The following is a 72,089-nucleotide window of genomic DNA, read 5'->3' as shown; positions in this document are numbered from 1 at the left end:
AGAGCGTGTTTGAGCAAGAGTGATGCAGTGTGCGTTTTCCTGATTTTCAAGTGATTTGGGAAACATATTCCTTGTATTTCCACATTGTGTAAGAAACAACATGAAGCTTGCAAGAGATTGAAACAATGAATCCCAAAACGTATTCCAGCAGTGAAAACACACGTTTCTACACATGTCTTGAAGGAGCAAGCAAAAGCCTGGTGGCTGAGTGTTCTTTCAGAGAGAAACACATGCATTTCATCCTTCTGGAGTGAGTTTTCAGCCTGGAATTCATATGCGTTTTGTACTGTGCAGAATGTAGCTACCTGCTCGGGGGTTGTGTCATAGAAGCACCTTTCCTGCAGGAGCTCATTGCAACATTCATTGTTTGGCTAAGTTCTTTAGGGTTGGTTTTGGAAGGTCTTTCAACTTTGGCCAAATCCCGCTTCGTACGAAATTTTTTCACAGCGCTGTTTCCAAGTGTCCACAAAGAGCTGCTACTTGAAACTGTACACCTGCACATCTCCCATACTGGTGTGCTCGTTTCACTACCTGGATTTTGGTTTCCTCTTCTTTCTTTGAAATGACAAGCCTTCATTCGCCATGCTACACACACCTTGTAGCAGTATCAGAGGTAAGCATGTTGGTGCTCTCAAAACGCTGTGTATCCTGTGAAGAGTGAATCACTCTTCAATACTAAATACACAACTTAGAGCTCCATTCGCCACAGACACGCAAACACATCTTTTTGGGAAAGTCCTAATTCAGGTCACTTGGAAATGTAAGGGTTTCTTCGAGAACATGAAGTCAATCATGCTTTTGCACTCTGCAACCGATAGAAATGACATTTTGTACCTGCCCGTCTGAAATTCACTGCAAAATGCCCTTGTTTTCTACTTTCTTGAATGTTCTCAACGCATTAGGTGAAAGAGCGTGTTTGAGCAAGAGTGATGCAGTGTGCGTTTTCCTGATTTTCAAGTGATTTGGGAAACATATTCCTTGTATTTCCACATTGTGTAAGAAACAACATGAAGCTTGCAAGAGATTGAAACAATGAATCCCAAAACGTATTCCAGCAGTGAAAACACACTTTTCTACAAAGACCTTGAAGGAGCAAGCAAAAGCCTGGTGGCTGAGTGTTCTTTCAGAGAGAAACACATGCATTTCATCCTTCTGGAGTGAGTTTTCAGCCTGGAATTCATATGCGTTTTGTACTGTGCAGAATGTAGCTACCTGCTCGGGGGTTGTGTCATAGAAGCACCTTTCCTGCAGGAGCTCATTGCAACATTCATTGTTTGGCTAAGTTCTTTAGGGTTGGTTTTGGAAGGTCTTTCAACTTTAGCCAAATCCCGCTTCGTACGAAATTTTTTCACAGCGCTGTTTCCAAGTGTCCACAAAGAGCTGCTGCTTGAAACTGTACACATGCACATCTCCCATACTGGTGTGCTCGTTTCACTACCTGGATTTTGGTTTCCTCTTCTTTTTTGAAATGACAAGCCTTCATTCGCCATGCTACACACACCTTGTAGCAGTATCAGTGTTAAGCATGTTGGTGCTCTCAAAACGCTGTGTATCCTGTGAAGAGTGAATCACTCTACAATACTAAATACACAACTTAGAGCTCCATTCCCCACAGACACGGAAACACATCTTTTTGGGAAAGTCCTAATTCAGGTCACTTGGAAATGTAAGGGTTTCTTCGAGAACATGAAGTCAATCATGCTTTTGCACTCTGCAACCGATAGAAATGACTTTTTGTACATGCCCGTCTGAAATTCACTGCAAAATGCCCTTCTTTTCTACTTTCTTGAGTGTTCTCAACGCATTAGGTGAAAGAGCGTGTTTGAGCAAGAGTGATGCAGTGTGCGTTTTCCTGATTTTCAAGTGATTTGGGAAACATATTCCTTGTATTTCCACATTGTGTAAGAAACAACATGAAGCTTGCAAGAGATTGAAACAATGAATCCCAAAACGTATTCCAGCAGTGAAAACACACGTTTCTACAAAGACCTTGAAGGAGCAAGCAAAAGCCTGGTGGCTGAGTGTTCTTTCAGAGAGAAACACATGCATTTCATCCTTCTGGAGTGAGTTTTCAGCCTGGAATTCATATGCGTTTTGTACTGTGCAGAATGTAGCTACCTGCTCGGGGGTTGTGTCATAGAAGCACCTTTCCTGCAGGAGCTCATTGCAACTTTCATTGTTTGGCTAAGTTCTTTAGGGTTGGTTTTGGAAGGTCTTTCAACTTTGGCCAAATCCCGCTTCGTACGAAATTTTTTCACAGCGCTGTTTCCAAGTGTCCACAAAGAGCTGCTGCTTGAAACTGTACACATGCACATCTCCCATACTGGTGTGCTCGTTTCACTACCTGGATTTTGGTTTCCTCTTCTTTCTTTGAAATGACAAGTCTTCATTAGCCATGCTACACACACCTTGTAGCAGTATCAGTGTTAAGCATGTTGGTGCTCTCAAAACGCTGTGTATCCTGTGAAGAGTGAATCACTCTACAATACTAAATACACAACGTTGAGCTCCATTCGCCACAGACACGCAAACACATCTTTTTGGGAAAGTCCTAATTCAGGTCACTTGGAAATGTAAGGGTTTCTTCGAGAACATGAAGTCAATCATGCTTTTGCACTCTGCAACCGATAGAAATGACTTTTTGTACATGCCCGTTTGAAATTCACTGCAAAATGCCCTTCTTTTCTACTTTCTTGAATGTTCTCAACTCATTAGGTGAAAGAGCGTGTTTGAGCAAGAGTGATGCAGTGTGCGTTTTCCTGATTTTCAAGTGATTTGGGAAACATATTCCTTGTATTTCCACATTGTGTAAGAAACAACATGAAGCTTGCAAGAGATTGAAACAATGAATCCCAAAACGTATTCCAGCAGTGAAAATACGTTTCTACACATGTCTTGAAGGAGCAAGCAAAAGCCTGGTGGCTGAGTGTTCTTTTAGAGAGAAACACATGCATTTCATCCTTCTGGAGTGAGTTTTCAGCCTGGAATTCATATGCGTTTTGTACTGTGCAGAATGTAGCTACCTGCTCGGGGGTTGTGTCATAGAAGCACCTTTCCTGCAGGAGCTCATTGCAACATTCATTGTTTGGCTAAGTTCTTTAGGGTTGGTTTTGGAAGGTCTTTCAACTTTGGCCAAATCCCGCTTCGTACGAAATTTTTTCACAGCGCTGTTTCCAAGTGTCCACAAAGAGCTGCTGCTTGAAACTGTACACATGCACATCTCCCATACTGGTGTGCTCGTTTCACTACCTGGATTTTGGTTTCCTCTTCTTTCTTTGAAATGACAAGTCTTCATTAGCCATGCTACACACACCTTGTAGCAGTATCAGTGTTAAGCATCTTGGTGCTCTCAAAATGCTGTGTATCCTGTGAAGAGTGAATCACTCGACAATACTAAATACACAACTTAGAGCTCCATTCCCCACAGACACGGAAACACATCTTTTTGGGAAAGTCCTAATTCAGGTCACTTGGAAATGTAAGGGTTTCTTCGAGAACATGAAGTCAATCATGCTTTTGCACTCTGCAACCGATAGAAATGACTTTTTGTACATGCCCGTCTGAAATTCACTGCAAAATGCCCTTGTTTTCTACTTTCTTGAATGTTCTCAACGCATTAGGTGAAAGAGCGTGTTTGAGCAAGAGTGATGCAGTGTGCGTTTTCCTGATTTTCAAGTGATTTGGGAAACATATTCCTTGTATTTCCACATTGTGTACGAAACAACATGAAGCTTGCAAGAGATTGAAACAATGAATCCCAAAACGTATTCCAGCAGTGAAAACACACGTTTCTACAAAGACCTTGAAGGAGCAAGCAAAAGCCTGGTGGCTGAGTGTTCTTTCAGAGAGAAACACATGCATTTCATCCTTCTGGAGTGAGTTTTCAGCCTGGAATTCATATGCGTTTTGTACTGTGCAGAATGTAGCTACCTGCTCGGGGGTTGTGTCATAGAAGCACCTTTCCTGCAGGAGCTCATTGCAACATTCATTGTTTGGCTAAGTTCTTTAGGGTTGGTTTTGGAAGTTCTTTCAACTTTGGCCAAATCCCGCTTTGTACGAAATTTTTTCACAGCGCTGTTTCCAAGTGTCCACAAAGAGCTCCTGCTTGAAACTGTACACATGCACATCTCCCATACTGGTGTGCTCGTTTCACTACCTGGATTTTGGTTTCCTCTTCTTTCTTTGAAATGACAAACCTTCATTCGCCATGCTACACACACCTTGTAGCAGTATCAGTGTTAAGCATGTTGGTGCTCTCAAAACGCTCTGTATTCTGTGTAGAGTGTATCACTCTCCAGCACTGAATACACAACTTAGAGCTCCATTCTCCACAGACACGCAAACACATCTTTTTGGGAAAGTCCTAATTCAGGTCACTTGGAAATGTAAGGGTTTCTTCGAGAACATGAAGTCAATCATGCTTTTGCACTCTGCAACCGATAGAAATGACTTTTTGTACATGCCGGTTTGAAATTCACTGCAAAATGCCCTTCTTTTCTACTTTCTTGAATGTTCTCAACGCATTAGGTGAAAGAGCGTGTTTGAGCAAGAGTGATGCAGTGTGCGTTTTCCTGATTTTCAAGTGATTTGGGAAACATATTCCTTGTATTTCCACATTGTGTAAGAAACAACATGAAGCTTGCAAGAGATTGAAACAATGAATCCCAAAACGTATTCCAGCAGTGAAAACACACGTTTCTACAAAGACCTTGAAGGAGCAAGCAAAAGCCTGGTGGCTGAGTGTTCTTTCAGAGAGAAACACATGCATTTCATCCTTCTGGAGTGAGTTTTCAGCCTGGAATTCATATGCGTTTTGTACTGTGCAGAATGTAGCTACCTGCTCGGGGGTTGTGTCATAGAAGCACCTTTCCTGCAGGAGCTCATTGCAACATTCATTGTTTGGCTAAGTTCTTTAGGGTTGGTTTTGGAAGGTCTTTCAACTTTGGCCAAATCCCGCTTCGTACGAAATTTATTCACAGCGCTATTTCCCAGTGTCCACAAAGAGCTGCTGCTTGAAACTGTACACATGCACATCTCCCATACTGGTGTGCTCGTTTCACTACCTGGATTTTGGTTTCCTCTTCTTTCTTTGAAATGACAAGCCTTCATTCGCCATGCTACACACACCTTATAGCAGTCTCAGTGTTAAGCATGTTGGTGCTCTCAAAACGCTGTGTATTCTGTGTAGAGTGTATCATTCTCCAGCACTGAATACACAACTTAGAGCTCCATTCGCCACAGACACGCAAACACATCTTTTTGGGAAAGTCCTAATTCAGGTCACTTGGAAATGTAAGGGTTTCTTCGAGAACATGAAGTCAATCATGCTTTTGCACTCTGCAACCGATAGAAATGACTTTTTGTACCTGCCCGTCTGAAATTCACTGCAAAATGCCCTTGTTTTCTACTTTCTTGAATGTTCTCAACGCATTAGGTGAAAGAGCGTGTTTGAGCAAGAGTGATGCAGTGTGCGTTTTCCTGATTTTCAAGTGATTTGGGAAACATATTCCTTGTATTTCCACATTGTGTAAGAAACAACATGAAGCTTGCAAGAGATTGAAACAATGAATCACAAAACGTATTCCAGCAGTGAAAACACACGTTTCTACAAAGACCTTGAAGGAGCAAGCAAAAGCCTGGTGGCTGAGTGTTCTTTCAGAGAGAAACACATGCATTTCATCCTTCTGGAGTGAGTTTTCAGCCTGGAATTCATATGCGTTTTGTACTGTGCAGAATGTAGCTACCTGCTCGGGGGTTGTGTCACAGAAGCAGCTTTCCTGCAGGAGCTCAATGCAACATTCATTGTTTGGCTAAGTTCTTTAGGGTTGGTTTTGGAAGGTCTTTCAACTTTGGCCAAATCCCGCTTCGCACGAAATTTTTTCACAGCGTTGTTTCCAAGTGTCCACAAAGAGCTGCTGCTTGAAACTGTACACATGCACATCTCCCATACTGGTGTGCTCGTTTCACTACCTGGATTTTGGTTTCCTCTTCTTTCTTTGAAATGACAAGCCTTCATTCGCCATGCTACACAAACCTTGTAGCAGTCTCAGTGTTAAGCATGTTGGTGCTCTCAAAACGCTGTGTATTCTGTGTAGAGTGTATCACTCTCCAGCACTGAATACACAACTTAGAGCTCCATTCGCCACAGACACGCAAACACATCTTTTTGGGAAAGTCCTAATTCAGGTCACTTGGAAATGTAAGGGTTTCTTCGAGAACATGAAGTCAATCATGCTTTTGCACTCTGCAACCGATAGAAATGACTTTTTGTACATGCCCGTTTGAAATTCACTGCAAAATGCCCTTCTTTTCTACTTTCTTGAATGTTCTCAACACATTAGGTGAAAGAGCGTGTTTGAGCAAGAGTGATGCAGTGTGCGTTTTCCTGATTTTCAAGTGATTTGGGAAACATATTCCTTGTATTTCCACATTGTGTAAGAAACAACATGAAGCTTGCAAGAGATTGAAACAATGAATCCCAAAACGTATTCCAGCAGTGAAAACACACGTTTCTACAAAGACCTTGAAGGAGCAAGCAAAAGCCTGGTGGCTGAGTGTTCTTTCAGAGAGAAACACATGCATTTCATCCTTCTGGAGTGAGTTTTCAGCCTGGAATTCATATGCGTTTTGTACTGTGCAGAATGTAGCTACCTGCTCGGGGGTTGTGTCATAGAAGCACCTTTCCTGCAGGAGCTCATTGCAACATTCATTGTTTGGCTAAGTTCTTTAGGGTTGGTTTTGGAAGGTCTTTCAACTTTGGCCAAATCCCGCTTCGTACGAAATTTATTCACAGCGCTATTTCCCAGTGTCCACAAAGAGCTGCTGCTTGAAACTGTACACATGCACATCTCCCATACTGGTGTGCTCGTTTCACTACCTGGATTTTGGTTTCCTCTTCTTTCTTTGAAATGACAAGCCTTCATTCGCCATGCTACACACACCTTATAGCAGTCTCAGTGTTAAGCATGTTGGTGCTCTCAAAACGCTGTGTATTCTGTGTAGAGTGTATCATTCTCCAGCACTGAATACACAACTTAGAGCTCCATTCGCCACAGACACGCAAACACATCTTTTTGGGAAAGTCCTAATTCAGGTCACTTGGAAATGTAAGGGTTTCTTCGAGAACATGAAGTCAATCATGCTTTTGCACTCTGCAACCGATAGAAATGACTTTTTGTACCTGCCCGTCTGAAATTCACTGCAAAATGCCCTTGTTTTCTACTTTCTTGAATGTTCTCAACGCATTAGGTGAAAGAGCGTGTTTGAGCAAGAGTGATGCAGTGTGCGTTTTCCTGATTTTCAAGTGATTTGGGAAACATATTCCTTGTATTTCCACATTGTGTAAGAAACAACATGAAGCTTGCAAGAGATTGAAACAATGAATCCCAAAACGTATTCCAGCAGTGAAAACACACGTTTCTACAAAGACCTTGAAGGAGCAAGCAAAAGCCTGGTGGCTGAGTGTTCTTTCAGAGAGAAACACATGCATTTCATCCTTCTGGAGTGAGTTTTCAGCCTGGAATTCATATGCGTTTTGTACTGTGCAGAATGTAGCTACCTGCTCGGGGGTTGTGTCACAGAAGCACCTTTCCTGCAGGAGCTCAATGCAACATTCATTGTTTGGCTAAGTTCTTTAGGGTTGGTTTTGGAAGGTCTTTCAACTTTGGCCAAATCCTGCTTCGTACGAAATTTTTTCACAGCGTTGTTTCCAAGTGTCCACAAAGAGCTGCTGCTTGAAACTGTACACATGCACATCTCCCATACTGGTGTGCTCGTTTCACTACCTGGATTTTGGTTTCCTCTTCTTTCTTTGAAATGACAAGTCTTCATTAGCCATGCTACACACACCTTGTAGCAGTATCAGTGTTAAGCATGTTGGTGCTCTAAAAACGCGGTGTATCCTGTGAAGAGTGAATCACTCTACAATACTAAATACACAACTTTGAGCTCCATTCGCCACAGACACGCAAACACATCTTTTTGGGAAAGTCCTAATTCAGGTCACTTGGAAATGTAAGGGTTTCTTCGAGAACATGAAGTCAATCATGCTTTTGCACTCTGCAACCGATAGAAATGATTTTTGTACATGCCCGTTTGAAATTCACTGCAAAATGCCCTTCTTTTCTACTTTCTTGAATGTTCTCAACGCATTAGGTGAAAGAGCGTGTTTGAGCAAGAGTGATGCAGTGTGCGTTTTCCTGATTTTCAAGTGATTTGGGAAACATATTCCTTGTATTTCCACATTGTGTAAGAAACAACATGAAGCTTGCAAGAGATTGAAACAATGAATCCCAAAACGTATTCCAGCAGTGAAAACACACGTTTCTACACATGTCTTGAAGGAGCAAGCAAAAGCCTGGTGGCTGAGTGTTCTTTCAGAGAGAAACACATGCATTTCATCCTTCTGGAGTGAGTTTTCAGCCTGGAATTCATATGCGTTTTGTACTGTGCAGAATGTAGCTACCTGCTCGGGGGTTGTGTCATAGAAGCACCTTTCCTGCAGGAGCTCATTGCAACATTCATTGTTTGGCTAAGTTCTTTAGGGTTGGTTTTGGAAGGTCTTTCAACTTTGGCCAAATCCCGCTTCGTACGAAATTTTTTCACAGCGCTGTTTCCAAGTGTCCACAAAGAGCTGCTACTTGAAACTGTACACCTGCACATCTCCCATACTGGTGTGCTCGTTTCACTACCTGGATTTTGGTTTCCTCTTCTTTCTTTGAAATGACAAGCCTTCATTCGCCATGCTACACACACCTTGTAGCAGTATCAGAGGTAAGCATGTTGGTGCTCTCAAAACGCTGTGTATCCTGTGAAGAGTGAATCACTCTTCAATACTAAATACACAACTTAGAGCTCCATTCGCCACAGACACGCAAACACATCTTTTTGGGAAAGTCCTAATTCAGGTCACTTGGAAATGTAAGGGTTTCTTCGAGAACATGAAGTCAATCATGCTTTTGCACTCTGCAACCGATAGAAATGACATTTTGTACCTGCCCGTCTGAAATTCACTGCAAAATGCCCTTGTTTTCTACTTTCTTGAATGTTCTCAACGCATTAGGTGAAAGAGCGTGTTTGAGCAAGAGTGATGCAGTGTGCGTTTTCCTGATTTTCAAGTGATTTGGGAAACATATTCCTTGTATTTCCACATTGTGTAAGAAACAACATGAAGCTTGCAAGAGATTGAAACAATGAATCCCAAAACGTATTCCAGCAGTGAAAACACACTTTTCTACAAAGACCTTGAAGGAGCAAGCAAAAGCCTGGTGGCTGAGTGTTCTTTCAGAGAGAAACACATGCATTTCATCCTTCTGGAGTGAGTTTTCAGCCTGGAATTCATATGCGTTTTGTACTGTGCAGAATGTAGCTACCTGCTCGGGGGTTGTGTCATAGAAGCACCTTTCCTGCAGGAGCTCATTGCAACATTCATTGTTTGGCTAAGTTCTTTAGGGTTGGTTTTGGAAGGTCTTTCAACTTTAGCCAAATCCCGCTTCGTACGAAATTTTTTCACAGCGCTGTTTCCAAGTGTCCACAAAGAGCTGCTGCTTGAAACTGTACACATGCACATCTCCCATACTGGTGTGCTCGTTTCACTACCTGGATTTTGGTTTCCTCTTCTTTTTTGAAATGACAAGCCTTCATTCGCCATGCTACACACACCTTGTAGCAGTATCAGTGTTAAGCATGTTGGTGCTCTCAAAACGCTGTGTATCCTGTGAAGAGTGAATCACTCTACAATACTAAATACACAACTTAGAGCTCCATTCCCCACAGACACGGAAACACATCTTTTTGGGAAAGTCCTAATTCAGGTCACTTGGAAATGTAAGGGTTTCTTCGAGAACATGAAGTCAATCATGCTTTTGCACTCTGCAACCGATAGAAATGACTTTTTGTACATGCCCGTCTGAAATTCACTGCAAAATGCCCTTCTTTTCTACTTTCTTGAATGTTCTCAACGCATTAGGTGAAAGAGCGTGTTTTAGCAAGAGTGATGCAGTGTGCGTTTTCCTGATTTTCAAGTGATTTGGGAAACATACTCCTTGTATTTCCACATTGTGTAAGAAACAACATGAAGCTTGCAAGAGATTGAAACAATGAATCCCAAAACGTATTCCAGCAGTGAAAACACACGTTTCTACAAAGACCTTGAAGGAGCAAGCAAAAGCCTGGTTGCTGAGTGTTCTTTCAGAGAGAAACACATGCATTTCATCCTTCTGGAGTGAGTTTTCAGCCTGGAATTCATATGCGTTTTGTACTGTGCAGAATGTAGCTACCTGCTCGGGGGTTGTGTCATAGAAGCACCTTTCCTGCAGGAGCTCATTGCAACTTTCATTGTTTGGCTAAGTTCTTTAGGGTTGGTTTTGGAAGGTCTTTCAACTTTGGCCAAATCCCTCTTCGTACGAAATTTTTTCACAGCGCTGTTTCCAAGTGTCCACAAAGAGCTGCTGCTTGAAACTGTACACATGCACATCTCCCATACTGGTGTGCTCGTTTCACTACCTGGATTTTGGTTTCCTCTTCTTTCTTTGAAATGACAAGCCTTCATTCGCCATGCTACACACACCTTGTAGCAGTATCAGTGTTAAGCATGTTGGTGCTCTCAAAACGCTGTGTATCCTGTGAAGAGTGAATCACTCTTCAATACTAAATACACAACTTAGAGCTCCATTCGCCACAGACAGGCAAACACATCTTTTTGGGAAAGTCCTAATTCAGGTCACTTGGAAATGTAAGGGTTTCTTCGAGAACATGAAGTCAATCATGCTTTTGCACTCTGCAACCGATAGAAATGACTTTTTGTACATGTCCGTCTGAAATTCACTGCAAAATGCCCTTGTTGTCTACTTTCTTGAATGTTCTCAACGCATTAGGTGAAAGAGCGTGTTTGAGCAAGAGTGATGCAGTGTGCGTTTTCCTGATTTTCAAGTGATTTGGGAAACATATTCCTTGTATTTCCACATTGTGTAAGAAACAACATGAAGCTTGCAAGAGATTGAAACAATGAATCCCAAAACGTATTCCAGCAGTGAAAACACACGTTTCTACAAAGACCTTGAAGGAGCAAGCAAAAGCCTGGTGGCTGAGTGTTCTTTCAGAGAGAAACACATGCATTTCATCCTTCTGGAGTGAGTTTTCAGCCTGGAATTCATATGCGTTTTGTATTGTGCAGAATGTAGCTACCTGCTCGGGGGTTGTGTCATAGAAGCACCTTTCCTGCAGGAGCTCATTGCAACATTCATTGTTGGGCTAAGTTCTTTAGGGTTGGTTTTGGAAGGTCTTTCAACTTTGGCCAAATCCCGCTTCGTACGAAATTTTTTCACAGCGCTGTTTCCAAGTGTCCACAAAGAGCTGCTGCCTGAAACTGTACACATGCACATCTCCCATACTGGTGTGCTCGTTTCACTACCTGGATTTTGGTTTCCTCTTCTTTCTTTGAAATGACAAGCCTTCATTCGCCATGCTACACACACCTTGTAGCAGTATCAGTGTTAAGCATGTTGGTGCTATCAAAACGCTGTGTATTCTGTGTAGAGTGTATCACTCTCCAGCACTGAATACACAACTTAGAGCTCCATTCGCCACAGACAGGCAAACACATCTTTTTGGGAAAGTCCTAATTCAGGTCACTTGGAAATGTAAGGGTTTCTTCGAGAACATGAAATCAATCATCCTTTTGCACTCTGCAACCGATAGAAATGATTTTTTGTACATGCCCGTCTAAAATTCACTGAAAAATGCCCTTGTTTTCTACTTTCTTGAATGTTCTCAACGCATTAGTTGAAAGAGCGTGTTTGAGCAAGAGTGGTGCAGTGTGCGTTTTCCTGATTTTCAAGTGATTTGGGAAACATATTCCTTGTATTTCCACATTGTGTAAGAAACAACATGAAGCTTGCAAGAGTTTGAAACAATGAATCCCAAAACGTATTCCAGCAGTGAAAACACACATTTCTACAAAGACCTTGAAGGAGCAAGCAAAAGCCTGGTGCCTGAGTGTTCTTTCAGAGAGAAACACATGCATTTCATCCTTCTGGAGTGAGTTTTCAGCCTGGAATTCATATGCGTTTTGTATTGTGCAGAATGTAGCTACCTGCTCGGGGGTTGTGTCGTAGAAGCACCTTTCCTGCAGGAGCTTATTGCAACATTCATTGTTTGGCTAAGTTCTTTAGCGTTGGTTTTGGAAGGTCTTTCAACTTTGGCCAAATCCTGCTTCGTACGAAATTTTTTCACAGCGCTGTTTCCAAGTGTCCACAAAGAGCTGCTGCTTGAAACTGTACACATGCACATCTCCCATACTGGTGTGCTTGTTTCACTACCTGGATTTTGGTTTCCTCTTCTTTCTTTGAAATGACAAGCCTTCATTCGCCATGCTACACACACCTTGTAGCAGTTACAGTGTTAAGCATGTTGGTGCTCTCAAAACGCTGTGTATTCTGTGTAGAGTGTATCACTCTCCAGCACTGAATACACAACTTAGAGCTCCATTCGCCACAGACACGCAAACACATCTTTTTGGGAAAGTCCTAATTCAGGTCACTTGGAAATGTAAGGGTTTCTTCGAGAACATGAAGTCAATCATGCTTTTGCACTCTGCAACCGATAGAAATGACTTTTTGTACCTGCCCGTCTGAAATTCACTGCAAAATGCCCTTGTTTTCTACTTTCTTGAATGTTCTCAACGCATTAGGTGAAAGAGCGTGTTTGAGCAAGAGTGATGCAGTGTGCGTTTTCCTGATTTTCAAGTGATTTTGGAAACATATTCCTTGTATTTCCACATTGTGTAAGAAACAACATGAAGCTTGCAAGAGATTGAAACAATGAATCCAAAACGTATTCCAGCAGTGAAAACACACGTTTCTACAAAGACCTTGAAGGAGCAAGCAAAAGCCTGGTGGCTGAGTGTTCTTTCAGAGAGAAACACATGCATTTCATCCTTCTGGAGTGAGTTTTCAGCCTGGAATTCATATGCGTTTTGTACTGTGCAGAATGTAGCTACCTGCTCGGGGGTTGTGTCATAGAAGCACCTTTCCTGCAGGAGCTCATTGCAACATTCATTGTTTGGCTAAGTTCTTTAGGGTTGGTTTTGGAAGGTCTTTCAACTTTGGCCAAATCCCTCTTCGTACGAAATTTTTTCACAGCGCTGTTTCCAAGTGTCCACAAAGAGCTGCTGCTTGAAACTGTACACATGCACATCTCCCATACTGGTGTGCTCGTTTCACTACCTGGATTTTGGTTTCCTCTTCTTTCTTTGAAATGACAAGCCTTCATTCGCCATGCTACACACACCTTGTAGCAGTATCAGTGTTAAGCATGTTGGTGCTCTAAAAACGCGGTGTATCCTGTGAAGAGTGAATCACTCTACAATACTAAATACACAACTTTGAGCTCCATTCGCCACAGACACGCAAACACATCTTTTTGGGAAAGTCCTAATTCAGGTCACTTGGAAATGTAAGGGTTTCTTCGAGAACATGAAGTCAATCATGCTTTTGCACTCTGCAACCGATAGAAATGACTTTTTGTACATGCCCGTTTGAAATTCACTGCAAAATGCCCTTCTTTTCTACTTTCTTGAATGTTCTCAACGCATTAGGTGAAAGAGCGTGTTTGAGCAAGAGTGATGCAGTGTGCGTTTTCCTGATTTTCAAGTGATTTGGGAAACATATTCCTTGTATTTCCACATTGTGTAAGAAACAACATGAAGCTTGCAAGAGATTGAAACAATGAATCCCAAAACGTATTCCAGCAGTGAAAACACACGTTTCTACACATGTCTTGAAGGAGCAAGCAAAAGCCTGGTGGCTGAGTGTTCTTTCAGAGAGAAACACATGCATTTCATCCTTCTGGAGTGAGTTTTCAGCCTGGAATTCATATGCGTTTTGTACTGTGCAGAATGTAGCTACCTGCTCGGGGGTTGTGTCATAGAAGCACCTTTCCTGCAGGAGCTCATTGCAACATTCATTGTTTGGCTAAGTTCTTTAGGGTTGGTTTTGGAAGGTCTTTCAACTTTGGCCAAATCCCGCTTCGTACGAAATTTTTTCACAGCGCTGTTTCCAAGTGTCCACAAAGAGCTGCTACTTGAAACTGTACACCTGCACATCTCCCATACTGGTGTGCTCGTTTCACTACCTGGATTTTGGTTTCCTCTTCTTTCTTTGAAATGACAAGCCTTCATTCGCCATGCTACACACACCTTGTAGCAGTATCAGAGGTAAGCATGTTGGTGCTCTCAAAACGCTGTGTATCCTGTGAAGAGTGAATCACTCGACAATACTAAATACACAACTTAGAGCTCCATTCGCCACAGACACGCAAACACATCTTTTTGGGAAAGTCCTAATTCAGGTCACTTGGAAATGTAAGGGTTTCTTCGAGAACATGAAGTCAATCATGCTTTTGCACTCTGCAACCGATAGAAATGACTTTTTGTACATGCCCGTCTGAAATTCACTGCAAAATGCCCTTGTTTTCTACTTTCTGAATGTTCTCAACGCATAAGGTGAAAGAGCGTGTTTGAGCAAGAGTGATGCAGTGTGCGTTTTCCTGATTTTCAAGTGATTTTGGAAACATATTCCTTGTATTTCCACATTGTGTAAGAAACAACATGAAGCTTGCAAGAGATTGAAACAATGAATCCCAAAACGTATTCCAGCAGTGAAAACACACGTTTCTACAAAGACCTTGAAGGAGCAAGCAAAAGCCTGGTGGCTGAGTGTTCTTTCAGAGAGAAACACATGCATTTCATCCTTCTGGAGTGAGTTTTCAGCCTGGAATTCATATGCGTTTTGTATTGTGCAGAATGTAGCTACCTGCTCGGGGGTTGTGTCATAGAAGCACCTTTCCTGCAGGAGCTCATTGCAACATTCATTGTTTGGCTAAGTTCTTTAGGGTTGGTTTTGGAAGGTCTTTCAACTTTGGCCAAATCCCGCTTCGTACGAAATTTTTTCACAGCGCTGTTTCCAAGTGTCCACAAAGAGCTGCTGCCTGAAACTGTACACATGCACATCTCCCATACTGGTGTGCTCGTTTCACTACCTGGATTTTGGTTTCCTCTTCTTTCTTTGAAATGACAAGCCTTCATTCGCCATGCTACACACACCTTGTAGCAGTATCAGTGTTAAGCATGTTGGTGCTATCAAAACGCTGTGTATTCTGTGTAGAGTGTATCACTCTCCAGCACTGAATACACAACTTAGAGCTCCATTCGCCACAGACAGGCAAACACATCTTTTTGGGAAAGTCCTAATTCAGGTCACTTGGAAATGTAAGGGTTTCTTCGAGAACATGAAATCAATCATCCTTTTGCACTCTGCAACCGATAGAAATGATTTTTTGTACATGCCCGTCTAAAATTCACTGAAAAATGCCCTTGTTTTCTACTTTCTTGAATGTTCTCAACGCATTAGTTGAAAGAGCGTGTTTGAGCAAGAGTGATGCAGTGTGCGTTTTCCTGATTTTCAAGTGATTTGGGAAACATATTCCTTGTATTTCCACATTGTGTAAGAAACAACATGAAGCTTGCAAGAGTTTGAAACAATGAATCCCAAAACGTATTCCAGCAGTGAAAACACACATTTCTACAAAGACCTTGAAAGAGCAAGCAAAAGCCTGGTGCCTGAGTGTTCTTTCAGAGAGAAACACATGCATTTCATCCTTCTGGAGTGAGTTTTCAGCCTGGAATTCATATGCGTTTTGTACTCTGCAGAATGTAGCTACCTGCTCGGGGGTTGTGTCGTAGAAGCACCTTTCCTGCAGGAGCTTATTGCAACATTCATTGTTTGGCTAAGTTCTTTAGCGTTGGTTTTGGAAGGTCTTTCAACTTTGGCCAAATCCTGCTTCGTACGAAATTTTTTCACAGCGCTGTTTCCAAGTGTCCACAAAGAGCTGCTGCTTGAAACTGTACACATGCACATCTCCCATACTGGTGTGCTTGTTTCACTACCTGGATTTTGGTTTCCTCTTCTTTCTTTGAAATGACAAGCCTTCATTCGCCATGCTACACACACCTTGTAGCAGTTACAGTGTTAAGCATGTTGGTGCTCTCAAAACGCTGTGTATTCTGTGTAGAGTGTATCACTCTCCAGCACTGAATACACAACTTAGAGCTCCATTCGCCACAGACACGCAAACACATCTTTTTGGGAAAGTCCTAATTCAGGTCACTTGGAAATGTAAGGGTTTCTTCGAGAACATGAAGTCAATCATGCTTTTGCACTCTGCAACCGATAGAAATGACTTTTTGTACCTGCCCGTCTGAAATTCACTGCAAAATGCCCTTGTTTTCTACTTTCTTGAATGTTCTCAACGCATTAGGTGAAAGAGCGTGTTTGAGCAAGAGTGATGCAGTGTGCGTTTTCCTGATTTTCAAGTGATTTTGGAAACATATTCCTTGTATTTCCACATTGTGTAAGAAACAACATGAAGCTTGCAAGAGATTGAAACAATGAATCCAAAACGTATTCCAGCAGTGAAAACACACGTTTCTACAAAGACCTTGAAGGAGCAAGCAAAAGCCTGGTGGCTGAGTGTTCTTTCAGAGAGAAACACATGCATTTCATCCTTCTGGAGTGAGTTTTCAGCCTGGAATTCATATGCGTTTTGTACTGTGCAGAATGTAGCTACCTGCTCGGGGGTTGTGTCATAGAAGCACCTTTCCTGCAGGAGCTCATTGCAACATTCATTGTTTGGCTAAGTTCTTTAGGGTTGGTTTTGGAAGGTCTTTCAACTTTGGCCAAATCCCTCTTCGTACGAAATTTTTTCACAGCGCTGTTTCCAAGTGTCCACAAAGAGCTGCTGCTTGAAACTGTACACATGCACATCTCCCGTACTGGTGTGCTCGTTTCACTACCTGGATTTTGGTTTCCTCTTCTTTCTTTGAAATGACAAGCCTTCATTCGCCATGCTACACACACCTTGTAGCAGTATCAGTGTTAAGCATGTTGGTGCTCTAAAAACGCGGTGTATCCTGTGAAGAGTGAATCACTCTACAATACTAAATACACAACTTTGAGCTCCATTAGCCACAGACACGCAAACACATCTTTTTGGGAAAGTCCTAATTCAGGTCACTTGGAAATGTAAGGGTTTCTTCGAGAACATGAAGTCAATCATGCTTTTGCACTCTGCAACCGATAGAAATGACTTTTTGTACATGCCCGTTTGAAATTCACTGCAAAATGCCCTTCTTTTCTACTTTCTTGAATGTTCTCAACGCATTAGGTGAAAGAGCGTGTTTGAGCAAGAGTGATGCAGTGTGCGTTTTCCTGATTTTCAAGTGATTTGGGAAACATATTCCTTGTATTTCCACATTGTGTAAGAAACAACATGAAGCTTGCAAGAGATTGAAACAATGAATCCCAAAACGTATTCCAGCAGTGAAAACACACGTTTCTACACATGTCTTGAAGGAGCAAGCAAAAGCCTGGTGGCTGAGTGTTCTTTCAGAGAGAAACACATGCATTTCATCCTTCTGGAGTGAGTTTTCAGCCTGGAATTCATATGCGTTTTGTACTGTGCAGAATGTAGCTACCTGCTCGGGGGTTGTGTCATAGAAGCACCTTTCCTGCAGGAGCTCATTGCAACATTCATTGTTTGGCTAAGTTCTTTAGGGTTGGTTTTGGAAGGTCTTTCAACTTTGGCCAAATCCCGCTTCGTACGAAATTTTTTCACAGCGCTGTTTCCAAGTGTCCACAAAGAGCTGCTACTTGAAACTGTACACCTGCACATCTCCCATACTGGTGTGCTCGTTTCACTACCTGGATTTTGGTTTCCTCTTCTTTCTTTGAAATGACAAGCCTTCATTCGCCATGCTACACACACCTTGTAGCAGTATCAGAGGTAAGCATGTTGGTGCTCTCAAAACGCTGTGTATCCTGTGAAGAGTGAATCACTCGACAATACTAAATACACAACTTAGAGCTCCATTCGCCACAGACACGCAAACACATCTTTTTGGGAAAGTCCTAATTCAGGTCACTTGGAAATGTAAGGGTTTCTTCGAGAACATGAAGTCAATCATGCTTTTGCACTCTGCAACCGATAGAAATGACTTTTTGTACATGCCCGTCTGAAATTCACTGCAAAATGCCCTTGTTTTCTACTTTCTGAATGTTCTCAACGCATAAGGTGAAAGAGCGTGTTTGAGCAAGAGTGATGCAGTGTGCGTTTTCCTGATTTTCAAGTGATTTTGGAAACATATTCCTTGTATTTCCACATTGTGTAAGAAACAACATGAAGCTTGCAAGAGATTGAAACAATGAATCCCAAAACGTATTCCAGCAGTGAAAACACACGTTTCTACAAAGACCTTGAAGGAGCAAGCAAAAGCCTGGTGGCTGAGTGTTCTTTCAGAGAGAAACACATGCATTTCATCCTTCTGGATTGAGTTTTCAGCCTGGAATTCATATGCGTTTTGTATTGTGCAGAATGTAGCTACCTGCTCGGGGGTTGTGTCATAGAAGCACCTTTCCTGCAGGAGCTCATTGCAACATTCATTGTTTGGCTAAGTTCTTTAGGGTTGGTTTTGGAAGGTCTTTCAACTTTGGCCAAATCCCGCTTCGTACGAAATTTTTTCACAGCGCTGTTTCCAAGTGTCCACAAAGAGCTGCTGCTTGAAACTGTACACATGCACATCTCCCATACTGGTGTGCTCGTTTCACTAGCTGGATTTTGGTTTCCTCTTCTTTCTTTGAAATGACAAGCCTTCATTCGCCATGCTACACACACCTTGTAGCAGTATCAGTGGTAAGCATGTTGGTGCTCTCAAAACGCTGTGTATCCTGTGAAGAGTGAATCACTCGACAATACTAAATACACAACTTAGAGCTCCATTCGCCACAGACAGGCAAACACATCTTTTTGGGAAAGTCCTAATTCAGGTCACTTGGAAATGTAAGGGTTTCTTCGAGAACATGAAATCAATCATCCTTTTGCACTCTGCAACCGATAGAAATGATTTTTTGTACATGCCCGTCTAAAATTCACTGAAAAATGCCCTTGTTTTCTACTTTCTTGAATGTTCTCAACGCATTAGTTGAAAGAGCGTGTTTGAGCAAGAGTGATGCAGTGTGCGTTTTCCTGATTTTCAAGTGATTTGGGAAACATATTCCTTGTATTTCCACATTGTGTAAGAAACAACATGAAGCTTGCAAGAGTTTGAAACAATGAATCCCAAAACGTATTCCAGCAGTGAAAACACACATTTCTACAAAGACCTTGAAGGAGCAAGCAAAAGCCTGGTGCCTGAGTGTTCTTTCAGAGAGAAACACATGCATTTCATCCTTCTGGAGTGAGTTTTCAGCCTGGAATTCATATGCGTTTTGTACTCTGCAGAATGTAGCTACCTGCTCGGGGGTTGTGTCGTAGAAGCACCTTTCCTGCAGGAGCTTATTGCAACATTCATTGTTTGGCTAAGTTCTTTAGCGTTGGTTTTGGAAGGTCTTTCAACTTTGGCCAAATCCTGCTTCGTACGAAATTTTTTCACAGCGCTGTTTCCAAGTGTCCACAAAGAGCTGCTGCTTGAAACTGTACACATGCACATCTCCCATACTGGTGTGCTTGTTTCACTACCTGGATTTTGGTTTCCTCTTCTTTCTTTGAAATGACAAGCCTTCATTCGCCATGCTACACACACCTTGTAGCAGTTACAGTGTTAAGCATGTTGGTGCTCTCAAAACGCTGTGTATTCTGTGTAGAGTGTATCACTCTCCAGCACTGAATACACAACTTAGAGCTCCATTCGCCACAGACACGCAAACACATCTTTTTGGGAAAGTCCTAATTCAGGTCACTTGGAAATGTAAGGGTTTCTTCGAGAACATGAAGTCAATCATGCTTTTGCACTCTGCAACCGATAGAAATGACTTTTTGTACCTGCCCGTCTGAAATTCACTGCAAAATGCCCTTGTTTTCTACTTTCTTGAATGTTCTCAACGCATTAGGTGAAAGAGCGTGTTTGAGCAAGAGTGATGCAGTGTGCGTTTTCCTGATTTTCAAGTGATTTTGGAAACATATTCCTTGTATTTCCACATTGTGTAAGAAACAACATGAAGCTTGCAAGAGATTGAAACAATGAATCCAAAACGTATTCCAGCAGTGAAAACACACGTTTCTACAAAGACCTTGAAGGAGCAAGCAAAAGCCTGGTGGCTGAGTGTTCTTTCAGAGAGAAACACATGCATTTCATCCTTCTGGAGTGAGTTTTCAGCCTGGAATTCATATGCGTTTTGTACTGTGCAGAATGTAGCTACCTGCTCGGGGGTTGTGTCATAGAAGCACCTTTCCTGCAGGAGCTCATTGCAACATTCATTGTTTGGCTAAGTTCTTTAGGGTTGGTTTTGGAAGGTCTTTCAACTTTGGCCAAATCCCTCTTCGTACGAAATTTTTTCACAGCGCTGTTTCCAAGTGTCCACAAAGAGCTGCTGCTTGAAACTGTACACATGCACATCTCCCGTACTGGTGTGCTCGTTTCACTACCTGGATTTTGGTTTCCTCTTCTTTCTTTGAAATGACAAGCCTTCATTCGCCATGCTACACACACCTTGTAGCAGTATCAGTGTTAAGCATGTTGGTGCTCTAAAAACGCGGTGTATCCTGTGAAGAGTGAATCACTCTACAATACTAAATACACAACTTTGAGCTCCATTCGCCACAGACACGCAAACACATCTTTTTGGGAAAGTCCTAATTCAGGTCACTTGGAAATGTAAGGGTTTCTTCGAGAACATGAAGTCAATCATGCTTTTGCACTCTGCAACCGATAGAAATGACTTTTTGTACATGCCCGTTTGAAATTCACTGCAAAATGCCCTTCTTTTCTACTTTCTTGAATGTTCTCAACGCATTAGGTGAAAGAGCGTGTTTGAGCAAGAGTGATGCAGTGTGCGTTTTCCTGATTTTCAAGTGATTTGGGAAACATATTCCTTGTATTTCCACATTGTGTAAGAAACAACATGAAGCTTGCAAGAGATTGAAACAATGAATCCCAAAACGTATTCCAGCAGTGAAAACACACGTTTCTACACATGTCTTGAAGGAGCAAGCAAAAGCCTGGTGGCTGAGTGTTCTTTCAGAGAGAAACACATGCATTTCATCCTTCTGGAGTGAGTTTTCAGCCTGGAATTCATATGCGTTTTGTACTGTGCAGAATGTAGCTACCTGCTCGGGGGTTGTGTCATAGAAGCACCTTTCCTGCAGGAGCTCATTGCAACATTCATTGTTTGGCTAAGTTCTTTAGGGTTGGTTTTGGAAGGTCTTTCAACTTTGGCCAAATCCCGCTTCGTACGAAATTTTTTCACAGCGCTGTTTCCAAGTGTCCACAAAGAGCTGCTACTTGAAACTGTACACCTGCACATCTCCCATACTGGTGTGCTCGTTTCACTACCTGGATTTTGGTTTCCTCTTCTTTCTTTGAAATGACAAGCCTTCATTCGCCATGCTACACACACCTTGTAGCAGTATCAGAGGTAAGCATGTTGGTGCTCTCAAAACGCTGTGTATCCTGTGAAGAGTGAATCACTCGACAATACTAAATACACAACTTAGAGCTCCATTCGCCACAGACACGCAAACACATCTTTTTGGGAAAGTCCTAATTCAGGTCACTTGGAAATGTAAGGGTTTCTTCGAGAACATGAAGTCAATCATGCTTTTGCACTCTGCAACCGATAGAAATGACTTTTTGTACCTGCCCGTCTGAAATTCACTGCAAAATGCCCTTGTTTTCTACTTTCTTGAATGTTCTCAACGCATTAGGTGAAAGAGCGTGTTTGAGCAAGAGTGATGCAGTGTGCGTTTTCCTGATTTTCAAGTGATTTTGGAAACATATTCCTTGTATTTCCACATTGTGTAAGAAACAACATGAAGCTTGCAAGAGATTGAAACAATGAATCCAAAACGTATTCCAGCAGTGAAAACACACGTTTCTACAAAGACCTTGAAGGAGCAAGCAAAAGCCTGGTGGCTGAGTGTTCTTTCAGAGAGAAACACATGCATTTCATCCTTCTGGATTGAGTTTTCAGCCTGGAATTCATATGCGTTTTGTATTGTGCAGAATGTAGCTACCTGCTCGGGGGTTGTGTCATAGAAGCACCTTTCCTGCAGGAGCTCATTGCAACATTCATTGTTTGGCTAAGTTCTTTAGGGTTGGTTTTGGAAGGTCTTTCAACTTTGGCCAAATCCCGCTTCGTACGAAATTTTTTCACAGCGCTGTTTCCAAGTGTCCACAAAGAGCTGCTGCTTGAAACTGTACACATGCACATCTCCCATACTGGTGTGCTCGTTTCACTAGCTGGATTTTGGTTTCCTCTTCTTTCTTTGAAATGACAAGCCTTCATTCGCCATGCTACACACACCTTGTAGCAGTATCAGTGGTAAGCATGTTGGTGCTCTCAAAACGCTGTGTATCCTGTGAAGAGTGAATCACTCGACAATACTAAATACACAACTTAGAGCTCCATTCGCCACAGACACGCAAACACATCTTTTTGGGAAAGTCCTAATTCAGGTCACTTGGAAACGTAAGGGTTTCTTCGAGAACATGAAGTCAATCATGCTTTTGCACTCTGCAACCGATAGAAATGACTTTTTGTACATGCCCGTTTGAAATTCACTGCAAAATGCCCTTCTTTTCTACTTTCTTGAATGTTCTCAACGCATTAGGTGAAAGAGCGTGTTTGAGCAAGAGTGATGCAGTGTGCGTTTTCCTGATTTTCAAGTGATTTGGGAAACATATTCCTTGTATTTCCACATTGTGTGTGAGAAACAACATGAAGCTTGCAAGAGATTGAAACAATGAATCCCAAAACGTATTCCAGCAGTGAAAACACACGTTTCTACAAAGACCTTGAAGGAGCAAGCAAAAGCCTGGTGGCTGAGTGTTCTTTCAGAGAGAAACACATGCATTTCATCCTTCTGGAGTGAGTTTTCAGCCTGGAATTCATATGCGTTTTGTACTGTGCAGAATGTAGCTACCTGCTCGGGGGTTGTGTCATAGAAGCACCTTTCCTGCAGGAGCTCATTGCAACTTTCATTGTTTGGCTAAGTTCTTTAGGGTTGGTTTTGGAAGGTCTTTCAACTTTGGCCAAATCCCGCTTCGTACGAAATTTTTTCACAGCGCTGTTTCCAAGTGTCCACAAAGAGCTGCTGCTTGAAACTGTACACATGCACATCTCCCATACTGGTGTGCTCGTTTCACTACCTGGATTTTGGTTTCCTCTTCTTTCTTTGAAATGACAAGCCTTCATTCGCCATGCTACACACACCTTGTAGCAGTATCAGTGTTAAGCATGTTGGTGCTCTCAAAACGCTGTGTATCCTGTGAAGAGTGAATCACTCTTCAATACTAAATACACAACTTAGAGCTCCATTCGCCACAGACACGCAAACACATCTTTTTGGGAAAGTCCTAATTCAGGTCACTTGGAAATGTAAGGGTTTCTTCGAGAACATGAAGTCAATCATGCTTTTGCACTCTGCAACCGATAGAAATGACTTTTTGTACATGCCCGTCTGAAATTCACTGCAAAATGCCCTTGTTTTCTACTTTCTTGAATGTTCTCAACGCATAAGGTGAAAGAGCGTGTTTGAGCAAGAGTGATGCAGTGTGCGTTTTCCTGATTTTCAAGTGATTTGGGAAACATATTCCTTGTATTTCCACATTGTGTAAGAAACAACATGAAGCTTGCAAGAGATTGAAACAATGAATCCCAAAACGTATTCCAGCAGTGAAAACACACGTTTCTACAAAGACCTTGAAGGAGCAAGCAAAAGCCTGGTGGCTGAGTGTTCTTTCAGAGAGAAACACATGCATTTCATCCTTCTGGAGTGAGTTTTCAGCCTGGAATTCATATGCGTTTTGTATTGTGCAGAATGTAGCTACCTGCTCGGGGGTTGTGTCATAGAAGCACCTTTCCTGCAGGAGCTCATTGCAACATTCATTGTTTGGCTAAGAACTTTAGGGTTGGTTTTGGAAGGTCTTTCAACTTTGGCCAAATCCCGCTTCGTACGAAATTTTTTCACAGCGCTGTTTCCAAGTGTCCACAAAGAGCTGCTGTATGAAACTGTACACATGCACATCTCCCATACTGGTGTGCTCGTTTCACTACCTGGATTTTGGTTTCCTCTTCTTTCTTTGAAATGAAAAGCCTTCATTCGCCATGCTACACACACCTTGTAGCAGTATCAGTGGTAAGCATGTTGGTGCTCTCAAAACGCTGTGTATCCTGTGAAGAGTGAATCACTCGACAATACTAAATACACAACTTAGAGCTCCATTCGCCACAGACACGCAAACACATATTTTTGGGAAAGTCCTAATTCAGGTCACTTGGAAACGTAAGGGTTTCTTCGAGAACATGAAGTCAATCATGCTTTTGCACTCTGCAACCGATAGAAATGACTTTTTGTACATGCCCGTTTGAAATTCACTGCAAAATGCCCTTCTTTTCTACTTTCTTGAATGTTCTCAACGCATTAGGTGAAAGAGCGTGTTTTAGCAAGAGTGATGCAGTGTGCGTTTTCCTGATTTTCAAGTGATTTGGGAAACATATTCCTTGTATTTCCACATTGTGTAAGAAACAACATGAAGCTTGCAAGAGTTTGAAACAATGAATCCCAAAACGTATTCCAGCAGTGAAAACACACGTTTCTACAAAGACCTTGAAGGAGCAAGCAAAAGCCTGGTGGCTGAGTGTTCTTTCAGAGAGAAACACATGCATTTCATCCTTCTGGAGTGAGTTTTCAGTCTGGAATTCATATGCGTTTTGTACTGTGCAGAATGTAGCTACCTGCTCGGGGGTTGTGTCATAGAAGCACCTTTCCTGCAGGAGCTCATTGCAACATTCATTGTTTGGCTAAGTTCTTTAGGGTTGGTTTTGGAAGGTCTTTCAACTTTGGCCAAATCCCTCTCCGTACGAAATTTTTTCACAGCGCTGTTTCCAAGTGTCCACAAAGAGCTGCTGCTTCAAACTGTACACATGCACATCTCCCATTCTGGTGTGCTCGTTTCACCACCTGGATTTTGGTTTCCTCTTCTTTCTTTGAAATGACAAGTCTTCATTAGCCATGCTACACACACCTTGTAGCAGTATCAGTGTTAAGCATCTTGGTGCTCTCAAAATGCTGTGTATCCTGTGAAGAGTGAATCACTCGACAATACTAAATACACAACTTAGAGCTCCATTCCCCACAGACACGGAAACACATCTTTTTGGGAAAGTCCTAATTCAGGTCACTTGGAAATGTAAGGGTTTCTTCGAGAACATGAAGTCAATCATGCTTTTGCACTCTGCAACCGATAGAAATGACTTTTTGTACATGCCCGTTTGAAATTCACTGCAAAATGCCCTTCTTTTCTCCTTTCTAGAATGTTCTCAACGCATTAGGTGAAAGAGCGTGTTTGAGCAAGAGTGATGCAGTGTGCGTTTTCCTGATTTTCAAGTGATTTGGGAAACATATTCCTTGTATTTCCACATTGTGTAAGAAACAACATGAAGCTTGCAAGAGATTGAAACAATGAATCCCAAAACGTATTCCAGCAGTGAAAACACACGTTTCTACAAAGACCTTGAAGGAGCAAGCAAAAGCCTGGTGGCTGAGTGTTCTTTCAGAGAGAAACACATGCATTTCATCCTTCTGGAGTGAGTTTTCAGCCTGGAATTCATATGCGTTTTGTACTGTGCAGAATGTAGCTACCTGCTCGGGGGTTGTGTCATAGAAGCACCTTTCCTGCAGGAGCTCATTGCAACATTCATTGTTAGGCTAAGTTCTTTAGGGTTGGTTTTGGAAGGTCTTTCAACTTTGGCCAAATCCCGCTTCGTACGAAATTTTTTCACAGCGCTGTTTCCAAGTGTCCACAAAGAGCTGCTGCTTGAAACTGTACACATGCACATCTCCCGTACTGGTTTGCTCGTTTCACTACCTGGATTTTGGTTTCCTCTTCTTTCTTTGAAATGAAAAGCCTTCATTCGCCATGCTACACACACCTTGTAGCAGTATCAGTGTTAAGCATGTTGGTGCTCTCAAAACGCTGTGTATCCTGTGAAGAGTGAATCACTCTTCAATACTAAATACACAACTTAGAGCTCCATTCGCCACAGACACGCAAACACATCTTTTTGGGAAAGTCCTAATTCAGGTCACTTGGAAATGTAAGGGTTTCTTCGAGAACATGAAGTCAATCATGCTTTTGCACTCTGCAACCGATAGAAATGACTTTTTGTACATGCCCGTCTGAAATTCACTGCAAAATGCCCTTCTTTTCTACTTTCTTGAATGTTCTCAACGCATTAGGTGAAAGAGCGTGTTTGAGCAAGAGTGATGCAGTGTGCGTTTTCCTGATTTTCAAGTGATTTGGGAAACATATTCCTTGTATTTCCACATTCTGTAAGAAAAAACATGAAGCTTGCAAGAGATTGAAACAATGAATCCCAAAATGTATTCCAGCAGTGAAAACACACGTTTCTACAAAAACCTTGAAGGAGCAAGCAAAAGCCTGGTGGCTGAGTGTTCTTTCAGAGAGAAACACATGCATTTCATCCTTCTGGAGTGAGTTTTCAGCCTGGAATTCATATGCGTTTTGTACTGTGCAGAATGTAGCTACCTGCTCGGGGGTTGTGTCATAGAAGCACCTTTCCTGCAGGAGCTCATTGCAACATTCATTGTTTGGCTAAGTTCTTTAGGGTTGGTTTTGGAAGGTCTTTCAACTTTGGCCAAATCCCGCTTCGTACGAAATTTTTTCAAGCGCTGTTTCCAAGTGTCCACAAAGAGCTGCTGCTTGAAACTGTACACCTGCACATCTCCCATACTGGTGTGCTCGTTTCACCACCTGGATTTTGGTTTCCTCTTCTTTCTTTGAAATGACAAGCCTTCATTCGCCATGCTACACACACCTTGTAGCAGTATCTGTGTTAAACATGTTGGTGCTCTCAAAACGCTGTGTATCCTGTGAAGAGTGAATCACTCGACAATACTAAATACACAACTTAGAGCTCCATTAGCCACAGACACGCAAACACATCTTTTTGGGAAAGTCCTAATTCAGGTCACTTGGAAATTTAAGGGTTTCTTCGAGAACATGAAGTCAATCATGCTTTTGCACTCTGCAACCGATAGAAATGACTTTTTGTACATGCCCGTTTGAAATTCACTGCAAAATGTCCTTCTTTTCTACTTTCTTGAATGTTCTCAACGCATTAGGTGAAAGAGCGTGTTTGAGCAAGAGTGATGCAGTGTGCGTTTTCCTGATTTTCAAGTGATTTGGGAAACATATTCCTTGTATTTCCACATTGTGTAAGAAACAACATGAAGCTTGCAAGACATTGAAACAATGAATCCCAAAACGTATTCCAGCAGTGAAAACACACGTTTGTACAAAGACCTTGAAGGAGCAAGCAAAAGCCTGGTGGCTGAGTGTTCTTTCAGAGAGAAACACATGCATTTCATCCTTCTGGAGTGAGTTATCAGCCTGGAATTCATATGCGTTTTGTACTGTGCAGAATGTAGCTACCTGCTCGGGGGTTGTGTCATAGAAGCACCTTTCCTGCAGGAGCTCATTGCAACATTCATTGTTTGGCTAACTTCTTTAGGGTTGGTTTTGGAAGGTCTTTCATCTTTGGCCAAATCCCGCATCGTACGAACTTATTTCACAGCGCTGTTTCCAAGTGTCCACAAAGAGCTGCTGCTCGAAACTGTACACATGCACATCTCCCATACCGGTGTGCTCGTTTCACTACCTGGATTTTGGTTTCCTCTTCTTTCTTTGAAATGACAAGCCTTCATTCCCCATGCTACACACACCTTGTAGCAGTATCAGTGTTAAGCATGTTGGTGCTCTCAAAACGCTGTGTATCCTGTGAAGAGTGAATCTCTCTACAATACTGAATGGACAACTTAGAGCTCCATTCGCCACAGACACGCAAACACATCTTTTTGGGAAAGTCCTAATTCAGTTCACTTGGAAATGTAAGGGTTTCTTCGAGAACATGAAGTCAATCATGCTTTTGAACTCTGCAACCGATAGAAATGACTTTTTGTACATGCCCGTCTGAAATTCACTGCAAAATGCCCTTCTTTTCTGCTTTCTTGAATGTTCTCTACATATTAGGTGAAAGACTGTGCTTGAGCAAGAGTGATGCAGTGTGCGTTTTCCTGATTTTCAAGTGATTTGGGAAACATATTCCTTGTATTTCCACATTGTGTAAGAAACAACATGAAGCTTGCAAGAGATTGAAACAATGAATCCCAAAACGTATTCCAGCAGTGAAAACACACGCTTCTACAAAGACCTTGAAGGAGCAAGCAAAAGCCTGGTGGCTGAGTGTTCTTTCAGAGAGAAACACATGCATTTCATCCTTCTGGAGTGAGTTTTCACCCTGGAATTCATATGCGTTTTGTACTGTGCAGAATGTAGCTACCTGCTCGGGGGTTGTGGCATAGAAGCACCTTTCCTGCAGGAGCTCATTGCAGCATTCATTGTTTGGCTAATTTCTTTAGGGTTGGTTTTGGAAGGTCTTAAACTTTGGCCAAATCCCGCTTCGTACGAACTTTTTTCACAGCGCTGTTTCCAAGTGTCCACAAAGAGCTGCTGCTTGAAACTGTATACATGCACATCTCCCATACTGGTGTGTTCGTTTCACTACCGGGATTTTGGTTTCCTTTTCTTTCTTTGAAGTGACAAGCTTTCATTCGCCATGCTACACACCTTGTAGCAGTATCAGTGTTAAGCATGTTGGTGCTCTCAAAACGCTGTGTATCCTGTGAAGAGTGAATCACTCTACAATACTGAATAGACAACTTAGAGCTCCATTCGCCACAGACATGCAAACACATCTTTTTGGGAAAGTCCTAATTCAGTCCACTTGGAAATGTAAGGGTTTCTTCGAGAACATGAAGTCAATCATGCTTTTGCACTCTGCAACCGATAGAAATGACTTTTTGTACATGCCCGTCTGAAATTCACGGCAAAATGCCCTTCTTTTCTACTTTCTTGAATGTTCTCAACGCATTAGGTGAAAGAGCGTGTTTGATCAAGAGTGATGCAGTGTGCGTTTTCCTGATTTTCAAGTGATTTGGGAAACATACTCCTTCTATTTCCACATTGTGTAAGAAACAACATGAAGCTTGCAAGAGATTGAAACAATGAATCCCAAAACGTATTCCAGCAGTGAAAACACACGTTTCTACAAAGACCTTGAAGGAGCAAGCAAAAGCCTGGTGGCTGAGTGTTCTTTCAGAGAGAAACACATGCATTTCATCCTTCTGGAGTGAGTTTTCAGCCTGGAATTCATATGCGTTTTGTACTGTGCAGAATGTAGCTACCTGCTCGGGGGTTGTGTCATAGAAGCACCTTTCCTGCAGGAGCTCATTGCAACATTCATTGTTTGGCTAAGTTCTTTAGGGTTGGTTTTGGAAGGTCTTTCAACTTTGGCCAAATCCCGCTTCGTACGAAATTTTTTCACAGCGCTGTTTCCAAGTGTCCACAAAGAGCTGCTGCTTGAAACTGTACACATGCACATCTCCCATACTGGTGTGCTCGTTTCACTACCTGGATTTTGGTTTCCTCTTCTTTCTTTGAAATGACAAGCCTTCATTCGCCATGCTACACACACCTTGTAGCAGTATCAGTGTTAAGCATGTTGGTGCTCTCAAAACGCTGTGTATCCTGTGTAGTGTGTATCACTCTCCAGCACTGAATACACAACTTAGAGCTCAATTCGCCACAGACACGCAAACACATATTTTTCGGAAAGTCCTAATTCAGGTCACTTGGAAATGTACGGGTTTCTTCGAGAACATGAACTCAATCATGCTTTTGCACTCTGCAACCGATAGAAATGACTTTTTGTACATGCCTGTCTGAAATTCACTGCAAAATGCCCTTCTTTAATACTTTCTTTAATGTTCTCAACGCATTAGGTGAAAGAGCGTGTTTGAGCAAGAGTGATGCAGTGTGCGTTTTCCTGATTTTCAAGTGATTTGGGAAACATACTGCTTGTATTTCCACATTGTGTAAGAAACAACATGAAGCTTGCAAGAGATTGAAACAATGAATCCCAAAACGTATTCCAGCAGTGAAAACACACGTTTCTACAAAGACCTTGAAGGAGCAAGCAAAAGCCTGGTGGCTGAGTGTTCTTTCAAAGAGAAACAATTGCATTTCATCCTTCTGGAGTGAGTTTTCATCCTAGAATTCATATGCGTTTTGTACTGTGCAGAATGTAGCTACCTGCTCGGGGGTTGTGTCATAGAAGCACCTTTCCTGCAGGAGCTCATTGCAGCATTCATTGTTTGTCTAAGTTCTTTAGGGTTGGTTTTGGAAGGTGTTAAACTTTGGCCAAATCCCGCTTCGTACAAACTTTTTTCACAGCGCTGTTTCCAAGTGTCCACAAAGAACTGCTGCTTGAAACTGTACACATGCAGATATCCTATACTGGTGTGCTCGTTTCACTACCTGGATTTTGGTTTCCTCTTCTTTCTTTGAAATGACAAGCCTTCATTTGCCATGCTACACACACGTTGTAGCAGTATCAGTGTTAAGCATGTTGGTGCTCTCAAAACGCTGTGTATTCTGTGTAGAGTGTATCACTCTCCAGCACTGAAGACACAGCTTAGAGCTCCATTCGCCACAGACACGCAAACATATCTTTTTGGGAAAGTCCTAATTCAGGTCACTTGGAAATGTAAGGGTTTCTTTGAGAACATGAAGTCAATCATGCTTTTGCACTCTGCAACCGATAGAAATGACTTTTTGTACCTGCCCGTCTGAAATTCACTGCAAAATGCCATTCTTTTCTACTTTCTTGAATGTTCTCAACGCATTAGGTGAAAGAGCGTGTTTGAGCAAGAGTGATGCAGTGTGCGTTTTCCTGATTTTCAAGTGATTTGGGAAACATACTGCCTGTATTTCCACATTGTGTAAGAAACAACATGAAGCTTGCAAGAGATTGAAACAATGAATCCCAAAAAGTATTCCAGCAGTGAAAACACACGTTTCTACAAAGACCTTGAAGGAGCAAGCAAAAGCCTGGTGGCTGAGTGTTCTTTCAGAGAGAAACACATGCATTTCATCCTTCTGGAGTGAGTTTTCAGCCTGGAATTCATATGCGTTTTATACTGTGCAGAATGTAGCTACCTGCTCGGGGGTTGTGTCATAGAAGCACCTTTCCTGCAGGAGCTCATTGCAACATTCATTGTTTGGCTAAGTTCTTTAGGGTTGGTTTTGGAAGGTCTTTCAACTTTGGCCAAATCCCGCTTCTTACAAAATTTTTTCACAGCGCTGTTTCCAAGTGTCCACAAAGAGCTGCTGCTTGAAACTGTACACATGCACATCTCCCATACTGGTGTGCTCGTTTCACTACCTGGATTTTGGTTTCCTCTTCTTTCTTTGAAATGACAAGCCTTCATTCGCCATGCCACAGACACCTTGTAGCAGTATCAGTGTTAAGCATGTTGGTGCTCTCAAAACGCTGTGTATCCTGTGTAGTGTGTATCACTCTCCAGCACTGAATACACAACTTAGAGCTCAATTCGCCACAGACACGCAAACACATATTTTTCGGAAAGTCCTAATTCAGGTCACTTGGAAATGTACGGGTTTCTTCGAGAACATGAAGTCAATCATGCTTTTCCACTCTGCAACCGATAGAAATGACTTTTTGTACATGCCTGTCTGAAATTCACTGCAAAATGCCCTTCTTTTCTACTTTCTTGAATGTTCTCAACGCATTAGGTGAAAGAGCGTGTTTGAGGAAGAGTGATGCAGTGTGCGTTTTCCTGATTTTCAAGTGATTTGGGAAACATATTCCTTGCATTTCCACATTGTGTAAGAAACAACATGAAGCTTGCAAGAGATTGAAACAATGAATCCCAAAAAGTATTCCAGCAGTGAAAACACACGTTTCTACAAAGACCTTGAAGGAGCAAGCAAAAGCCTGGTGGCTCAGTGTTCTTTCAGAGAGAAACACATGCATTTCATCCTTCTGGAGTGAGTTTTCAGCCTGGAATTCATATGCGTTTTGTACTGTGCAGAATGTAGCTACCTGCTCGGGGGTTGTGTCATAGAAGCACCTTTCCTGCAGGAGCTCATTGCAGCCTTCATTGTTTGGCTAAGTTCTTTAGGGTTGGTTTTGGAAGGTGTTAAACTTTGGCCAAATCGCGCTTCGTACGAACTTTTTTCACAGCGCTGTTTCCAAGGGTCCACAAAGAACTGCTGCTTGAAACTGTACACATGCACATCTCCCATACTGGTGTGCTCGATTCACTACGTGGATTTTGGTTTCCTTTTCTTTCTTTGAAATGACAAGCCTTCATTCGCCATGCTACACACACCTTGTAGCAGTATCAGTGTTAAGCATGTTGGTGTTCTCAAAACGCTGTGTATCCTGTGAAGAGTGAATCACTCGACAATACTAAATACACAACTTAGAGCTTCATTCCCCACAGACACGGAAACACATCTTTTTGGGAAAGTCCTAATTCAGGTCACTTGGAAATGTAAGGGTTTCTTCGAGAACATGAAGTCAATCATGCTTTTGCACTCTGCAACCGATAGAAATGACTTTTTGTACATGCCCGTCTGAAATTCACTGCAAAATGCCCTTGTTTTCTACTTTCTTGAATGTTCTCAACGCATTAGGTGAAAGAGCGTGTTTGAGCAAGAGTGATGCAGTGTGCGTTTTCCTGATTTTCAAGTGATTTGGGAAACATATTCCTTGTATTTCCACATTGTGTAAGAAACAACATGAAGCTTGCAAGAGATTGAAACAATGAATCCCAAAACGTATTCCAGCAGTGAAAACACACGTTTCTACACATGTCTTGAAGGAGCAAGCAAAAGCCTGGTGGCTGAGTGTTCTTTCAGAGAGAAACACATGCATTTCATCCTTCTGGAGTGAGTTTTCAGCCTGGAATTCATATGCGTTTTGTACTGTGCAGAATGTAGCTACCTGCTCGGGGGTTGTGTCATAGAAGCACCTTACCTGCAGGAGCTCATTCCAACATTCATTGTTTGGCTAAGTTCTTTAGGGTTGGTTTTGGAAGGTCTTTCAACTTTGGCCAAATCCCGCTTCGTACGAAATTTTTTCACAGCGCTGTTTCCAAGTGTCCACAAAGAGCTGCTGCTTGAAACTGTACACCTGCACATCTCCCATACTGGTGTGCTCGTTTCACTACTTGGATTTTGGTTTCCTCTTCTTTCTTTGGAATGACAAGCCTTCATTCGCCATGCTACACACACCTTGTAGCAGTATCAGAGGTAAGCATGTTGGTGCTCTCAAAACGCTGTGTATTCTGTGTAGAGTGAATCACTCTCCAGCACTGAATACACAACTTAGAGCTCCATTCACCACAGACACGCAAACACATCTTTTTGGGAAAGTCCTAATTCAGGTCACTTGGAAATGTAAGGGTTTCTTCGAGAACATGAAGTCAATCATGCTTTTGCACTCTGCAACCGATAGAAATGACTTTTTGTACATGCCCGTCTGAAATTCACTGCAAAATGCCCTTGTTTTCTACTTTCTTGAATGTTCTCAACGCATTAGGTGAAAGAGCGTGTTTGAGCAAGAGTGATGCAGTGTGCGTTTTCCTGATTTTCAAGTGATTTGGGAAACATATTCCTTGTATTTCCACATTGTGTAAGAAACAACATGAAGCTTGCAAGAGATTGAAACAATGAATCCCAAAACGTATTCCAGCAGTGAAAACACACGTTTCTACAAAGACCTTGAAGGAGCAGCAAAAGCCTGGTGGCTGATTGTTCTTTCAGAGAGAAACACATGCATTTCATCCTTCTGGAGTGAGTTTTCAGCCTGGAATTCATATGCATTTTGTACTGTGCAGAATGTAGCTACCTGCCTGGGGGTTGTGTCATAGAAGCACCTTTCCTGCAGGAGCTCATTGCAACATTCATTGTTTGGCTAAGTTCTTTAGGGTTGGTTTTGGAAGGTCTTTCAACTTTGGCCAAATCCCGCTTCGTACGAAATTTTTTCACAGCGCTGTTTCCAAGTGTCCACAAAGAGCTGCTGCTTGAAACTGTACACATGCACATCTCCCGTACTGGTTTGCTCGTTTCACTACCTGGATTTTGGTTTCCTCTTCTTTCTTTGAAATGACAAGCCTTCATTCGCCATGCTACACACACCTTGTAGCAGTATCAGTGTTAAGCATGTTGGTGCTCTCAAAACGCTGTTTATCCTGTGAAGAGTGAATCACTCGACAATACTAAATACACAACTAAGAGCTCCATTCGCCACAGACACGCAAACACATCTTTTTGGGAAAGTCCTAATTCAGGTCACTTGGAAATGTAAGGGTTTCTTCGAGAACATGAAGTCAATCATGCTTTAGCACTCTGCAACCGATAGAAATGACATTTTGTACCTGCCCGTCTGAAATTCACTGCAAAATGCCCTTGTTTTCTACTTTCTTGAATGTTCTCAACGCATTAGGTGAAAGAGCGTGTTTGAGCAAGAGTGATGCAGTGTGCGTTTTCCTGATTTTCAAGTGATTTGGGAAACATATTCCTTGTATTTCCACATTGTGTAAGAAACAACATGAAGCTTGCAAGAGATTGAAACAATGAATCCCAAAACGTATTCCAGCAGTGAAAACACACGTTTCTACAAAGACCTTGAAGGAGCAAGCAAAAGCCTGGTGGCTGAGTGTTCTTTCAGAGAGAAACACATGCATTTCATCCTTCTGGAGTGAGTTTTCAGCCTGGAATTCATATGCGTTTTGTACTGTGCAGAATGGAGCTACCTGCTCGGGGGTTGTGTCATAGAAGCACCTTTCCTGCAGGAGCTCATTGCAACATTCATTGTTTGGCTAAGTTCTTTAGGGTTGGTTTTGGAAGGTCTTTCAACTTTAGCCAAATCCCGCTTCGTACGAAATTTTTTCACAGCGCTGTTTCCAAGTGTCCACAAAGAGCTGCTGCTTGAAACTGTACACATGCACATCTCCCATACTGGTGTGCTCGTTTCACTACCTGGATTTTGGTTTCCTCTTCTTTTTTGAAATGACAAGCCTTCATTCGCCATGCTACACACACCTTGTAGCAGTATCAGTGTTAAGCATGTTGGTGCTCTCAAAACGCTGTGTATCCTGTGAAGAGTGAATCACTCTACAATACTAAATACACAACTTAGAGCTCCATTCCCCACAGACACGGAAACACATCTTTTTGGGAAAGTCCTAATTCAGGTCACTTGGAAATGTAAGGGTTTCTTCGAGAACATGAAGTCAATCATGCTTTTGCACTCTGCAACCGATAGAAATGACTTTTTGTACATGCCCGTCTGAAATTCACTGCAAAATGCCCTTCTTTTCTACTTTCTTGAATGTTCTCAACGCATTAGGTGAAAGAGCGTGTTTGAGCAAGAGTGATGCAGTGTGCGTTTTCCTGATTTTCAAGTGATTTGGGAAACATATTCCTTGTATTTCCACACTGTGTAAGAAACAACATGAAGCTTGCAAGAGATTGAAACAATGAATCCCAAAACGTATTCCAGCAGTGAAAACACACGTTTCTACAAAGACCTTGAAGGAGCAAGCAAAAGCCTGGTGGCTGAGTGTTCTTTCAGAGAGAAACACATGCATTTCATCCTTCTGGAGTGAGTTTTCACCCTGGAATTCATATGCGTTTTGTACTGTGCAGAATGTAGTTACCTGCTCGGGGGTTGTGTCATAGAAGCACCTTTCCTGCAGGAGCTCATTGCAACTTTCATTGTTTGGCTAAGAACTTTAGGGTTGGTTTTGGAAGGTCTTTCAACTTTGGCCAAATCCCGCTTCGTACGAAATTTTTTCACAGCGCTGTTTCCAAGTGTCCACAAAGAGCTGCTGTATGAAACTGTACACATGCACATCTCCCATACTGGTGTGCTCGTTTCACTACCTGGATTTTGGTTTCCTCTTCTTTCTTTGAAATGACAAGCCTTCATTCGCCATGCTACACACACCTTGTAGCAGTATCAGTGGTAAGCATGTTGGTGCTCTCAAAACGCTGTGTATCCTGTGAAGAGTGAATCACTCGACAATACTAAATACACAACTTAGAGCTCCATTCGCCACAGACACGCAAACACATATTTTTGGGAAAGTCCTAATTCAGGTCACTTGGAAACGTAAGGGTTTCTTCGAGAACATGAAGTCAATCATGCTTTTGCACTCTGCAACCGATAGAAATGACTTTTTGTACATGCCCATTTGAAATTCACTGCAAAATGCCCTTCTTTTCTACTTTCTTGAATGTTCTCAACGCATTAGGTGAAAGAGCGTGTTTTAGCAAGAGTGATGCAGTGTGCGTTTTCCTGATTTTCAAGTGATTTGGGAAACATATTCCTTGTATTTCCACATTGTGTAAGAAACAACATGAAGCTTGCAAGAGTTTGAAACAATGAATCCCAAAACGTATTCCAGCAGTGAAAACACACGTTTCTACAAAGACCTTGAAGGAGCAAGCAAAAGCCTGGTGGCTGAGTGTTCTTTCAGAGAGAAACACATGCATTTCATCCTTCTGGAGTGAGTTTTCAGCCTGGAATTCATATGCGTTTTGTACTGTGCAGAATGTAGCTACCTGCTCGGGGGTTGTGTCATAGAAGCACCTTTCCTGCAGGAGCTCATTGCAACATTCATTGTTTGGCTAAGTTCTTTAGGGTTGGTTTTGGAAGGTCTTTCAACTTTGGCCAAATCCCTCTCCGTACGAAATTTTTTCACAGCGCTGTTTCCAAGTGTCCACAAAGAGCTGCTGCTTCAAACTGTACACATGCACATCTCCCATTCTGGTGTGCTCGTTTCACCACCTGGATTTTGGTTTCCTCTTCTTTCTTTGAAATGACAAGTCTTCATTAGCCATGCTACACACACCTTGTAGCAGTATCAGTGTTAAGCATCTTGGTGCTCTCAAAATGCTGTGTATCCTGTGAAGAGTGAATCACTCGACAATACTAAATACACAACTTAGAGCTCCATTCCCCACAAACACGGAAACACATCTTTTTGGGAAAGTCCTAATTCAGGTCACTTGGAAATGTAAGGGTTTCTTCGAGAACATGAAGTCAATCATGCTTTTGCACTCTGCAACCGATAGAAATGACTTTTTGTACATGCCCGTTTGAAATTCACTGCAAAATGCCCTTCTTTTCTCCTTTCTAGAATGTTCTCAACGCATTAGGTGAAAGAGCGTGTTTGAGCAAGAGTGATGCAGTGTGCGTTTTCCTGATTTTCAAGTGATTTGGGAAACATATTCCTTGTATTTCCACATTGTGTAAGAAACAACATGAAGCTTGCAAGAGATTGAAACAATGAATCCCAAAACGTATTCCAGCAGTGAAAACACACGTTTCTACAAAGACCTTGAAGGAGCAAGCAAAAGCCTGGTGGCTGAGTGTTCTTTCAGAGAGAAACACATGCATTTCATCCTTCTGGAGTGAGTTTTCAGCCTGGAATTCATATGCGTTTTGTACTGTGCAGAATGTAGCTACCTGCTCGGGGGTTGTGTCATAGAAGCACCTTTCCTGCAGGAGCTCATTGCAACATTCATTGTTTGGCTAAGTTCTTTAGGGTTGGTTTTGGAAGGTCTTTCAACTTTGGCCAAATCCCGCTTCGTACGAAATTTTTTCACAGCGCTGTTTCCAAGTGTCCACAAAGAGCTGCTGCTTGAAACTGTACACATGCACATCTCCCATACTGGTGTGCTCGTTTCACTACCTGGATTTTGGTTTCCTCTTCTTTCTTTGAAATGACAAGCCTTCATTCGCCATGCTACACACACCTTATAGCAGTCTCAGTGTTAAGCATGTTGGTGCTCTCAAAACGCTGTGTATTCTGTGTAGAGTGTATCATTCTCCAGCACTGAATACACAACTTAGAGCTCCATTCTCCACAGACACGCAAACACATCTTTTTGGGAAAGTCCTAATTCAGGTCACTTGGAAATGTAAGGGTTTCTTCGAGAACATGAAGTCAATCATGCTTTTGCACTCTGCAACCGATAGAAATGACTCTTTCTACATGCCCGTCTGAAATTCACTGCAAAATGCCCTTCTTTTCTACTTTCTTGAATGTTCTCAACGCATTAGGTGAAAGAGCGTGTTTGAGCAAGAGTGATGCAGTGTGCGTTTTCCTGATTTTCAAGTGATTTGGGAAACATATTCCTTGTATTTCCACATTGTGTAAGAAACAACATGAAGCTTGCAAGAGATTGAAACAATGAATCCCAAAATGTATTCCAGCAGTGAAAACACACGTTTCTACAAAGACCTTGAAGGAGCAAGCAAAAGCCTGGTGGCTGAGTGTTCTTTCAGAGAGAAACACATGCATTTCATCCTTCTGGAGTGAGTTTTCACCCTGGAATTCATATGCGTTTTGTACTGTGCAGAATGTAGCTACCTGCTCGGGGGTTGTGTCATAGAAGCACCTTTCCTGCAGGAGCTCATTGCAACATTCATTGTTTGGCTAAGTTCTTTAGGGTTGGTTTTGGAAGGTCTTTCAACTTTGGCCAAATCCCGCTTCGTACGAAATTTTTTCAAGCGCTGTTTCCAAGTGTCCACAAAGAGCTGCTGCTTGAAACTGTACACCTGCACATCTCCCATACTGGTGTGCTCGTTTCACCACCTGGATTTTGGTTTCCTCTTCTTTCTTTGAAATGACAAGCCTTCATTCGCCATGCTACACACACCTTGTAGCAGTATCTGTGTTAAACATGTTGGTGCTCTCAAAACGCTGTGTATCCTGTGCAGAGTGAATCACTCGATAATACTAAATACAAAACTTAGAGCTCCATTAGCCACAGACACGCAAACACATCTTTTTGGGAAAGTCCTAATTCAGGTCACTTGGAAATGTAAGGGTTTCTTCGAGAACATGAAGTCAATCATGCTTTTGCACTCTGCAACCGATAGAAATGACTTTTTGTACATGCCCGTTTGAAATTCACTGCAAAATGTCCTTCTTTTCTACTTTCTTGAATGTTCTCAACGCATTAGGTGAAAGAGCGTGTTTGAGCAAGAGTGATGCAGTGTGCGTTTTCCTGATTTTCAAGTGATTTGGGAAACATATTCCTTGTATTTCCACATTGTGTAAGAAACAACATGAAGCTTGCAAGACATTGAAACAATGAATCCCAAAACGTATTCCAGCAGTGAAAACACACGTTTCTACAAAGACCTTGAAGGAGCAAGCAAAAGCCTGGTGGCTGAGTGTTCTTTCAGAGAGAAACACATGCATTTCATCCTTCTGGAGTGAGTTTTCAGCCTGGAATTCATATGCGTTTTGTACTGTGCAGAATGTAGCTACCTGCTCGGGGGTTGTGTCATAGAAGCACCTTTCCTGCAGGAGCTCATTGCAACATTCATTGTTTGGCTAAGTTCTTAAGGGTTGGTTTTGGAAGGTCTTTCATCTTTGGCCAAATCCCGCTTCGTACGAAATTTTTTCACAGCGCTGTTTCCAAGTGTCCACAAAGAGCTGCTGCTTGAAACTGTACACATGCACATCTCCCATACTGGTGTGCTCGTTTCACTCCCTGGATTTTGGTTTCCTCTTCTTTCTTTGAAATGACAAGCCTTCATTCGCCAGGCTACACACACCTTGTAGCAGTCTCAGTGTTAAGCATGTTGGTGCTCTCAAAACGCTGTGTATTCTGTGTAGAGTGAATCACTCTCCAGCACTGAATACACAACTTAGAGCTCCATTCACCACAGACACGCAAACACATCTTTTTGCGAAAGTCCTAATTCAGGTCACTTGGAAATGTAAGGGTTTCTTCGAGAACATGAAGTCAATCATGCTTTTGCACTCTGCAACCGATAGAAATGACTTTTTGTACATGCCCGTCTGAAATTCACTGCAAAATGCCCTTGTTTTCTACTTTCTTGAATGTTCTCAACGCATTAGGTGAAAGAGCGTGTTTGAGCAAGAGTGATGCAGTGTGCGTTTTCCTGATTTTCAAGTGATTTGGGAAACATATTCCTTGTATTTCCACATTGTGTAAGAAACAACATGAAGCTTGCAAGAGATTGAAACAATGAATCCCAAAACGTATTCCAGCAGTGAAAACACACGTTTCTACAAAGACCTTGAAGGAGCAAGCAAAACCCTGGTGGCTGAGTGTTCTTTCAGAGAGAAACACATGCATTTCATCCTTCTGGAGTGAGTTTTCAGCCTGGAATTCATATGCATTTTGTACTGTGCAGAATGTAGCTACCTGCCTGGGGGTTGTGTCATAGAAGCACCTTTCCTGCAGGAGCTCATTGCAACATTCATTGTTTGGCTAAGTTCTTTAGGGTTGGTTTTGGAAGGTCTTTCAACTTTGGCCAAATCCCGCTTCGTACGAAATTTTTTCACAGCGCTGTTTCCAAGTGTCCAGAAAGAGCTGCTGCTTGAAACTGTACACATGCACATCTCCCGTACTGGTTTGCTCGTTTCACTACCTGGATTTTGGTTTCCTCTTCTTTCTTTGAAATGACAAGCCTTCATTCGCCATGCTACACACACCTTGTAGCAGTATCAGTGTTAAGCATGTTGGTGCTCTCAAAACGCTGTTTATCCTGTGAAGAGTGAATCACTCGACAATACTAAATACACAACTAAGAGCTCCATTCGCCACAGACACGCAAACACATCTTTTTGGGAAAGTCCTAATTCAGGTCACTTGGAAATGTAAGGGTTTCTTCGAGAACATGAAGTCAATCATGCTTTAGCACTCTGCAACCGATAGAAATGACTTTTTGTACATGCCCGTCTGAAATTCACTGCAAAATGCCCTTCTTTTCTACTTTCTTGAATGTTCTCAACGCATTAGGTGAAAGAGCGTGTTTGAGCAAGAGTGATGCAGTGTGCGTTTTCCTGATTTTCAAGTGATTTGGGAAACATACTCCTTGTATTTCCACATTGTGTAAGAAACAACATAAAGCTTGCAAGAGATTGAAACAATGAATCCCAAAACGTATTCCAGCAGTGAAAACACACGTTTCTACAAAGACCTTGAAGGAGCAAGCAAAAGCCTGGTGGCTGAGTGTTCTTTCAGAGAGAAACACATGCATTTCATCCTTCTGGAGTGAGTTTTCAGCCTGGAATTCATATGCGTTTTGTACTGTGCAGAATGTAGCTACATGCTCGGGGGTTGTGTCATAGAAGCACCTTTCCTGCAGGAGCTCATTGCAGCATTCATTGTTTGGCTAAGTTCTTTAGGGTTGGTTTTGGAAGGTCTTTCAACTTTGGGCAAATCCCGCTTCGTACGAAATTTTTTCACAGCGTTGTTTCCAAGTGTCCACAAAGAGCTGCTGCTTGAAACTGTACACATGCACATCTCCCATACTGGTGTGCTCGTTTCACTACCTGGATTTTGGTTTCCTCTTCTTTCTTTGAAATGACAAGCCTTCATTCGCCATGCTACACACACTTTGTAGCAGTATCAGTGTTAAGCATGTTGTTGCTCTCAAAACGCTGTGTATTCTGTGTAGAGTGTATCACTCTCCAGCACTGAATACACAACTTAGAGCTCCATTCGCCACAGACACGCAAACACATCTTTTTGGGAAAGTCCTAATTCAGGTCACTTGGAAATGTAAGGGTTTCTTCGAGAACATGAAGTCAATCATGCTTTTGCACTCTGCAACCGATAGAAATGACTTTTTGTACATGCCCGTCTGAAATTCACTGCAAAATGCCCTTCTTTTCTACTTTCTTGAATGTTCTCAACGCATTAGGTGAAAGAGCGTGTTTGAGCAAGAGTGAGGCAGTGTGCGTTTTCCTGATTTTCAAGTGATTTGGGAAACATATTCCTTGTATTTCCACATTCTGTAAGAAAAAACATGAAGCTTGCAAGAGATTGAAACAATGAATCCCAAAATGTATTCCAGCAGTGAAAACACACGTTTCTACAAAAACCTTGAAGGAGCAAGCAAAAGCCTGGTGGCTGAGTGTTCTTTCAGAGAGAAACACATGCATTTCATCCTTCTGGAGTGAGTTTTCAGCCTGGAATTCATATGCGTTTTGTACTGTGCAGAATGTAGCTACCTGCTCGGGGGTTGTGTCATAGAAGCACCTTTCCTGCAGGAGCTCATTGCAACATTCATTGTTTGGCTAAGTTCTTTAGGGTTGGTTTTGGAAGGTCTTTCAACTTTGGCCAAATCCCGCTTCGTACGAAATTTTTTCAAGCGCTGTTTCCAAGTGTCCACAAAGAGCTGCTGCTTGAAACTGTACACCTGCACATCTCCCATACTGGTGTGCTCGTTTCACCACCTGGATTTTGGTTTCCTCTTCTTTCTTTGAAATGACAAGCCTTCATTCGCCATGCTACACACACCTTGTAGCAGTATCTGTGTTAAACATGTTGGTGCTCTGAAAACGCTGTGTATCCTGTGAAGAGTGAATCACTCGACAATACTAAATACACAACTTAGAGCTCCATTAGCCACAGACACGCAAACACATCTTTTTGGGAAAGTCCTAATTCAGGTCACTTGGAAATGTAAGGGTTTCTTCGAGAACATGAAGTCAATCATGCTTTTGCACTCTGCAACCGATAGAAATGACTTTTTGTACATGCCCGTTTGAAATTCACTGCAAAATGTCCTTCTTTTCTACTTTCTTGAATGTTCTCAACGCATTAGGTGAAAGAGCGTGTTTGAGCAAGAGTGATGCAGTGTGCGTTTTCCTGATTTTCAAGTGATTTGGGAAACATATTCCTTGTATTTCCACATTGTGTAAGAAACAACATGAAGCTTGCAAGACATTGAAACAATGAATCCCAAAACGTATTCCAGCAGTGAAAACACACGTTTCTACAAAGACCTTGAAGGAGCAAGCAAAAGCCTGGTGGCTGAGTGTTCTTTCAGAGAGAAACACATGCATTTCATCCTTCTGGAGTGAGTTTTCAGCCTGGAATTCATATGCGTTTTGTACTGTGCAGAATGTAGCTACCTGCTCGGGGGTTGTGTCATAGAAGCACCTTTCCTGCAGGAGCTCATTGCAACATTCATTGTTTGGCTAAGTTCTTAAGGGTTGGTTTTGGAAGGTCTTTCATCTTTGGCCAAATCCCGCTTCGTACGAAATTTTTTCACAGCGCTGTTTCCAAGTGTCCACAAAGAGCTGCTGCTTGAAACTGTACACATGCACATCTCCCATACCGGTGTGCTCGTTTCACTCCCTGGATTTTGGTTTCCTCTTCTTTCTTTGAAATGACAAGCCTTCATTCGCCAGGCTACACACACCTTGTAGCAGTCTCAGTGTTAAGCATGTTGGTGCTCTCAAAACGCTGTGTATTCTGTGAAGAGTGAATCACTCTACAATACTGAATAGACAACTTAGAGCTCCATTCGCCACAGACACGCAAACACATCTTTTTGGGAAAGTCCTAATTCAGGTCACTTGGAAATGTAAGGGTTTCTTCGAGAACATGAAGTCAATCATGCTTTTGAACTCTGCAACCGATAGAAATGACTTTTTGTACATGCCCGTCTGAAATTCACTGCAAAATGCCCTTCTTTTCTGCTTTCTTGAATGTTCTCTACATATTAGGTGAAAGACTGTGCTTGAGCAAGAGTGATGCAGTGTGCGTTTTCCTGATTTTCAAGTGATTTGGGAAACATATTCCTTGTATTTCCACATTGTGTAAGAAACAACATGAAGCTTGCAAGAGATTGAAACAATGAATCCCAAAACGTATTCCAGCAGTGAAAACACACGCTTCTACAAAGACCTTGAAGGAGCAAGCAAAAGCCTGGTGGCTGAGTGTTCTTTCAGAGAGAAACACATGCATTTCATCCTTCTGGAGTGAGTTTTCACCCTGGAATTCATATGCGTTTTGTACTGTGCAGAATGTAGCTACCTGCTCGGGGGTTGTGGCATAGAAGCACCTTTCCTGCAGGAGCTCATTGCAGCATTCATTGTTTGGCTAATTTCTTTAGGGTTGGTTTTGGAAGGTCTTAAACTTTGGCCAAATCCCGCTTCGTACGAACTTTTTTCACAGCGCTGTTTCCAAGTGTCCACAAAGAGCTGCTGCTTGAAACTGTATACATGCACATCTCCCATACTGGTGTGTTCGTTTCACTACCGGGATTTTGGTTTCCTTTTCTTTCTTTGAAGTGACAAGCTTTCATTCGCCATGCTACACACCTTGTAGCAGTATCAGTGTTAAGCATGTTGGTGCTCTCAAAACGCTGTGTATCCTGTGAAGAGTGAATCACTCTACAATACTGAATAGACAACTTAGAGCTCCATTCGCCACAGACATGCAAACACATCTTTTTGGGAAAGTCCTAATTCAGTCCACTTGGAAATGTAAGGGTTTCTTCGAGAACATGAAGTCAATCATGCTTTTGAACTCTGCAACCGATAGAAATGACTTTTTGTACATGCCCGTCTGAAATTCACGGCAAAATGCCCTTCTTTTCTACTTTCTTGAATGTTCTCAACGCATTAGGTGAAAGAGCGTGTTTGATCAAGGGTGATGCAGTGTGCGTTTTCCTGATTTTCAAGTGATTTGGGAAACATACTCCTTCTATTTCCACATTGTGTAAGAAACAACATGAAGCTTGCAAGAGATTGAAACAATGAATCCCAAAACGTATTCCAGCAGTGAAAACACACGTTTCTACAAAGACCTTGAAGGAGCAAGCAAAAGCCTGGTGGCTGAGTGTTCTTTCAGAGAGAAACACATGCATTTCATCCTTCTGGAGTGAGTTTTCAGCCTGGAATTCATATGCGTTTTGTACTGTGCAGAATGTAGCTACCTGCTCGGGGGTTGTGTCATAGAAGCACCTTTCCTGCAGGAGCTCATTGCAACATTCATTGTTTGGCTAAGTTCTTTAGGGTTGGTTTTGGAAGGTCTTTCAACTTTGGCCAAATCCCGCTTCGTACGAAATTTTTTCACAGCGCTGTTTCCAAGTGTCCACAAAGAGCTGCTGCTTGAAACTGTACACATGCACATCTCCCATACTGGTGTGCTCGTTTCACTACCTGGATTTTGGTTTCCTCTTCTTTCTTGAAATGACAAGCCTTCATTCGCCATGCTACAGACACCTTGTAGCAGTATCAGTGTTAAGCATGTTGGTGCTCTCAAAACGCTGTGTATCCTGTGTAGTGTGTATCACTCTCCAGCACTGAATACACAACTTAGAGCTCAATTCGCCACAGACACGCAAACACATATTTTTCGGAAAGTCCTAATTCAGGTCACTTGGAAATGTACGGGTTTCTTCGAGAACATGAACTCAATCATGCTTTTGCACTCTGCAACCGATAGAAATGACTTTTTGTACATGCCTGTCTGAAATTCACTGCAAAATGCCCTTCTTTAATACTTTCTTTAATGTTCTCAACGCATTAGGTGAAAGAGCGTGTTTGAGCAAGAGTGATGCAGTGTGCGTTTTCCTGATTTTCAAATGATTTGGGAAACATACTGCTTGTATTTCCACATTGTGTAAGAAACAACATGAAGCTTGCAAGAGATTGAAACAATGAATCCCAAAACGTATTCCAGCAGTGAAAACACACGTTTCTACAAAGACCTTGAAGGAGCAAGCAAAAGCCTGGTGGCTGAGTGTTCTTTCAAAGAGAAACAATTGCATTTCATCCTTCTGGAGTGAGTTTTCATCCTAGAATTCATATGCGTTTTGTACTGTGCAGAATGTAGCTACCTGCTCGGGGGTTGTGTCATAGAAGCACCTTTCCTGCAGGAGCTCATTGCAGCATTCATTGTTTGTCTAAGTTCTTTAGGGTTGGTTTTGGAAGGTGTTAAACTTTGGCCAAATCCCGCTTCGTACAAACTTTTTTCACAGCGCTGTTTCCAAGTGTCCACAAAGAACTGCTGCTTGAAACTGTACACATGCAGATATCCTATACTGGTGTGCTCGTTTCACTACCTGGATTTTGGTTTCCTCTTCTTTCTTTGAAATGACAAGCCTTCATTTGCCATGCTACACACACCTTGTAGCAGTATCAGTGTTAAGCATGTTGGTGCTCTCAAAACGCTGTGTATTCTGTGTAGAGTGTATCACTCTCCAGCACTGAAGACACAGCTTAGAGCTCCATTCGCCACAGACACGCAAACATATCTTTTTGGGAAAGTCCTAATTCAGGTCACTTGGAAATGTAAGGGTTTCTTTGAGAACATGAAGTCAATCATGCTTTTGCACTCTGCAACCGATAGAAATGACTTTTTGTACCTGCCCGTCTGAAATTCACTGCAAAATGCCATTCTTTTCTACTTTCTTGAATGTTCTCAACGCATTAGGTGAAAGAGCGTGTTTGAGCAAGAGTGATGCAGTGTGCGTTTTCCTGATTTTCAAGTGATTTGGGAAACATACTGCTTGTATTTCCACATTGTGTAAGAAACAACATGAAGCTTGCAAGAGATTGAAACAATGAATCCCAAAACGTATTCCAGCAGTGAAAACACACGCTTCTACAAAGACCTTGAAGGAGCAAGCAAAAGCCTGGTGGCTGAGTGTTCTTTCAGAGAGAAACACATGCATTTCATCCTTCTGGAGTGAGTTTTCAGCCTGGAATTCATATGCGTTTTATACTGTGCAGAATGTAGCTACCTGCTCGGGGGTTGTGTCATAGAAGCACCTTTCCTGCAGGAGCTCATTGCAACATTCATTGTTTGGCTAAGTTCTTTAGTGTTGGTTTTGGAAGGTCTTTCAACTTTGGCCAAATCCCGCTTCTTACAAAATTTTTTCACAGCGCTGTTTCCAAGTGTCCACAAAGAGCTGCTGCTTGAAACTGTACACATGCACATCTCCCATACTGGTGTGCTCGTTTCACTACCTGGATTTTGGTTTCCTCTTCTTTCTTTGAAATGACAAGCCTTCATTCGCCATGCCACAGACACCTTGTAGCAGTATCAGTGTTAAGCATGTTGGTGCTCTCAAAACGCTGTGTATCCTGTGTAGTGTGTATCACTCTCCAGCACTGAATACACAACTTAGAGCTCAATTCGCCACAGACACGCAAACACATATTTTTCGGAAAGTCCTAATTCAGGTCACTTGGAAATGTACGGGTTTCTTCGAGAACATGAAGTCAATCATGCTTTTGCACTCTGCAACCGATAGAAATGACTTTTTGTACATGCCTGTCTGAAATTCACTGCAAAATGCCCTTCTTTTCTACTTTCTTGAATGTTCTCAACGCATTAGGTGAAAGAGCGTGTTTGAGGAAGAGTGATGCAGTGTGCGTTTTCCTGATTTTCAAGTGATTTGGGAAACATATTCCTTGCATTTCCACATTGTGTAAGAAACAACATGAAGCTTGCAAGAGATTGAAACAATGAATCCCAAAAAGTATTCCAGCAGTGAAAACACACGTTTCTACAAAGACCTTGAAGGAGCAAGCAAAAGCCTGGTGGCTCAGTGTTCTTTCAGAGAGAAACACATGCATTTCATCCTTCTGGAGTGAGTTTTCAGCCTGGAATTCATATGCTATTGTACTGTGCAGAATGTAGCTACCTGCTCGGGGGTTGTGTCATAGAAGCACCTTTCCTGCAGGAGCTCATTGCAGCCTTCATTGTTTGGCTAAGTTCTTTAGGGTTGGTTTTGGAAGGTGTTAAACTTTGGCCAAATCGCGCTTCGTACGAACTTTTTTCACAGCGCTGTTTCCAAGGGTCCACAAAGAACTGCTGCTTGAAACTGTACACATGCACATCTCCTATACTGGTGTGCTCGATTCACTACCTGGATTTTGGTTTCCTCTTCTTTCTTTGAAATGACAAGCCTTCATTCGCCATGCTACAGACACCTTGTAGCAGTATCAGTGTTCAGCATGTTGGTGCTCTCAAAACGCTGTGTATCCTGTGTAGTGTGTATCACTCTCCATCACTGAATACACAACTTAGAGCTCAATTCGCCACAGACACGCAAACACATATTTTTCGGAAGTCCTAATTCAGGTCACTTGGAAATGTAAGGGTTTCTTCGAGAACATGAAGTCAATCATGCTTTTGCACTCTCCAACCGATCGAAATGACTTTTTGTACATCCCCGTTTGAAATTCACTGCAAAATGCCCTTCTTTTCTACTTTCTTGAAGGTTCTCAACGCATTAGGTGAAAGAGCGTGTTTGAGCAAGAGTGATGCAGTGTGCGTTTTCCTGATTTTCAAGTGATTTGGGAAACATACTGCTTGTATTTCCACATTGTGTAAGAAACAACATGAAGCTTGCAAGAGATTGAAACAATGAATCCCAAAACGTATTCCAGCAGTGAAAACACAAGTTTCTACAAAGACCTTGAAGGAGCAAGCAAAAGCCTGTTGGCTGAGTGTTCTTTCAGAGAGAAACACATGCATTTCATCCTTCTGGAGTGAGTTTTCAGCCTGGAATTCATATGCGTTTTGTACTGTGCAGAATGTAGCTACCTGCTCGGGGGTTGTGTCATAGAAGCACCTTTCCTGCAGGAGCTCACTGCAACATTCATTTTTTGGCTAAGTTCTTTATGTTTGGTTTTGGAAGGTCTTTCAACTTTGGCCAAATCCCCCTTTGTACGAAATTTTTTCACAGCGCTGTTTCCAAGTGTCCACAAAGAGCTGCTGCTTGAAACTGTACACATGCACATCTCCCATACTGGTGTGCTCGTTTCACTACCTGGATTTTGGTTTCCTCTTCTTTCTTTGAAATGACAAGCCTTCATTCGCCATGCTACACACACATTGTAGCACTATCAGTGTTAAGCATGTTGGTGCTCTCACAACTCTGTGTATCCTCTGTAGAGTGAATCACTCTCCAGCACTGAATACACAACTTAGAGCTCCATTCGCCACAGACACGAAACACATCTTTTTGGGAAAGTCCTAATTCAGGTCACTTGGAAATGTAAGGGTTTCTTCGAGAACATGAAGTCAATCATGCTTTAGCACTCTGCAACCGATAGAAATGACTTTTTGTACATGCCCGTCTGAAATTCACTGCAAAATGCCCTTCTTTTCTACTTTCTTGGATGTTCTCAACGCATTAGGTGAAAGAGCGTGTTTGAGCAAGAGTGATGCAGTGTGCGTTTTCCTGATTTTCAAGTGATTTGGGAAACATACTCCTTGTATTTCCACATTGTGTAAGAAACAACATAAAGCTTGCAAGAGATTGAAACAATGAATCCCAAAACGTATTCCAGCAGTGAAAACACACGTTTCTACAAAGACCTTGAAGGAGCAAGCAAAAGCCTGGTGGCTGAGTGTTCTTTCAGAGAGAAACACATGCATTTCATCCTTCTGGAGTGAGTTTTCAGCCTGGAATTCATATGCGTTTTGTACTGTGCAGAATGTAGCTACATGCTCGGGGGTTGTGTCATAGAAGCACCTTTCCTGCAGGAGCTCATTGCAGCATTCATTGTTTGGCTAAGTTCTTTATGTTTGGTTTTGGAAGGTCTTTCAACTTTGGCCAAATCCCGCTTTGTACGAAATTGTTTCACAGCGCTGTTTCCAAGTGTCCACAAAGAGCTGCTGCTTGAAACTGTACACATGCACATCTCCCATACTGGTGTGCTCGTTTCACTACCTGGATTTTGGTTTCCTCTTCTTTCATTGAAATGAGAAGCCTTCATTGGCCATGCTACACACACCTTGTAGCAGTATCAGAGTTAAGCATGTTGGTGCTCTCAAAACGCTCTGTATTCTGTGTAGAGTGTATCACCCTCCCTCACTGAATACACAACTTAGAGCTCCAGTCGCCAAAGACACGCAAACACATCTTTTTGGGAAAGTCCTAATTCAGGTCACTTGGAAATGTAAGGGTTTCTTCGAGAACATGAATTCAATCATGCTTTTGGACTCAGCAACCGATAGAAATGACTTTTTGTACATGCCTGTCTGAAATTCACTGCAAAATGCCCTTCTTTTCTACTTTCTTGAATGTTCTCAAAGCATTAGGTGAAAGAGCGTGTTTGAGCAAGAGTGATGCAGTGTGCGTTTTCCTGATTTTCAAGTGATTTGGGAAACATACTCCTTGTATTTCCACATTGTATAAGAAACAACATGAAGCTTGCAAGAGATTGAAACAATGAATCCCAAAACGTATTCCAGCAGTGAAAACACACGTTTCTACAAAGACCTTGAAGGAGCAAGCAAAAGCCTGGTGGCTGAGTCTTCTTTCAGAGAGAAACACATGCATTTCATCCTTCTGGAGTGAGTTTTCAGCCTGGAATTCATATGCGTTTTGTACTGTGCAGAATGTAGCTACCTCCTCGGGGGTTGTGTCATAGAAGCACCTTTCCTGCAGGAGCTCATTGCAACATTCATTGTTTGGCTAAGTTCTTTAGGGTTGGTTTTGGAAGGTCTTTCAACTTTGGCCAAATCCCGCTTCGTACAAAATTTTTTCACAGCGCTGTTTCCAAGTGTCCACAAAGAGCTGCTGCTTGAAACTGTACACATGCACATCTCCCATACTGGTGTGCTCGTTTCACTACCTGGATTTTGGTTTCCTCTTCTTTCTTTGAAATGACAAGCCTTCATTCGCCATGCTACACACACATTGTAGCACTATCAGTGTTAAGCATGTTGGTGCTCTCACAACTCTGTGTATCCTCTGTAGAGTGAATCACTCTCCAGCACTGAATACACAACTTAGAGCTCCATTCGCCACAGACACGAAACACATCTTTTTGGGAAAGTCCTAATTCAGGTCACTTGGAAATGTAAGGGTTTCTTCGAGAACATGAAGTCAATCATGCTTTAGCACTCTGCAACCGATAGAAATGACTTTTTGTACATGCCCGTCTGAAATTCACTGCAAAATGCCCTTCTTTTCTACTTTCTTGGATGTTCTCAACGCATTAGGTGAAAGAGCGTGTTTGAGCAAGAGTGATGCAGTGTGCGTTTTCCTGATTTTCAAGTGATTTGGGAAACATACTCCTTGTATTTCCACATTGTGTAAGAAACAACATAAAGCTTGCAAGAGATTGAAACAATGAATCCCAAAACGTATTCCAGCAGTGAAAACACACGTTTCTACAAAGACCTTGAAGGAGCAAGCAAAAGCCTGGTGGCTGAGTGTTCTTTCAGAGAGAAACACATGCATTTCATCCTTCTGGAGTGAGTTTTCAGCCTGGAATTCATATGCGTTTTGTACTGTGCAGAATGTAGCTACATGCTCGGGGGTTGTGTCATAGAAGCACCTTTCCTGCAGGAGCTCATTGCAGCATTCATTGTTTGGCTAAGTTCTTTAGGGTTGGTTTTGGAAGGTCTTTCAACTTTGGGCAAATCCCGCTTCGTACGAAATTTTTTCACAGCGTTGTTTCCAAGTGTCCACAAAGATCTGCTGCTTGAAACTGTACACATGCACATCTCCCATACTGGTGTGCTCGTTTCACTACCTGGATTTTGGTTTCCTCTTCTTTCTTTGAAATGACAAGTCTTCATTAGCCATGCTACACACACCTTGTAGCAGTATCAGTGTTAAGCATGTTGGTGCTCTAAAAACGCGGTGTATCCTGTGAAGAGTGAATCACTCTACAATACTAAATACACAACTTTGAGCTCCATTCGCCACAGACACGCAAACACATCTTTTTGGGAAAGTCCTAATTCAGGTCACTTGGAAATGTAAGGGTTTCTTCGAGAACATGAAGTCAATCATGCTTTTGCACTCTGCAACCGATAGAAATGACTTTTTGTACATGCCCGTCTGAAATTCACTGCAAAATGCCCTTGTTTTCTACTTTCTTGAATGTTCTCAACGCATAAGGTGAAAGAGCGTGTTTGAGCAAGAGTGATGCAGTGTGCGTTTTCCTGATTTTCAAGTGATTTGGGAAACATATTCCTTGTATTTCCACATTGTGTAAGAAACAACATGAAGCTTGCAAGAGATTGAAACAATGAATCCCAAAACGTATTCCAGCAGTGAAAACACACGTTTCTACAAAGACCTTGAAGGAGCAAGCAAAAGCCTGGTGGCTGAGTGTTCTTTCAGAGAGAAACACATGCATTTCATCCTTCTGGAGTGAGTTTTCAGCCTGGAATTCATATGCGTTTTGTATTGTGCAGAATGTAGCTACCTGCTCGGGGGTTGTGTCATAGAAGCACCTTTCCTGCAGGAGCTCATTGCAACATTCATTGTTTGGCTAAGAACTTTAGGGTTGGTTTTGGAAGGTCTTTCAACTTTGGCCAAATCCCGCTTCGTACGAAATTTTTTCACAGCGCTGTTTCCAAGTGTCCACAAAGAGCTGCTGTATGAAACTGTACACATGCACATCTCCCATACTGGTGTGCTCGTTTCACTACCTGGATTTTGGTTTCCTCTTCTTTCTTTGAAATGACAAGCCTTCATTCGCCATGCTACACACACCTTGTAGCAGTATCAGTGGTAAGCATGTTGGTGCTCTCAAAACGCTGTGTATCCTGTGAAGAGTGAATCACTCGACAATACTAAATACACAACTTAGAGCTCCATTCGCCACAGACACGCAAACACATATTTTTGGGAAAGTCCTAATTCAGGTCACTTGGAAACGTAAGGGTTTCTTCGAGAACATGAAGTCAATCATGCTTTTGCACTCTGCAACCGATAGAAATGACTTTTTGTACATGCCCGTTTGAAATTCACTGCAAAATGCCCTTCTTTTCTACTTTCTTGAATGTTCTCAACGCATTAGGTGAAAGAGCGTGTTTTAGCAAGAGTGATGCAGTGTGCGTTTTCCTGATTTTCAAGTGATTTGGGAAACATATTCCTTGTATTTCCACATTGTGTAAGAAACAACATGAAGCTTGCAAGAGTTTGAAACAATGAATCCCAAAACGTATTCCAGCAGTGAAAACACACGTTTCTACAAAGACCTTGAAGGAGCAAGCAAAAGCCTGGTGGCTGAGTGTTCTTTCAGAGAGAAACACATGCATTTCATCCTTCTGGAGTGAGTTTTCAGCCTGGAATTCATATGCGTTTTGTACTGTGCAGAATGTAGCTACCTGCTCGGGGGTTGTGTCATAGAAGCACCTTTCCTGCAGGAGCTCATTGCAACATTCATTGTTTGGCTAAGTTCTTTAGGGTTGGTTTTGGAAGGTCTTTCAACTTTGGCCAAATCCCTCTTCGTACGAAATTTTTTCACAGCGCTGTTTCCAAGTGTCCACAAAGAGCTGCTGCTTCAAACTGTACACATGCACATCTCCCATTCTGGTGTGCTCGTTTCACCACCTGGATTTTGGTTTCCTCTTTTTTCTTTGAAATGACAAGTCTTCATTAGCCATGCTACACACACCTTGTAGCAGTATCAGTGTTAAGCATCTTGGTGCTCTCAAAATGCTGTGTATCCTGTGAAGAGTGAATCACTCGACAATACTAAATACACAACTTAGAGCTCCATTCCCCACAGACACGGAAACACATCTTTTTGGGAAAGTCCTAATTCAGGTCACTTGGAAATGTAAGGGTTTCTTCGAGAACATGAAGTCAATCATGCTTTTGCACTCTGCAACCGATAGAAATGACTCTTTGTACATGCCCGTCTGAAATTCACTGCAAAATGCCCTTCTTTTCTCCTTTCTAGAATGTTCTCAACGCATTAGGTGAAAGAGCGTGTTTGAGCAAGAGTGATGCAGTGTGCGTTTTCCTGATTTTCAAGTGATTTGGGAAACATATTCCTTGTATTTCCACATTGTGTAAGAAACAACATGAAGCTTGCAAGAGATTGAAACAATGAATCCCAAAACGTATTCCAGCAGTGAAAACACACGTTTCTACAAAGACCTTGAAGGAGCAAGCAAAAGCCTGGTGGCTGAGTGTTCTTTCAGAGAGAAACACATGCATTTCATCCTTCTGGAGTGAGTTTTCAGCCTGGAATTCATATGCGTTTTGTACTGTGCAGAATGTAGCTACCTGCTCGGGGGTTGTGTCATAGAAGCACCTTTCCTGCAGGAGCTCATTGCAACATTCATTGTTTGGCTAAGTTCTTTAGGGTTGGTTTTGGAAGGTCTTTCATCTTTGGCCAAATCCCGCTTCGTACGAAATTTTTTCACAGCGCTGTTTCCAAGTGTCCACAAAGAGCTGCTGCTTGAAACTGTACACATGCACATCTCCCATACTGGTGTGCTCGTTTCACTACCTGGATTTTGGTTTCCTCTTCTTTCTTTGAAATGACAAGCCTTCATTCGCCAGGCTACACACACCTTATAGCAGTCTCAGTGTTAAGCATGTTGGTGCTCTCAAAACGCTGTGTATTCTGTGTAGAGTGAATCACTCTCCAGCACTGAATACAAAACTTAGAGCTCCATTCACCACAGACACGCAAACACATCTTTTTGCGAAAGTCCTAATTCAGGTCACTTGGAAATGTAAGGGTTTCTTCGAGAACATGAAGTCAATCATGCTTTTGCACTCTGCAACCGATAGAAATGACTTTTTGTACATGCCCGTCTGAAATTCACTGCAAAATGCCCTTGTTTTCTACTTTCTTGAATGTTCTCAACGCATTAGGTGAAAGAGCGTGTTTGAGCAAGAGTGATGCAGTGTGCGTTTTCCTGATTTTCAAGTGATTTGGGAAACATATTCCTTGTATTTCCACATTGTGTAAGAAACAACATGAAGCTTGCAAGAGATTGAAACAATGAATCCCAAAACGTATTCCAGCAGTGAAAACACACGTTTCTACAAAGACCTTGAAGGAGCAAGCAAAAGCCTGTTGGCTGAGTGTTCTTTCAGAGAGAAACACATGCATTTCATCCTTCTGGAGTGAGTTTTCAGCCTGGAATTCATATGCGTTTTGTACTGTGCAGAATGTAGCTACATGCTCGGGGGTTGTGTCATAGAAGCACCTTTCCTGCAGGAGCTCATTGCAACATTCATTGTTTGGCTAAGTTCTTTAGGGTTGGTTTTGGAAGGTCTTTCATCTTTGGCCAAATCCTGCTTCGTACGAAATTTTTTCACAGCGCTGTTTCCAAGTGTCCACAAAGAGCTGCTGCTTGAAACTGTACACATGCACATCTCCCATACTGGTGTGCTCGTTTCAGTACCTGGATTTTGGTTTCCTCTTCTTTCTTTGAAATGACAAGCCTTCATTCGCCAGGCTACACACACCTTGTAGCAGTCTCAGTGTTAAGCATGTTGGTGCTCTCAAAACGCTGTGTATTCTGTGTAGAGTGAATCACTCTCCAGCACTGAATACACAACTTAGAGCTCCATTCACCACAGACACGCAAACACATCTTTTTGGGAAAGTCCTAATTCAGGTCACTTGGAAATGTAAGGGTTTCTTCGAGAACATGAAGTCAATCATGCTTTTGCACTCTGCAACCGATAGAAATGACTTTTTGTACATGCCCGTCTGAAATTCACTGCAAAATGCCCTTGTTTTCTACTTTCTTGAATGTTCTCAACGCATTAGGTGAAAGAGCGTGTTTGAGCAAGAGTGATGCAGTGTGCGTTTTCCTGATTTTCAAGTGATTTGGGAAACATATTCCTTGTATTTCCACATTGTGTAAGAAACAACATGAAGCTTGCAAGAGATTGAAACAATGAATCCCAAAACGTATTCCAACAGTGAAAACACACGTTTCTACAAAGACCTTGAAGGAGCAAGCAAAAGCCTGGTGGCTGATTGTTCTTTCAGAGAGAAACACATGCATTTCATCCTTCTGGAGTGAGTTTTCAGCCTGGAATTCATATGCATTTTGTACTGTGCAGAATGTAGCTACCTGCCTGGGGGTTGTGTCATAGAAGCACCTTTCCTGCAGGAGCTCATTGCAACATTCATTGTTTGGCTAAGTTCTTTAGGGTTGGTTTTGGAAGGTCTTTCAACTTTGGCCAAATCCCGCTTCGTACGAAATTTTTTGACAGCGCTGTTTACAAGTGTCCACAAAGAGCTGCTGCTTGAAACTGTACACATGCACATCTCCCGTACTGGTTTGCTCGTTTCACTACCTGGATTTTGGTTTCCTCTTCTTTCTTTGAAATGACAAGCCTTCATTCGCCATGCTACACACACCTTGTAGCAGTATCAGTGTTAAGCATGTTGGTGCTCTAAAACGCTGTGTATCCTGTGAAGAGTGAATCACTCGATAATACTAAATACACAAATAAGAGCTCCATTCGCCACAGACACGCAAACACATCTTTTTGGGAAAGTCCTAATTCAGGTCACTTGGAAATGTAAGGGTTTCTTCGAGAACATGAAGTCAATCATGCTTTAGCACTCTGCAACCGATAGAAATGACTTTTTGTACATGCCCGTCTGAAATTCACTGCAAAATGCCCTTCTTTTCTACTTTCTTGGATGTTCTCAACGCATTAGGTGAAAGAGCGTGTTTGAGCAAGAGTGATGCAGTGTGCGTTTTCCTGATTTTCAAGTGATTTGGGAAACATATTCCTTGTATTTCCACATTCTGTAAGAAAAAACATGAAGCTTGCAAGAGATTGAAACAATGAATCCCAAAATGTATTCCAGCAGTGAAAACACACGTTTCTACAAAGACCTTGAAGGAGCAAGCAAAAGCCTGGTGGCTGAGTGTTCTTTCAGAGAGAAACACATGCATTTCATCCTTCTGGAGTGAGTTTTCAGCCTGGAATTCATATGCGTTTTGTACTGTGCAGAATGTAGCTACCTGCTCGGGGGTTGTGTCATAGAAGCACCTTTCCTGCAGGAGCTCATTGCAACATTCATTGTTTGGCTAAGTTCTTTAGGGTTGGTTTTGGAAGGTCTTTCAACTTTGGCCAAATCCCGCTTCGTACGAAATTTTTTCAAGCGCAGTTTCCAAGTGTCCACAAAGAGCTGCTGCTTGAAACTGTACACCTGCACATCTCCCATACTGGTGTGCTCGTTTCACCACCTGGATTTTGGTTTCCTCTTCTTTCTTTGAAATGACAAGCCTTCATTCGCCATGCTACACACACCTTGTAGCAGTATCTGTGTTAAACATGTTGGTGCTCTCAAAACGCTGTGTATCCTGTGAAGAGTGAATCACTCTACAATACTGAATAGACAACTTAGAGCTCCATTCGCCACAGACACGCAAACACATCTTTTTGGGAAAGTCCTAATTCAGGTCACTTGGAAATGTAAGGGTTTCTTCGAGAACATGAAGTCAATCATGCTTTTGAACTCTGCAACCGATAGAAATGACTTTTTGTACATGCCCGTCTGAAATTCACTGCAAAATGCCCTTCTTTTCTGCTTTCTTGAATGTTCTCTACATATTAGGTGAAAGACTGTGCTTGAGCAAGAGTGATGCAGTGTGCGTTTTCCTGATTTTCAAGTGATTTGGGAAACATATTCCTTGTATTTCCACATTGTGTAAGAAACAACATGAAGCTTGCAAGAGATTGAAACAATGAATCCCAAAACGTATTCCAGCAGTGAAAACACACGCTTCTACAAAGACCTTGAAGGAGCAAGCAAAAGCCTGGTGGCTGAATGTTCTTTCAGAGAGAAACACATGCATTTCATCCTTCTGGAGTGAGTTTTCACCCTGGAATTCATATGCGTTTTGTACTGTGCAGAATGTAGCTACCTGCTCGGGGGTTGTGGCATAGAAGCACCTTTCCTGCAGGAGCTCATTGCAGCATTCATTGTTTGGCTAATTTCTTTAGGGTTGGTTTTGGAAGGTCTTAAACTTTGGCCAAATCCCGCTTCGTACGAACTTTTTTCACAGCGCTGTTTCCAAGTGTCCACAAAGAGCTGCTGCTTGAAACTGTATACATGCACATCTCCCATACTGGTGTGTTCGTTTCACTACCGGGATTTTGGTTTCCTTTTCTTTCTTTGAAGTGACAAGCTTTCATTCGCCATGCTACACACCTTGTAGCAGTATCAGTGTTAAGCATGTTGGTGCTCTCAAAACGCTGTGTATTCTGTGTAGAGTGTATCACTCTCCAGCACTGAAGACACAGCTTAGAGCTCCATTCGCCACAGACACGCAAACATATCTTTTTGGGAAAGTCCTAATTCAGGTCACTTGGAAATGTAAGGGTTTCTTTGAGAACATGAAGTCAATCATGCTTTTGCACTCTGCAACCGATAGAAATGACTTTTTGTACCTGCCCGTCTGAAATTCACTGCAAAATGCCATTCTTTTCTACTTTCTTGAATGTTCTCAAAGCATTAGGTGAAAGAGCGTGTTTGAGCAAGAGTGATGCAGTGTGCGTTTTCCTGATTTTCAAGTGATTTGGGAAACATACTCCTTGTATTTCCACATTGTGTAAGAAACAACATGAAGCTTGCAAGAGATTGAAACAATGAATCCCAAAACGTATTCCAGCAGTGAAAACACACGTTTCTACAAACACCTTGAAGGAGCAAGCAAAAGCCTGGTGGCTGAGTCTTCTTTCAGAGAGAAACACATGCATTTCATCCTTCTGGAGTGAGTTTTCAGACTGGAATTCATATGCGTTTTGTACTGTGCAGAATGTAGCTACCTGCTCGGGGGTTGTGTCATAGAAGCACCTTTCCTGCAGGAGCTCATTGCAACATTCATTGTTTGGCTAAGTTCTTTAGGGTTGGTTTTGGAAGGTCTTTCAACTTTGGCCAAATCCCGCTTCGTACGAAATTTTTTCACAGCGCTGTTTCCAAGTGTCCACAAAGAGCTGCTGCTTGAAACTGTACACATGCACATCTCCCATACTGGTGTGCTCGTTTCACTACCTGGATTTTGGTTTCCTCTTCTTTCTTTGAAATGACAAGCCTTCATTCGCCATGCTACAGACACCTTGTAGCAGTATCAGTGTTAAGCATGTTGGTGCTCTCAAAACGCTGTGTATCCTGTGTAGTGTGTATCACTCTCCAGCACTGAATACACAACTTAGAGCTCAATTCGCCACAGACACGCAAACACATATTTTTCGGAAAGTCCTAATTCAGGTCACTTGGAAATGTACGGGTTTCTTCGAGAACATGAAGTCAATCATGCTTTTGCACTCTGCAACCGATAGAAATGAATTTTTGTACATGCCTGTCTGAAATTCACTGCAAAATGCCCTTCTCTTCTACTTTCTTGAATGTTCTCAACGCATTAGGTGAAAGAGCGTGTTTGAGGAAGAGTGATGCAGTGTGCGTTTTCCTGATTTTCAAGTGATTTGGGAAACGTATTCCTTGCATTTCCACATTGTGTAAGAAACAACATGAAACTTGCAAGAGATTGAAACAATGAATCCCAAAACGTATTCCAGCAGTGAAAACACACGTTTCTACAAAGACCTTGAAGGAGCAAGCAAAAGCCTGGTGGCTCAGTGTTCTTTCAGAGAGAAACACATGCATTTCATCCTTCTGGAGTGAGTTTTCAGCCTGGAATTCATATGCGTTTTGTACTGTGCAGAATGTAGCTACCTGCTCGGGGGTTGTGTCATAGAAGCACCTTTCCTGCAGGAGCTCATTGCAGCCTTCATTGTTTGGCTAAGTTCTTTAGGGTTGGTTTTGGAAGGTCTTTCAACTTTGGCCAAATCGCGCTTCGTACGAACTTTTTTCACAGCGCTGTTTCCAAGGGTCCACAAAGAACTGCTGCTTGAAACTGTACACATGCACATCTCCCATACTGGTGTGCTCGATTCACTACCTGGATTTTGGTTTCCTCTTCTTTCTTTGAAATGACAAGCCTTCATTCGCCATGCTACAGACACCTTGTAGCAGTATCAGTGTTCAGCATGTTGGTGCTCTCAAAACGCTGTGTATCCTGTGTAGTGTGTATCACTCTCCATCACTGAATACACAACTTAGAGCTCAATTCGCCACAGACACGCAAACACATATTTTTCGGAAGTCCTAATTCAGGTCACTTGGAAATGTAAGGGTTTCTTCGAGAACATGAAGTCAATCATGCTTTTGCACTCTCCAACCGATCGAAATGACTTTTTGTACATCCCCGTTTGAAATTCACTGCAAAATGCCCTTCTTTTCTACTTTCTTGAAGGTTCTCAACGCATTAGGTGAAAGAGCGTGTTTGAGCAAGAGTGATGCAGTGTGCGTTTTCCTGATTTTCAAGTGATTTGGGAAACATACTGCTTGTATTTCCACATTGTGTAAGAAACAACATGAAGCTTGCAAGAGATTGAAACAATGAATCCCAAAACGTATTCCAGCAGTGAAAACACAAGTTTCTACAAAGACCTTGAAGGAGCAAGCAAAAGCCTGTTGGCTGAGTGTTCTTTCAGAGAGAAACACATGCATTTCATCCTTCTGGAGTGAGTTTTCAGCCTGGAATTCATATGCGTTTTGTACTGTGCAGAATGTAGCTACCTGCTCGGGGGTTGTGTCATAGAAGCACCTTTCCTGCAGGAGCTCACTGCAACATTCATTGTTTGGCTAAGTTCTTTATGTTTGGTTTTGGAAGGTCTTTCAACTTTGGCCAAATCCCGCTTTGTACGAAATTGTTTCACAGCGCTGTTTCCAAGTGTCCACAAAGAGCTGCTGCTTGAAACTGTACACATGCACATCTCCCATACTGGTGTGCTCGTTTCACTACCTGGATTTTGGTTTCCTCTTCTTTCATTGAAATGAGAAGCCTTCATTGGCCATGCTACACACACCTTGTAGCAGTATCAGAGTTAAGCATGTTGGTGCTCTCAAAACGCTCTGTATTCTGTGTAGAGTGTATCACCCTCCCTCACTGAATACACAACTTAGAGCTCCAGTCGCCAAAGACACGCAAACACATCTTTTTGGGAAAGTCCTAATTCAGGTCACTTGGAAATGTAAGGGTTTCTTCGAGAACATGAAGTCAATCATGCTTTTGCACTCTGCAACCGATAGAAATGACTTTTTGTACATGCCTGTCTGAAATTCACTGCAAAATGCCCTTCTTTTCTACTTTCTTGAATGTTCTCAAAGCATTAGGTGAAAGAGCGTGTTTGAGCAAGAGTGATGCAGTGTGCGTTTTCCTGATTTTCAAGTGATTTGGGAAACATACTCCTTGTATTTCCACATTGTATAAGAAACAACATGAAGCTTGCAAGAGATTGAAACAATGAATCCCAAAACGTATTCCAGCAGTGAAAACACACGTTTCTACAAAGACCTTGAAGGAGCAAGCAAAAGCCTGGTGGCTGAGTCTTCTTTCAGAGAGAAACACATGCATTTCATCCTTCTGGAGTGAGTTTTCAGCCTGGAATTCATATGCGTTTTGTACTGTGCAGAATGTAGCTACCTGCTCGGGGGTTGTGTCATAGAAGCACCTTTCCTGCAGGAGCTCATTGCAACATTCATTGTTTGGCTAAGTTCTTTAGGGTTGGTTTTGGAAGGTCTTTCAACTTTGGCCAAATCCCGCTTCGTACAAAATTTTTTCACAGCGCTGTTTCCAAGTGTCCACAAAGAGCTGCTGCTTGAAACTGTACACATGCACATCTCCCATACTGGTGTGCTCGTTTCACTACCTGGATTTTGGTTTCCTCTTCTTTCTTTGAAATGACAAGCCTTCATTCGCCATGCTACACACACCTTGTAGCACTATCAGTGTTAAGCATGTTGTTGCTCTCACAACTCTGTGTATCCTCTGTAGAGTGAATCACTCTCCAGCACTGAATACACAACTTAGAGCTCCATTCGCCACAGACACGAAACACATCTTTTTGGGAAAGTCCTAATTCAGGTCACTTGGAAATGTAAGGGTTGCTTCTTGAACATGAAGTCAATCATGCTTTTGCACTCTGCAACCGATAGAAATGACTTTTTGTACATACCCGTCTGAAATTCACTGCAAAATGCCCTTCTTTTCTACTTTCTTGAATGTTCTCAACGCATTAGCTGAAAGAGCGTGTTTGAGCAAGAGTGATGCAGTGTGCGTTTCCCTGATTTTCAAGTGATTTGGGAAACATACTCCTTGTATTTCCACATTGTGTAAGAAACAACATGAAGCTTGCAAGAGATTGAAACAATGAATCCCAAAACGTATTCCAGCAGTGAAAACACACGTTTCTACAAAGACCTTGAAGGAGCAAGCAAAAGCCTGCTGGCTGAGTGTTCTTTCAGAGAGAAACACATGCATTTCATCCTTCTGGAGTGAGTTTTCAGCCTGGAATTCATATGCGTTTTGTACTGTGCAGAATGTAGCTACCTGCTCGGGGGTTGTGTCATAGAAGCACCTTTCCTGCAGGAGCTTATTGCAACATTCATTGTTTGGCTAAGTTCTTTAGGGTTGGTTTTGGAAGGTCTTTCTACTTTGGCCAAATCCCGCTTCGTACGAAATTTTTTCACAGCGCTATTTCCAAGTTCCAGAAAGAGCTGCTGCTTGAAACTGTCCACATGCACATCTCCCATAGTGGTTGCTCGGTTCACTACCTGGATTTTGGTTTCCTCTTCTTTCTTTGAAATGACAAGCCTTCATTCGCCATGCTACACACACCTTGTAGCAGTATCAGTGTTAAGCATGTTGGTGCTCTCAAAACGCTGTGTATCATGTGAAGAGTGAATCACTCTACAATACTGAATAGACAACTTAGAGCTCCATTCGCCACAGACACGCAAACACATCTTTTTGGGAAAGTCCTAATTCAGGTCACTTGGAAATGTAAGGGTTTCTTCAAGAACATGAAGTCAATCATGCTTTTGCACTCTCAAACCGATAGAAATGACCTTTTGTACATCCCCGTTTGAAATTCACTGCAAAATGCCCTTCTTTTCTACTTTCTTGACTGTTCTCAACGCATTAGGTGAAAGAGCGTGTTTGAGCAAGAGTGATGCAGTATGCGTTTTCCTGATTTTCAAGTGATTTGGGAAACATACCCCTTGTATTTCCACATTGTGTAAGAAACAACATGAAGCTTGCAAGAGATTGAAACAATGAATCCCAAAACGTATTCCAGCAGTGAAAACACACGTTTCTACAAAGACCTTGAAGGAGCAAGCAAAAGCCTGGTGGCTGAGTGTTCTTTCAGAGAGAAACACATGCATTTCATCCTTCTGGAGTGAGTTTTCAGCCTGGAATTCATATGCGTTTTGTACTGTGCAGAATGTAGCTACCTGCTCGGGGGTTGTGTCATAGAAGCACCTTTCCTGCAGGAGCTCATTGCAGCATTCATTGTTTGGCTAAGTTTTTTAGGGTTGGTTTTGGAAGGTCTTTCAACTTTGGCCAAAGCCCGCTTCATACGAAATTTCTTCACAGCGCTGTTTCCAAGTGTCCACAAAGAGCTGCTGCCTGAAACTGTCCACATGCACATCTCCCATACTGCTGTGCTCGTTTCACTACCTGGATTTTGGTTTCCTCTTCTTTCTTTGAAATTACAAGCCTTCATTCGCCATGCTACACACACCATGTAGCACTATCAGTGTTAAGCATGTTGGTGCTCTCAAAATGCTGTGTAGCCTGTGAAGAGTGAATCACTCTACAATACAGAATACACAACTTAGGGCTCCATTCGCCACAGACACGCAAACACATCTTTTTGGGAAAGTCCTAATTCAGGTCACTTGGAAATGTAAGGGTTTCTTCGAGAACATGAAGTCAATCATGCTTTTGCACTCTGCAACCGATAGAAATGGCTTTTTGTACATGCCCGTCTAAAATTCACTGCAAAATGCCCTTCTTTTCTGCTTTCTTGAATGTTCTCCACGCATTAGGTGAAAGAGCGTGTTTGAGCAAGAGTGATGCAGTTTGCGTTTTCCTGATTTTCAAGTGATTTGGGAAACATACTGCTTGTATTTCCACATTGTGTAAGAAACAATATGAAGCTTGCAAGAGATTGAAACAATGAATCCCAAAACGTATTCCAGCAGTGAAAACACACGTTTCTACAAAGACCTTGAAGGAGCAAGCAAAAGCCTGGTGGCTGAGTGTTCTTTCAGAGAGAAACACATGCATTTCATCCTTCTGGAGTGAGTTTTCAGCCTGGAATTCATATGAGTTTTGTACTGTGCAGAATGTAGCTACCTGCTCGGGGTTGTGTCATAGAAGCACCTTTCCTGCAGGAGCTCATTGCAGCATTCATTGTTTGGCTAAGTTCTTTAGGGTTGGTTTTGGAAGGACTTCAACTTTGACCAAATCCCGCATCGTACGAAATTTTTTCACAGCGCTGTTTCCAAGTGTCCACAAAGAACTGCTGCTTGAAACTTACACATGCACATGTCCCATACTGGTGTGCTCGTTTCACTACCTGTATTTTGGTTTCCTCTTCTTTCTTTGAAATGACAAGCCTCATTCGCCATGCTACACACACCTTGTAGCAGTATCAGTGTTAAGCATGTTGGTGCTCTCAAAACGCTGTTTATCCTGTGAAGAGTGAATCACTCTACAATACTGAATACACAACTTAGAGCTCCATTTGCCACAGACACGCAAACACATCTTTTTGGGAAAGTCCTAATTCAGGTCACTTGGAAATGTAAGGGTTTCTTCGAGAACATGAAGTCAATCATGCTTTTGCACTCTGCAACCGATAGAAATGACTTTTTGTACATGCCCGTCTGAAATTCACTGCAAAATGCCCTTCTTTTCTACTTTCTTGAATGTTCTCAACGCATTAGGTGAAAGAGCGTGTTTGAGCAAGAGTGATGCAGTGTGCGTTTCCCTGATTTTCAAGTGATTTGGGAAACATACTCCTTGTATTTCTACATTGTGTAAGAAACAACATGAAGCTTGGAAGAGATTGAAAGAATGAATCCCAAAACATGTTCCACCAGTGAAAACACATATTTCTACAAAACGTTGAAGGAGCAAGCAAAAGCCTGGTGGCTGAGTGTTCTTTCAGAGAGAAACACATGCACTTCATCCTTCTGGAGTGAGTTTTCAGCCTGGAATTCATATGCGTTTTGTACTGTGCAGAATGTAGCTACCTGCTCGGGGGTTGTGTCATAGAAGCACCTTTCCCTCAGGAGCTTATTGCAAAATTCATTGTTTGGCTAAGTTCTTTAGGGTTGGTTTTGGAAGGTCTTTCAACTTTGGCCAAAGCCCGCTTCGTACGAAATTTATTCACAGCGCTGTTTCCAAGTGTCCACAAAGAGCTGCTGCTTGAAACTGTCCACATGCACATCTCCCATACTGGAGTGCTCGTTTCACTACCTGGATATTGCTTTCCTCTTCTTTCTTTGAAATGACAAGCCTTCATTCGCCATGCTACACACACCTTGTAGCACTATCAGTGTTAAGCATGTTGGTGCTCTCACAACTCTGTGTATCCTGTGTAGAGTGAATCACTCTCCAGCACTGAATACACAACTTAGAGCTCCATTCGCCACAGACACGCAAACACATCTTTTTGGGAAAGTCCTAATTCAGCTCACTTGGAAATGTAAGGGTTTCTTCTTGAACATGAAATCAGTCATGCTTTTGCACTCTGCAACCGATAGAAATGACTTTTTGTACATACCCGTCTGAAATTCACTGCAAAATGCCCTTCTTTTCTACTTTCTTGAATGTGCTCAACGCATTAGCTGAAAGAGCGTGTTTGAGCAAGAGTGATGCAGTGTGGGGAGCCGGCTGGCTGCCCCTTATGAATAGTCTCCCTGGTAGGGTGCTGCCCTGGAGTCTCTCCAGGGGCTCGCCGACCCTAGCGCGGCCTTAGAGAGAAATCTCTGGCACGTTGACCCGCAGGGTGGGTCGGCAGAGCTAGCACCTCTGCCTCCTGTAGCTTAGTTAAGATTACATAGTATCCTTTGCTTTAGGGAGTAGAAACCCTGCACAAAGACCTTGACTTGGAGACAGAGTGTCTAGACAAACAAGAATGTTTGTGAAGAGCAGGAACTAGGGAAAAGGTCACTGTTTTGGGTATTGTGGTCTGGGTGCACTATAAAAAGCTTGTAATCAATAAACTCAGCGCGCAGCCCGGCTCAGCTCAGCTCAGCTCTGCCTTGGCTGTAGCCCTCCCGATCCCATCCTTTTCTATGAGTCTTTCTTTTCTAATCCTCACCTCCTCAATCAGGTCCTCGTTCGCCTGCCGGGTGGCTTCGCCAAGTGGCGCCCGAACAGGGTCCTGAAAACCTGGGACGACGGTAGAGGACACCGCTCGGAGGAGGTGCACCACGCTGCTCGGTAAGTGCAACCGTAGTAGCAGGGAGAGCGGTTAGTACATCGGGAGTAAGGAAATCATGGGACAGGAAAATAGTAGAATGCTGTTCGCACAAGTCTTGAAAACAATGCTCCGCTCTAGGGGCGCCAAGGTTAGTACCTCACAACTGCGTACATTCTTGCAGTTTGTGGAGGAAGTGTGCCCCTGGTTCCCTGAGGAGGGCACGGTGAGTTTAGAAACTTGGAATAAGGTAGGAGAACCCTTGCAGGGATATTTTCAGACCCATGGACCCCAAAAGATGCCAGTAGAAACTTTTTCTCTTTGGAATTTGGTTAGGGACAGCCTTGACCCACGCCATGAAGGCACCCGCATGAATCCTCCCCTAGAGGTTCGTGCTGACTCTGTGAAAGATCCACACTCTGAGGATGTGGCCACCGCTCCCCCGCTGGAGCCGGGGCCTCTTATTGGCAATAGCCGGCCTGATAGATTAACCCCAAAGGAAGAGGGAGATCTTAAAGGAGCCGCTGCAGTATATGAGAGAGAGAGATATGGGGAGTTTGCATTCTTTTCAGAGGAATGCACAAAAAGGTCTGGCCCTACCCCCTCCGCAGTTACCGCGGAGGAAATGCAGGACATAATGCAGGGAATGTTACAACAGATGAGAGATCTCTTACAGGGTCCAGGCTCTGGCGGGATGAGAGGAGGTACAGATAACCCCTCTAGTTACCCTGGGACGGGTTTTGGTGCTGCTGCAGCGAGAACTGCCTTGCCGCACGCTGGACAGGCAGGGGTTAAAATACTAGACCCCCGAGAGCGTGCCCTGCTTGCCCTAGCACAGAAAAGGCTGGAGATGGAATTACGGAACCTTTGCAGCCCCAGCCACGCCCTAGTCGCACAGGCCTAGGGTATTTTTAGGTGGGGCCTTTGATATTCCTGTTACCCACGCTGATAAGATAACTTGGAAATCAGATCAGCCTGTGTGGGTAGATCAATGGCCCCTGTCTGAGGAGAAAATAGCTGCCGCTAGGGACCTGGTGCAGGACCAGCTCCGGCAGGGCCACATAGAGCCTTCTAACTCCCCCTGGAATTCCCCCATATTTGTTATTAAAAAGAAATCTGGAAAGTGGGGATTGCTCCAGGATTTAAGAAAAGTTAATGAGACTATGGAAATTATGGGTGCTCTTCAACCAGGACTGCCCACTCCTGCGGCTATCCCCCGAGGCACTTTCAAAATAATCATTGACCTGAAAGACTGTTTCTATACTATTCCCCTTCATCCACAGGATTGCAAAAGATTTGCTTTTAGTGTCCCATCAGCAAATTTCAAGGAACCCATGCAACGATACCAGTGGAGAGTGCTGCCGCAGGGGATGGCAAATAGCCCCACCTTGTGTCAAAAATTTGTAGCCGCAGCTTTGTCCCGAGTCCGACAGGACTACCCCACAGTTTACCTATGTCACTATATGGATGATATATTAATTGCAGCTAGTCAGGAAGGAACTTTACTTAGGGCTTTTGCAGACCTTGAACAGGACTTGAGTAAGCAGGGGTTGATTATCTCCCCAGAGAAGGTGCAGCGCCACCCACCATTTGCTTACTTGGGGTTTCATCTTCAGCCTGACCTATTTTCATGTCAGAAGGTGTCCCTCAGAGTGGACGACCTCCGTACTTTAAATGACTTTCAAAAGCCTCTTGGAGACATTAATTGGATCAGACCCTATTTAGGCCTAACTACTGGAGAATTAAAACCCCTGTTTGACATTCTTAAGGGTGACTCAAGCCCGTCTTCCCCAAGACAACTTACACAGGCGGGACGGGCGGCCCTACAAAGGGTCGAGACAGCCATAAAATCACAGCAGGCGACCTTTTGTGATTATAACAAGCCTTGGTATGCCTGCATCCTGGCCACCACCCACTCCCCCACGGCCGTTCTATGGCAGGACCGCCCACTCCGCTGGGTGCATCTCCCATCTTCACCTGCTCAAGTGTTAACCCCTTATTATGAGCATGTGGCAATTCTTATCCAACAGGCTCGAGAAGAATCTTGCCGATATTTCGGACGAGAGCCTGCGGCCATCTTAGTGCCTTATTCTCAGGCCCAGATAAACTGGTTATTCCAGAAATGCACACCTTGGGGCATTGCGCTAGCTGAATTCCCAGGACAGGTAAACAATCATTATCCTCCAGATAAACTTTTACAGTTTTTTCTCAGGCATTCTGTTATCTTTCCTAAGATAGTGACGGACCAGCCTTTGCCTGATGCTGACACGGTATTTACTGATGGCTCTTCATCGGGCACCGCCGCCTATGTGCATGAGCAACGAGTTATCCGATGGACCACCCCCTATTCTTCAGCCCAAGAGATTGAATTAGCTGCTGTATGTCGGGTGTTTATTGACTTTGCACACAAGCCTATAAACATCATATCTGACAGTCACTATGTAGTCCGAGGGCTCTCATGTATTGAAACTGTGCCCTTTATTGGCACCACTAACTCCACTGTGCAGCAATTATTTCTGGCCATACAAACAGCCATTTTAAATCGCAGTCACTCTTATTATTTTGGGCACATCCGCGCCCACACTAATTTACCTAGGCCTTTAGCTGATGGCAATAGACGGACAGATGAAGCTACCCGACTTTACCTCGTCGGAGTGCCCGCCGCCCAGGCATCCCATGCCCTACACCACCAAAATGCGCATACTCTCCGACTCCAGTTCAAAATCACCAGAGAGGCGGCTCGTCAAATAGTAAAAGACTGCCCCACATGTCCTGCTCTTACTACTATTCCTCATTATGGAATCAACCCCCGAGGGCTGCTCCCCAACCATCTATGGCAAATGGATGTCACTCATATCCCTAATTTTGGTAGACAAAAATTTATTCATGTTACAGTGGACACGTATTCAGGCCTTATTATAGCCTCGGCCTTACCGGGTGAGTCCAGTACTCAAGTTATTACTCACTGCTTACGCTGCATGGCCATTATAGGACAACCTAAAATAATAAAAACTGATAATGGCCCTGGTTACACCAGCCAGCGTTTTCAGAATTTTTGCGCCCAACTAGGAATTCAGAGCAAGACTGGAATCCCTTACAACCCACAGGGCCAAGGCATAGTCGAGGGTGCGCACAGCACCCTCAAAAATCAATTAATTAAAATAAAAAAGGGGGAGCTGTACCCCCTAACCCCACAGAATCAGTTAAATCATGCTCTTTTTATTCTTAATTTTTTAATTTTGGATGCTGAAGGTCACTCTGCAGCCCAGCGGCTTTGGCAGCCGAGTTCATCTAAGCACCAAGCTTTGGTGAGATGGAAGGATCCGCTTGATGGGGCTTGGCATGGGCCAGATCCGGTATTAATCTGGGGTCGAGGGCATGTGTGTATTTTTCCACAGGATGCTGAAGCGCCGAGGTGGCTCCCGGAGAGGCTGGTACGGTATGCGTTCCAGAACGCCCCTGCGCGGCCGAGCTCCATCTCGACGGAATCCAGCGCCCCAGAACTCGGTGACGGAGACCCTCGCGCGACTGACCGACCAGGCGAGGAGGATGGTGCAGAACCAGAGAATGGAGATTGGACACGTTGGCATGTGGACCTATGGTATCCCAGTAAGATCGCTGTGGGAAGCGCCACGAATCCCCCGGAAGGGGTGCCTATCTGTGAACCTGATCTCACCAATCGTACAAAGCAACCGCATTGGATGAACTGTAGAGGGAAACTTGGTGTATTAATCAATGCAACTGGGGGGTCCCCAATCCATGACTGGTCTGCTTCAGGCCCGGAATGGAAGGCCCTTGCTGAGTCTTTTTGGTCAGTGAACCAGGGGCCATTTCAAACTCAACTGTGGCGACTCGTTGCTGCCATGGGGGGAGACATCCAAACTGATGACGAGCGGGGAAACACAGCAGTCCTTATGGGATTGACACGGCAGTACCATAAAATACAGGCCTGTGTCCCACCGCCCTATGCCCTACTCATGGGCGCCCTGAATATTATTCGGGATGCCTCATATTGGCAGATCCAATGTAATAATTGTACCCTCAGTAATTGTGTGTATAATGTGTCTCTGAATTATCAACTTATGGTAATGTACCAACCCACCTTTGTAATGATTCCTGTAAATATTTCAGGGGAATGGTATAATGATAGAGGGCTTCAGGTGATCAAAGAGGCCACCGAGCTCCTCCTGCGGAGCAAGAAATTTATCGGCCTCCTAATTGTAGGCATTACTGCCCTGGTGGCCGTCATTGCGGCCAGTGTCACCGCGGCCGTGTCGCTGTCTCAAAGTATACAAACAGCACATCAGGTGAATCAACTTAGTGCCAATGTTACTCAGGCACTAGGAACCCAAGAAGCAATAGATTTAAAGATAGAAGAAAGACTTAATGCACTTTATGACACCCTTACCATCATAGGGCGAGAAGTGCAAAGTTTAAAACTACGGCTAGACTTAGACTGTCATGCTGATTTTAAACACATTTGCGTGACCCGTAAAAAATACAACAGCTCTTCCTACCCCTGGGACAGAGTGCAAAAGCATTTAGCAGGGGTCTGGCATGATGGCAATGTCTCTCTAGACTTAATACAACTCCATCAAGAAATTCTGGCCTTGAGGGAAGCGCCTAAGATAGACACCTCACTTGCAGAAATGGCGCAATCTTGGGTTGATGGAATGAGGGGACATTTCCTCTCAGCAACAGATTGGAAACATGGAATTCTCGGAGTGGCCGGATTGGCTACTCTCGTTGTCCTTGGTTTTTTAATAACACCCTGCATACTGAAAACACTCATGAAAGATATTAAAGTCCTAAAAATAGGACTACATACTCTCCACCTGCATACCCGCCCAAAAGCTTTAGAGCCTAAGTCTTTAGCTTAGAAAAGAAAGGGGGAGATGTGGGGAGCCGGCTGGCTGCCCCTCATGAATAGTCTCCCTGGTAGGGTGCTGCCCTGGAGTCTCTCCAGGGGCTCGCCGACCCTAGCGCGGCCTTAGAGAGAAATCTCTGGCACGTTGACCCGCAGGGTGGGTCGGCAGAGCTAGCACCTCTGCCTCCTGTAGCTTAGTTAAGATTACATAGTATCCTTTGCTTTAGGGAGTAGAAACCCTGCACAAAGACCTTGACTTGGAGACAGAGTGTCTAGACAAACAAGAATGTTTGTGCAGAGCAGGAACTAGGTAAAAGGTCACTGTTTTGGGTATTGTGGTCTGGGTGCACTATAAAAAGCTTGTAATCAATAAACTCGGCGCGCAGCCCGGCTCAGCTCAGCTCAGCTCTGCCTTGGCTGTAGCCCTCCCGATCCCATCCTTTTCTATGAGTCTTTCTTTTCTAATCCTCACCCCCTCAATCAGGTCCTCGTTCGCCTGCCGGCTGGCTCCGGCAATGCAGTGTGCGTTTCCCTGATTTTCAAGTGATTTGGGAAACATACTCCTTGTATTTCCACATTGTGTAAGAAACAACATGAAGCTTGCAAGAGATTGAAACAATGAATCCCAAAACGTATTCCAGCAGTGAAAACACACGTTTCTACAAAGACCTTGAAGGAGCAAGCAAAAGCCTGGTGGCTGAGTGTTCTTTCAGAGAGAAACACATGCATTTCATCCTTCTGGAGTGAGTTTTCAGCCTGGAATTCATATGCGTTTTGTACTGTGCAGAATGTAGCTACCTGCTCGGGGGTTGTGTCATAGAAGCACCTTTCCTGCAGGAGCTTATTGCAACATTCATTGTTTGGCTAAGTTCTTTAGGGTTGGTTTTGGAAGGTCTTTCTACTTTGGCCAAATCCCGCTTCATACGAAATTTTTTCACAGCGCTGTTTCAAGTTCCAGAAAGAGCTGCTGCTTGAAACTGTCCACATGCACATCTCCCATAGTGGTGTACTCGGTTCACTACCTGGATTTTGGTTTCCTCTTCTTTCTTTGAAATGACAAGCCTTCATTCGCCATGCTACACACACCTTGTAGCAGTATCAGTGTTAAGCATGTTGGTGCTCTCAAAACGCTGTGTATCATGTGAAGAGTGAATCACTCTACAATACTGAATAGACAACTTAGAGCTCCATTCGCCACAGACACGCAAACACATCTTTTTGGGAAAGTCCTAATTCAGGTCACTAGGAAATGGAAGGGTTTCTTCGAGAACATGAAGTCAATCATGCTTTTCCATCCCGCAACAGATAGAAATGACTTTTTGTACATGCCCGTCTGAATTTCACTGCAAAATGCCCTTCTTTTCTACTTTCTTGAATGTTCTCAACGCATT

Source organism: Miniopterus schreibersii (assembly GCF_964146895.1).
Source record: "Miniopterus schreibersii genome assembly, chromosome: 22".
Taxonomy (NCBI): domain Eukaryota; kingdom Metazoa; phylum Chordata; class Mammalia; order Chiroptera; family Miniopteridae; genus Miniopterus; species Miniopterus schreibersii.
This window is presented reverse-complemented; position numbering follows the sequence as displayed.